General features: G+C 38.3%; 2 protein-coding genes across 2 annotated transcripts; one reads left to right on the top strand and one right to left on the bottom strand.

The window, feature by feature from the left end:
• The first annotated feature begins 25292 nt into the window (after window positions 1-25292).
• Window positions 25293-34792, top strand: LOC149834763 (receptor-like cytoplasmic kinase 185). The gene is made up of 5 exons (XM_090009451.1): window positions 25293-25296; window positions 25477-25658; window positions 33483-33672; window positions 33959-34350; window positions 34478-34792. Exons 1-5 carry the CDS (start codon window positions 25293-25295, stop codon window positions 34790-34792), a joined length of 1083 nt encoding a protein of 360 aa, XP_089865577.1.
• Window positions 34793-36043: 1251 nt separating this feature from the next.
• On the bottom strand, window positions 36044-39175 carry ICL (isocitrate lyase). The gene is made up of 3 exons (XM_090009449.1): window positions 39146-39175; window positions 36243-37845; window positions 36044-36138 (listed from the first exon to the last, which is right to left on the bottom strand). Exons 1-3 carry the CDS (start codon window positions 39173-39175, stop codon window positions 36044-36046), a joined length of 1728 nt encoding a protein of 575 aa, XP_089865575.1.
• Window positions 39176-72089: the final 32914 nt, after the last annotated feature.

Here is a 72089-nt window from a genome sequence, read left to right as displayed (position 1 = left end):
CAGGCAGAGGCCACCAATAAAATTCTGATTAGAATCCTGGAGCGAACTTTGGAAACAGGTCATGACTGGCATGAAAAGATTCATGATGCATTGTGGGCATACAGAACCACCATTCGAACTCCAACTAATGCTACTTCGTCAGAACTTGTCTACGAAACTGAAGTAGTGCCTCTACATGTTCAGAAACCTGCTTTGAAATTTGCATCACTTCTAGAATTACCTCTTGATCAGTATCAGCAACAGTGACTGGTGCAACTTGATTTGCTCGATGAAAGAAGACTCAAAGCAGCAGAGCATGCTCAATCATATCGTCAGAGGATAGCCAGACAATATGCAAAAACTGTCATTGAAAGAAAATTTTGAGTCAATGATCTAGTGCTCAGATCAACGACTTATCTCAAGCACCGCCCGGGTGGCAAGTGGTCACCAAATTGGGAAGGTCCCTATGTTTTCAAAGAGGCATTACCTCGTAATTCATATCGGCTCATCAATGCCGACGGAGTAGAATTATCAGATCCCATCAATGCTCAGCATTTGAAAAAAATCTATACTTAAATCATGTCTTATTCTTTATAATTCATCCAAAATTTGTTCAATAATGGTTAAATTCTCCTTTCCCAGTTATACTGAGGCATTTTTAATTTTTTTTTATCTACAAATACCCTATATGCAGGCAGGATAAACAAATCTCTCATTTTGCATGCATCTGCACTCATTTATATCATTTTCATATTTGCATACATCTACATTCATTGGTATTGGTATTCATTGGCATGCATCTGCATCAAGTTCAATACCCATTCAGGATAAGGGATAATTCTGAGACCACAACAATCATTCTCATTATAATTCCCAAATACTTTAAGAGCATAGGTCTCTTTCAAAAATTCAAGTCTCAATTTAAAAACAAGGTATGTTTTCAAAATCCAGTGCTCGAGCTGATATAATTTCAAAACCCAGTGCTTGAACTGGTACATTTTCAAAATCCAGTGCTCGAACTGGTGTGTTTTCAAAATCCAATGCTCGAACTGGCATATTTTTAAAATCCAGTGCTCAAACTGGAACATTTTCAAAATCTAGAACTCAAACTGGTACACATTCAAAACCCAGTGCTCGAACTGGTATATTTTCAAAATCCAATGTCTATGTTGACATATTTTCAAAACCCAGTATTCATACTGGTATTCTTTCAAAACTGAGCACTAGTGTTAGTGTCTCATGGTTGGTCGTGTCAGTCAACCTCTTGGGTTCAGTCTTCACATTGATCATTCATCAAAATTCAAGATCTAATTACCAAATTTCGGCCCTTGGGCCATCCAATTACCAATTTCTAAATTTCTAATTTCGACCTTCGGGTCACCCAATTTCCAATTTCCAATTTCCAATTTCCAATTTCCAATTTCCAATTTCCAATTTCCAATTTCCAATTTCCAATTTCCAATTCTGAATTCCGAATTTCCAATTTCCAATTTCCAATTTCCAATTTCCAATTTCCAATTTCCAATTTCCAATTTCCAATTTCCAATTTCCAATTTCCAATTTCCAATTTCCAATTTCCAATTTCCAAATTTCTAGATTTCTAGATTTCCAATTTCCAATTTCCAATTTCCAATTTCCAATTTCCAATTTCCAATTTCCAATTTCCAATTTCCAATTTCCAATTTCCAATTTCCAATTTCCAATTTCTAATTTCTAATTTCCAATTTCCAATTTCCAAATTCCAAATTCCAAATTCAAAATTCCAATTTCCAAATTTCAATTTTGACCTTTTGGTCACTCAATACCAATTTCAATCATTTTCTCTTGCAAGAGACCCTTTTTACAGGGAGAGTTCAAGGGAGCTCGTTCTTTTCGCATGCTATCCTTTGTTCACTTAGCCTCTTTTCAGGGAGAGTTTGAAGGGACTTGTGTCTTTGTGAACCGTTTGCAAAACAAATTTCCAATTTCATACAGGGAACCCTTAGTTCAGGGAGAGCTTCGACGGAAGTTTGCTTTTCTTGTGACCACAATTCCATACTAGGGCATTTCATCATGAAGGACCCTCTTTTCGGGGAGAGTGTGATGGACTCGTTCCTTCATGACCAATGCACCGACCTCACCATTACCGGCATCCTTTCCATAAGAGAATCCTAATGTTAGGAAGTTTTGACGAAAACTTAATTTCTCTTCGAAAGTTCGTTTTACAAACACCTCCTCTTCAGGGAAGAGAGGAGTAATTTCTATTTCCCATTTCTGAATCTTCTTCTTTGGGGAAAGGGGAAGAAAATTTTTGTCATGGATGCGTTGAGTTGTGCTTCAAATGCTCGCTTTCACAAAGGATTTCAAGAACATTTTGCCAATTTGTCATTTTTGTTGATTTCAAAATCTTTATTGCATAAAAAACATTACCTCAGAATACCTTCAGTATTACTTCCGAAAGGACAAAGCTTTCGCAAAAAAGGATTCAAAATTCAAAATCTTTTTATTTTCCAACCAAAAGGCTGAAGAATAAATCCTTGATATGGCCAGCAAAGGAAATTCAATGTTGTCGCAAATCCATGAGTGATCGATATTGATCGCAGTCAATGACACATTTTTAAAGATCATTCTTGGAAAATAAAGCAATCGAAATATCCTGGGTGATATAGAAAAATTCATTCAATCTCTATATCTTCTCAATCACCTAAGCTGCGATTAAATATCTGCAAAAGGGATCTCTCAATTGTCATCAAGATGAAGACGAACTATGCGAGTTAGACCCCTAGGGCCAAAGAAGATTCAGATCATCTCTGAGATGAAGGAGTTTGTGATGGATCCTTCCAGAGAAAGTTCAGATCACCGTCAAGATGAAGGCGACTGCGATGAGCCTCCCGACAAACCCTAAAGGATATTTAATTTCTGCTATCATCAAGCGATTTCCAACCAAAGAGCCAATAATCGTCAATATAATTCCTGAGAGAAAGAAGGATCGGAGCATCTCTGAGATGAAGGAGTTTGTGGCGTACCCTTCCAAAAGAGAGAGAGAGAGAAAAGTCAGGACATCTCCAAAATGAAGGATGATGTAATCCCCAAAACCCCAAGAGAGCTCTAATTCTGCCAATAAAAAAAACGGGCAGAAAGATCATCATGAGAAAAGAATCCCAGGATATCAGACTGCCAAATCTGTCAAGAATCCTCTTTAAATTTTGTGAAATTCTACTATCAATATTTTTTCACTAATTGCTTTCACAATATCAAGAAGACTCTATTTTCTGCTCATATCAAGGAAATTGATAGCTTCCTTGAAAGAAAGTCAATCGCAAGCAATTTGAATTCGAATATTGATTCTACATAGTTAAGCCCAGTCGGAGGTAATACTTCAGATAGAATAGAGAGAATATTTTCGCACCAATGTGCATCACTTTCAATTATTTCGAATCAACAATAATTTTCAACATTTTGACAATATTTTCTAGCTATCCTGGCGTGAAGTGAGAGTTTGAGGTTCATCTTTGGTGCATCCTGACATCATTTGTTATCCCTTCTAGGACTTGATAACGGGAGTTTTCAAGATTCTTTCCCTTCTGTTGGTATAATCTGAGCGCCTGCGCTCTCAGATTCGCACACTTCCCTGTGTCCCCACTGTCTCACCATAGACAGTCCAATTTCGGCTTGAGGTTAATCCATCATTCATTTTCTCGCAAAAGGTCATCAATTTTAAAAGTTATTTAGTCTCAGCAATGAGGCACCCAAAATCAAACCACTTTTTAAGCTTTAGGGACCCCAATTTCATCCTTTTGCAAAACCCCTATCGGATTCATTGTGTGGAAGTCCGAAGGTTCCATCATGGGTTCTTTTTTCGAGAATCTCATCATTTTCATTCTCAGTCAGGTTAAAGGTTAAACCTGAGCCTCATTTTGATGAGGTATTTCATTTCTCGGTCAGGTTAAGGGTTAAACTTGAGCCTCATTTTGATGAGGTATTTCATTTCCAAGTCAGGTTAATGGTGAAACATGAGCCTCATTTTTACACGAGGTATTTCTCGTCCCATCCAGGTTAAGGGCAAAACCTGAATCTCACTTCTTTTGAAGCGAATTTTTCTTCTTCATTCTCCATTTCATATCTAAAATTTTCTTTAGGGCTAATTTCTTCATACCCAATCAGATCCTTCTAACTGGAGCATTTTTATAGCCCAAATTTGGTGTGTTTTTCTTTGCCACTAAATTCGTCTTCAAGTCGGTTGAGTAGCAAAGAGGGGCATATGTAAACACTCTAAATTTTCCACACTCATTTCAAACAACCCTCTTCGTGCAATGTCAACCCTGTCAGGTCGGTGTAGGAGTCAAACCCCGAGTCAATTTAAGAAAATAACCACTTTAGCAACTTTCATTAGGAAAATTACCATTTTACCCCTAGATCATCCTGGACCCCAATCAGTTGAAGTCAACCAAGTTCATTGGTCAGTTCAGAACTATTAAAATATCAGTTATTTCAAGCTCATCTCAGCTCACAATAAACAAATTGTTTTCATTTCTGACCATTCCTGTCAAAATGGGAACATTTCTTCAAAAATGAGCTCATTTCTCAATTAAATCCAAGCCAATTGTCTCCAAGTCAGTCATTCACAGTCAGTCATATTCCTCAGAGTCTAACTTGAGCTCACCAGGAGTTCGAGTGTTCCAGTTTCAGTTCAAAACCATTTCCAAGTGTCTAGGAGCCCATTTTAGCCTGTTTCAGCTCTTTCAGCTGAATTCAGTCAGTTGACCTAGTGTTTGAGCTTTGATTTTAGTTCATCTCAGTATCACTAACCTTTGTTCTAGCTCAAAGACAACTTAGTTCCATAATTCACTTCACTCTAGTGACCATTCTGTACCATTTCTCTAAAAATGACAGTCTTTCTGGAAAATTTAGTCGGAAAGGTTAATTGAGTCAGTGTCTTGTCAGTCTAGTGGAGTTTTTAAACTCTAAAATCCAGCTCAATCCAGTTCATTTCAGTTCAATTCCGCTCAAACCCAAATTTCCAGTGTCACTCTCGCTCGGTAGGGCCTCAAAACCATTTCACGAACCATTTTGCAAATTTTGTCAATTTTAATACTTTTTGAACTGGTACAACTGCCAATTGGGGTTTAAAATCCAAAATTCTTCATTCAGGGTCTGTATTTCGCATAGCACTTCATGTCATTTTTCATCATTTCATATCATTTCTCAACATTTCATTTCATTTTTGAAGTCCAGAACTCCAGTTTTATAAATTTCAATCCAGATTGAGTTTTAAAAGTTTTTAGAAATCAATTTCAAACCCCAGGTTTTTAAAATTGACATTTTTACCCCCGAGAGTCTAAATTTAGAAATATTTGCTCAAGAAAAACAATTATGGTTTCTTTCAAACTCAAAGTTTCAAATTCTACACTGGATTTGCTTCGCAATGGGGTATTGAACTTCAAATTCCGAGCTCGTTTCAAAAACTGCCAAAATAGCTTGTTTCGTTCAGAAACTTTCTGAAAAGACTATTTTACCCCTCTAATTGTCAAAATGAATTTCAAAATTAGAAATTGGACCCGCTCTGAGATGGCCCATCCATTTGCATTTATCTTTTAATTTATAAAAAAAAGAAAAGAAAAGTTTGTTTTACTTTAAAAAATTTTATTTAGTTTTTTTTAGGTGGGACCCACAAGGGGTCAACCCCCCTAGCTCCTTATTCTTTCCTTTCCTCTTCTCTTCCTTCTTTTCCTTTCCTTTTTCTTCTTCCTTTTCTTTCCTTTCTTTTTCTTCTTCTCCTTCTTTCTTCCTTTCTTTTTCTTCCTTTCTTCTTCCCTTTTCTTTTCTTTCTTTCTTTTCTTTTTATTTTTTTTCTTCCTCCTTTCCTTCTTCTCCCCCTTAGTCGACACCCCCTCCTTCTCTTCTTTCCTTTTCCCTTTACCTTCCTCTTTCATTTCTTCCCTTCTCTTCTTTCCTTCTTCTTTTCCCTCCTTTCTTTCTTTCCTCTTTCCTTGGTCCAACCACCTTAAAGCCCTTCATTTTCTTACCTATTCCCATAAGGAATTCACGCCAGCCACCTTTGGAGCTCTCTCATCTCTCTCCCATTCAGCCCCTAAGCCCTCTCTCTCTTGTTCTCTTGGCCCCCATTGCTGCAGCTCCCTCCATCCTTGGCAGCACCAAGGAGCATCTCCAAATCTTTTGCACAACAACTTCTTGGTTGCAGCCACTCCAACATCTTCAAGGTGACCTCATCATCTCCATTGCTCCAGCCGGCTGCACCTTCTCCACTCATTGCAAACAAGGACCCTTGCTACCAGCCACAACAACTTCAAGTGTAGCCGAACCATCTCCTTCAACCTCCAGCTCGCCCTTTGGCACCATCAAGACCACACCTCCAGCCACCTTTTCGTTGGCAGCGCCTCCTTCAGCTGGCACCCCTTGAAGCTTCCTTCCTTCAACCAACCTTGGCAGCACCTCGATTCCAACTTGCAGCCATCTCCAGTTGATTCCAGCAGCACCCTTCCACGTTGGCAGCATCATAGGAACACCTCACAGATGCCCAGCCTTTTGCTTCCTCCCCTTGCATCCGGTTATCATCAACAACAACTCCATCAAGTGCAATCGGTCCACATCCATACCATTATCTCCAGCCACTCTTTTGAGCCTCGAAACTTCATCCTCAACTGGTTCACTACCATCGTTATCACCGATACAAGGGTGAATCCAAGGTGAGTTAATCATCCCCTTACTTCATGCTTTTCACCTTTAATCAAGCTCCTATGAAATTCATCTCTACCGCCCATTGGCTTGAGATCTTTAGATTTTATTTTATTTTATTTTATTTTATTTTATTTTTTATGGATTCTATGGAATCAAATCAAGGATTAAATTGACGATTGTATGAATGCCTTACTCATAGTTTTTTTTTATTGATAAATGTGATAGGATTTTCATTTTACATATCAAGGCTATATGAACGATAGGATTCTTCCACCTATTTGATTGAATCTCTTGTTTTGAGAGCCAATATCAAAATAGGTCATGCACTCCTCGTGATGGTTTTGATTTTATTTTCATGTTTTATATAATTTCATATTTAAAAATTGTATTTAGTTAAATTTTATTATGCACTTTGTTCATTTTATATAGTTTTATTAGTAGTTGATTTAGAATCCATAGAATTTCAATTTTGTGCAAAGTCTATACGTTATTTTATGTGAGTTATTGCACCAATAAATTCTGTAAAGTTTAGGGTAATTGGGTCTACATGTCTTTGTTTTTCTGCCAAAATTTTGATTCCATTTGAGTTTTGTAACTTTATCAAACAAACCAAATCCCAAACCGGGATTTCACATCTTCAGAATTTCCAGTTTCTGTTTAGGCAGACAAAAACCACCTAAATCACCCATGTGGGAGATCTGGATCTTCCCCTTAAAATCACAGTAGATTTACGATGGAATCTAATAATTTTCTTAAAATTTTGGAATTTTTTCAAATAGATTTCACTTCTGTTAAAAATCTATTTTTTTGAACCTCTGGAAAAACCTTGATTTTTCCTTATTAGGGTACAGAGAGACCCTAATGCGCTGTGTCTGCTCAACCCGTAGCCTAAATGACAAAACTTTTAACACAAAAGTTGTTCCTAACCTATTCCTATGTAATCTCCCAAAATTTGGGAATTTTTGTGATTATGTAAGTATTTTTCCCGAAATTATCTTTTGTCTGACGGATTCCAATATCCAGAATTTCCAGAGATCTAGGTCTCTGATAACTGTGTACCCATTTCCAAACCGTAACCTGAATCCCAATACTGTAAAAAGATAAAAAATTTCTCTATTTCTCAAGGACATTTTTCCACAATTTCAAACATTTTATCATAAATCTTCTATTGTCTCCATATTTTCTCCTGAAACCTGTCTGTTTTCCCTAAAGCCTAGAGTCACCGGATTCTGATTCAACTTGCCAGAGTTGTACAGCTCCGAACATAGGTCAAAACCAGAATGTATAAAAGAAAAAAATCCTTGTCTTACTGTCCTATGTCATCGCATGAAATTTGGGATTTTTTATGTAAGTTTGATATCTGAAATACCATTTAGATTCAACATTTTAGGCAAAATTTTGATTTTTTAAGATTTTTAGTTATTTTCCTTATTAAGAAAATACAAAAAAATATATTTTCGAGCCCCATTCTGTTTTTAGGGTTAGTATAGGTGTCCATGCCAAATTTGTCTCAATTCTAAGTTTGTTTGCTTTGTATGTTAGTTCATTTTTAAATTCGGAAGCGAAAATCAAGTTAAATTTGATATTTTATGATATTTTTAGAATTTTAGGGTTTTTATTAATGCAAATAAGTATGTCATGTCATATTAGGGTTAATTTTAATATCAATTGTATTTCAATTTCCCATTTTTACAAAATTTATTTCAGAAAACCCTGGTTTCAAGGCCATAGTCTTATTATCAGGGGCATTTTGATCATTTTGACCCCAATTTCAAAATTTCCAACTTTAATTTTCCAAATTTTCATGTATATCATCATATTTTATCATATTATGTTTGATTTATTTCATTTGATTTTCAAAATTCCAAATTTTACAAAAATTCTTTTAGAAAACCCTGATTCCAAGGTCATCAGGGGCATTTTGGTCATTTTTACCTCACTTTTGAATTCCCAAGTTTATTTTCGAAATGTATTCCTTATTTCCTATGTTTATATCAAAAGGGGTATGATTTTGGGTTTATATATGAATAATATCGGATAATTTCCAATATTTTTGGATAAATTTAGATAAACCTATATTTGTGTGCTAACATTGTTTTCTAAGTTTTGCAGGAACATTCAAGAGGAAGATTTATCCATTTTATTTATTTGTTTTATTCAATTAAATGTAAAAAGCAATGTAATATTTGGAATAAGAGTTACTTTTTCACCATAGAATAGGATTGCATTGCATATAGTTTGATTTCTGCAAAATTCCAATATCTGATGTATGATTCATGTGCATTTATTTCAAATCCACTATGGTTGACACGAATGGCATGTGCACAAGCTCTTATGGAGTTTATAAACTTGGTGGAATTTGTATTTTTGGTCATAGTCAGAATACGAATGAAACCTAGATTTATGATCTTCATATTAGCCACATTCAACTTATACTCTTAGGCTAACTTAAAAAATACACTGCATTTCTCAAAAACTCAAAAAGGTTTTCCCAACTTCTCAATGAAATCCCCTTTCAAATTCATTCATTCATTCAATTTGCATCATTTTCAAAATCGTTTCCCAATTCCATTTCAGAAAAAATGGTTTTCTAAAAAATTTCCAAGTTTTTCTCAGGATTTGATTTTCTCAGAATCCGAAGTTTTCACATGAGACTTCAAAGTATTTCCCAAGTTCAAATCAAGATTTTCCAATGTTTTAAAATTTTCAAATTTCAAAATCCCAAGTTTTCAGAAATCGATTTTCTCAAAGATTTAATTTTCCTGAGAATCCATTTTCCATTTCAAAAATCATTTTTCAATGAACTTCCTAACTTTCTCAAGATTCTCAAATCCATTTTCTCAGAAAAGCAATTCTAAATCTCAAAAAAAATAATTTTCCTAAGATTCAAGTTTTCCTGAGAATTCATTTTCCAATCCAATTTCTGATTTCCAATGAAATTCAATGATTTTCCCAAGTATTTCTCAAGCATTTTCCATGCACATTTCAATTTTCCAAAGCAAACATCATATTTCTCAAACTTGCATCTTTTCAAAATTCCATAGCACAAACCTGATTCTCTGTGCATTCTAGAAAAATAGAGCATAATTTAGATAATTTAACTTAGTCAAAACACATATTTGATCCTTTGTTCGATTACTTCTGGTAAAGGCGCCAGGAACGGTTGAACCTCATATCGACAGGAGGATCCCATTTCATAAAATTTTCCCGCAAATTTTCAAAATGGAGGCGAGTAATTTTCAAAACCATTTTCAAAACTTTGGTCAAGTTTGACTCGCGAAATCGTTTTTCTCACTCTCGCAGAGGGAGGGGGGGGGGGGGGATTTGCGATGATAACAATGCTCTAATAATAAATATGTAATAAGCTTAGTTTTGAGAATTAATAGAAGATTAGTGCTTTTGAAGCCTTCTCTGCCTTGAAGGAGACAACCCTTTGCACTTGCACTGCAGTTGAGGTGCCCAAGTACTCACGTAGCAACCCCCTGCCACGCTTGAGTCCCTCCCGTTGATCACTTCCGTGTGTGTGAACTTTGTGCATCGCAGGCTTCACAGGCGCAACAGAAGGCAAGGCGTCTCACTTTCAATTGTGTTCTCGTGGAATCCTTGTGCATCACAGGTTGAGGCCCTCCCATCACGCCATGTCACAACCACAAGGGGTGTGTCGTAAGGCAACACCCTTCCTGCGCGACACATAATACCCAATCCTCACTTACAGCTGTAGACGCCCCTGCTACGCAGACACCAGAAGCGTTGGCATTGCACACCCTTGTGTGCATTCCCCCAACGACAACCTCACCCATGCAAGCACCCACATAGCCTCCTTCCATACTCTATGACCTCCATCGCGTGTGCCAACCCCCCACCAGTAAGGCACCAGTGCGCCTATATGGATCAAGTGAGTCATAAAAAAGTGAGGGGCCATCATGGTTTTTGTGCATATTTATGGTTTGTAAACGAGTCAAACATCATTCTTGTGGTGAGCCAAGTCGGGCTTGAGCTCATAGCAAGCCCAAGTTAACCAAGTCAAGCTCAAGTTTGGCTTGTTTACAAAAAAATAATTTTTTTAATATTATAAATAATAGAATTTGAGCTCTTAACTTACCAACCCAAGTTTAAACTTCCTCACTTATAAAATGAATTTGTAAATACACTCTTTCTATCCCGGGCTGATCCTTCGGAATGAGATATGCATAGTACGGATCTCTACTGAGTGAAAAATGCACTGAGTGTAGGAACGCGTGGTATGCGTTGGCTTAATCGGTTGTAGTATGGCACGTGATAGCCATCGTTGTATGGCGACATAGACGTGAAGCATTGTTTGGTTAAACAGTGCCAGCGGATGAGAGGATGTTACCTTTGAAGATTTGGTTAAGGACCTCTCGGCTTGCAAGTATCCCACGCATAGCGGTTGGACGCACGAGGGTGCGTGTGGGTTAGGGCTAATTCTCTCAAGGATCACATTAGGTGATTCCAACCGAGTATGGTGACTCGGGGCTAGGCGAGTAAATGTCTAGGTGTTGACGAATGAGTTTGGGTGGTGCTCTTCGCTATGGTGTTCAATCATCAACTGGTCTTCAGACTGAGGTTGAAAAAACCTTGTCCCTTTGACGGTGAGGTTTTGTTGTGCCATGCGCATGGAGTCACAATACGTTCTATGGCACGTATGATACGGACCTCACTAGCGATTTGTAGCCTTTGTCTCATAGGGCAGCTAGCCAACTGTATAGTGCACACAACCGAAGAAAAATGGCTTGGAATAGGCAATAGCCAAGTTGTAAACAACCTAAAAGACTTGTGTTGATGGGCTAGATCAAGTCCTAGAAGCAGCAGCTTGGCCAGACAAGTGTAGTACGCCAGCGAATTGGTCAAGTGAGAATGAAAGTTTATAACAGCTAAGTGAATATGAGAGCTTAAGCCTTGATCAGTTATAAGCCAAGTATGTTCAGCAGCACAAGGCATACGAGCTAAGGAAGGCAGATGCACAATGTGCAGCAACGTGAAGATCATAGATGCATGAGCACGAGGCGCAAGGCCAGCAAAGCCTTTTGATGTATAAGATTGATCATGTGGTTAGCTAAGAACAACAGCTAAGGGCATGGATGCAGCCGCAAGGGTAAGTTGGCCATCACTTAGGCTAAGAGTGTGAGGTAGTTAGTCGTGTGAGCCAATTAGCGAGGACAACCTAGCAGGGCAGCAAGGCAGCTGGATAGAGGATGGGTGCTTATGTGAGTGCGCCAAAGTCAATAGAGTAGGGATGAGCCAGTTAGCTCAAGAGACGGTTAAGCAACCAGGTCAGCCGAGTCCAAGCATGGCAGAAACCGGTGCAGCCAAAGCTAGAGTGAGTTGCAGCTCAGCAAGGTCGAGTGGTTTCAGCTGAAGTTTAAAGAATGACAACAGCATGACTGGAAGTGTAGGCCACCTAATATGCTGGCATCCACTTTAGTGAGCGCTATAAATAAGCTTGCTTATTTGTAATAAAGGGATTTTTTATGTCTGAAGTAACCTTGAGTCTTGTAAGTGAGAGTGAGAGTCTATCCTCTTTAGTAATAAGATCAATCGATCTTTGGGCTCCAGCAAGGAGATAGGTCTCTAAGGAGGATTATGCTTCAATTGTTCTCTTAGGAGACAATTAAAGATTCATGTCATTTCTTCCAGCCTCTGCAGCTCACCTTCTCAACCTGCAGAATGTTCAACATGTATATTTATGCTAGGTCTAATAAGATCAAGCTACAACTGTGATCTAACAGGATCCATCCATTTAATCAAGCGATCAGTCATCCTCTCATGGAAATCAACTGCGCATAGAGTGTGCTGAATGATTTGAAGAATTGATCTTCCCTCAATTAGAGGATCAACATCTTTGAAGTTCAGCTTGACCTGCACATGAGGTGCGTGAGTCCGTTGAAAGTCAATCCTAGTCAATTGAAAGCTTTTGTAACCCTAAAATTTGAAGAATTGTTGATAATCAAGAAGACATCCATTGGCAATAGATCCTAAAGAAGTACGATCCAACGAGGACCGTATCACGTGAGGCTAAGGCATCCGTTCGTTGTTGGCTTGGGTGACTGGAATTAAAGAAAAGTGGCTCGCAATGATACTTGGGGACTTGGCATGCAACAATAAAGGCTTTGGGGATGTGGCATGCTCCTTAAGACCCGCGTTGGATGTTGGTTAAGTCGGTAGTGACGCATAGGCATGTTTTGGCCTATGACAACGTACACTTACCTGTGTGAGCAGCAAGATACGTTTGGCCATTTGGTTGGAGGTGCTAGCCGGTATGGGACGGTTATGCACGTAAGTGGCTATCAGATGCGTGATAACCATGTCAAAAGGATTTCTTAAAAGAAAGAAAAGTTCGCTAAGTTAAAGTTTCACTATGTAAGAAGATTACGTGCGGAAAACACGTGTTGTGAGGCTGACTAGGCCGGGAGGCCTAGTGCTGCACGGGTGTTCCTTGGCTTGAAAGACGATAAATTTGGCCTTGGAATTTAACCTGTGACACTTTCAAAACTATAAGTAATAGGGTTTAAACTCTTAACTTATTGCTTTCATGTCAAACACTTCAACCATGTGCACTTTATAATATAAAATATATTTAAAAATGTGTTTACTACTAGTTAAAGACCTTGTACGAGCTAAACCCAACTACACACCCATTGTTCATGTTTAGTTTGCCAAGCCAATTTCACAAGTTTTGAACAAACTATTTATGAACTGAACACATGCTGGGCCACGCGCAGTTCATCTCATTTCCCAGCCCTATTTGCATTATGACATAATTGATGAGGTTTGAGGTCAGTGGATGACTTCATACGGGCTCGGCTCAAGTTTGAACCAATCCAAGTTGATATGGTAGATTTAGAGTTACTCTTTTTTAATTTGGGACGCAGCATGGAGCTAGGTGTCCATGATCTGATACGAGGCAAGAGTGAGCCAACCTAATATGGACCTGATATTGAGTCAAAATGAACGGTCCACCAAGAGCATCACATGGCAAGATTGATGAGAAGTGATTGGGCAACGGGAATATAATTGCAATTTGGACACATGAATAAAGGTACTTTAGTCTTTTGTACTTTTGAGTGGCTGTCAGTGGCTCAGATTTAATTGTGACGGGCTCTTGATTCAACCCGAGCCTGAATACTAGGGTACGGGCTTAAAAAATACCAATCCAAATATTCTTCACATTGTCCTGAACTCGAGCCCAGTAATATGCTGGTGATATTTGAATTATGATTTTCGTATCAAACCTGAAAGTATTTGATATGTATTGTTTTTAGTGAAAGTAACACTACAAGAAAATTGTTAATTAGCGACGGACATTTGCGACGGATTTTTTTCGTCGCTAATTAGCGACAGATTAGCTAGAGATAGAATCTGTCGCTAATTCGCGACGGATTAGCGAGGAAACAACTTTTATCGCTAATCTGTCGCTACTTAGCGACGGATTAGCGACTATAATTTTTTGTCGCTACTTTTTATTACAAGAACACCATTTTAGCGATGGATTTAGAGAGGGAACTCTGTCGTCGCTAATTAGCGACGGCGTAGCGACAGAATATATTCCGTCGCTTTTTTTGTATTTTGATTTAGCGACGGTTTAGCAACGGAAACATTCCGTCGCTAAGCCGTCGCTAAATGTCGCGTAAATCCCTAATCCCATCCCTCTTTCTCTTTTTCCTGTTTCGCTGTATTGCTCTCGCCCGCCGCCCTCTCTCTCCCGCCGCCTGTCGGCTCTCGCCACCGTCTGGCCGCCGCCGCTCGCCAGCCGCTGCCGCTCGCCAGCCGGCGCTCGCCAGCTGCCACTCCCCGTCAACCTCCCGCCACCGCCCGACGACGCGCAGGTAATCACTTGCATCTTCTTCTTCTTCTTCTTCTTCTTCTTCTTCTTCTTCTTCTTCTTCTTCTTCACGCTGTACGCCCCGGCGATGGCCGATGAGGTTGAGCCCGGGCTATCGGCGGCGAACCTCGCCTGAGCTTGCCTTGCCTCAAGCTCATGGCCTGAGGTGAGGCTTCGCCTGAGCCGAGCTTGCCTCAGGCTCATAGCCTGAGGTGAGTCCTCGCTTGAGCCAGCCTCATGCTCGAGCCATAAGGTTTGCTCATTGAGGCCAGGGTCGAGCCCTCGCCTGGGCCAGGTTCACGTCTGAGCCTCCCCTGAGGTGAGCTCACCTCAGCCTAGCCTCCATTCCTCACTTCAGTCAGGCTTGAGGTCTTGCTCATCCACGCAACCTCGCCAGCCTGTTCGCTGTCCCTTGTGTGCACGTTTTCAAGATCCACAATCCTTCCATCGCCCTCACGTTGGTCCCTCAAACCTTCAAGTTGTGGGTCTTTTGCTTGGTTTGTTATTGGAATCATGAAAATCACATTTCTTCCTTAAGATTCCATATGCTTGTGTTAATTTTTTTTTTCTTTTTTCCACTTTGGTGATGATCATGAATGTGTGCATCAAGCATGAAAGAATCAGATTTCTTTTTTTTCCTACTTTGGGTGAAAAGTTTTGTAACATTAGTGCAATTTTGAATTATACTGAAAACATGGGAGCAATTTGAAAAATTAGCCTTTAGTTTTTTCATTGAGTTCTCACTACAATTTGATGTTCAAGCTTCAAAAACAAGGTTCGGAGTGCACTTATAATTTTTCTCCCTTTTTTTTTAGGGGAAGACGCTAGTTTAAAAAAATATATCATCAATGCTTCTTTTTCACTTTATTTCATCGCATTTCATAATTAGATATATCATCAACAGTTTAGTTGTTTTTTGCATTGCATAAGTGTTTGTGTTTCCCTAATTAGCTTTAATATTCATTTTAACACAATGTTTTTTGCAGATTTCTCAACGGAACTCGCTTGTGCCCCGCCACCCGTGGTAAGTAAGTGACAAAAACAATGCAAATCGGGTAAATACCCGTGGTGAGTAAGTGATGCAAGCGCATCACATGTTATTTAATTTATTAAATGTAACACTTTATTGTTCACACACTCACTTAGTTGTTGATATCTAGGACTGCTTTATTGGAGTTCGGAGATCATGCTGAGCATGATTTTAATGTATGAGAATAGAAGTGTTCTTATTTTTGGAGTACGGAGTCCATGCTATGCATGGTAGTAGTTAGTGGGATATTGAAGTGTGTTTGCTGCAGGTACATGTTTGACATTTGTTTGATATGAATTATTTCGATGTATTGCAATGTTTGATGTGATTGTATACATGCTTACATGTAGTTACTTTCAATTTGATTATGTCTTCCATGTGAAATTGTATACTGAAAGCATGCTTCAAATGAATGTATCGTGTCATGAATAGTTTGCACATGAAAATATTAAGTTATCAATGCATGCATCAAAATTCTTGTGATTGTATGACATCATATATTGCATGATAAATTTGATATTTTCTTCATCATAGCATTCTGATGGTTCTCTTTTAACTGGTTAGGATACTATTCGTAACATCATATGACAGAATGACTGCAAACCGTGAATAGATGTACCGTAGGATAGTGGACAATGAGTTATCGCATGAATATATGGATGGTGTCGATAGTTTTATTGAATTTGCAATGGCAAGTGTCAGTACGGTAGATCCCACAGGTCGGATTAGGTGTCCCTGCAAGATTTGTAAGAATAATCGATTTGTAGAACCTCATGGCGTTAGACATCACCTATACAGGAAGGGTTTTGTGAGTGATTATCAGAACTGGACGTTTCATGGAGAAGAATTTAGAAACGATTTTGATGCACGGGTGAATGTGGTGCACGATAATCCATATACGAATTTGATATTTGATGCTGCAGGAACAGAACTGGGTTCTGCTATGAGTTCTAGTGATGTAAGAACTGCCGTAGATGAAGAATCACCAAACGATGCAGCTAGTAGATTTTATGATTTACTTAAAGATGCTGATGAGCCACTTTGGAACGGTTGTGAGAGTCACACTATCTTGTCTGTAGTTCTTCAACTAATGAATTTGAAGTCCGAGTATAATTTGAGTCAATCATGTTTTGACCGTTTGTGCATGATTGTGAAGAGTATGTTGCCTAAAGATGAGAAATTGCCACAAAATTTCTATCGTGCGAAAGTTATGGTCAACGCTCTAGGTATGGGTTACAAAAAGATTGATGCTTGTCCAAATCACTGCATGTTGTATTTCAAGGAGCAGGAAAACGACATATCATGCCCGTCATATGGGCATCCTCGGTTCAAGCCAAAGACAAGAGGCAATGGTAGCACGAGATCAAAGGAAGTTTCATACAAGTCGCTCCGCTACTTTCCTATCACTCCTAGATTGCAGCGATTGTATATGTCTTCAAGGACAGCTAAACACATGAGATGGCATGCAAATAAAGTTAGACACGATGAAAACAAGATCACGCATCCTGTTGATGCTGAAGCTTGGAAGCACTTTGATCGTACTTATCAGAACTTCGCAATGGAAGTGCGAAATGTTAGACTCGGTCTATGTACAGATGGATTTAATCCATTTGGGGGTAGATCAACTTCATACTCATGCTGGCCAGTATTTGTAACTCCATACAACCTTCCACCAAGCTTGTGTATGAAACGTCCAAATCTTTTCTTGTCTCTGTTGATCCCTGGTTCGACCTCACCTGGCCAAAATCTTGATGTATATCTAAGGCCATTGATTGATGAATTAAAAGTACTGTGGGATGACGGTGTTACCACGTATGATGCCCATAAAAAACAAAATTTCAATATGAAGGTCGCTGTTCTATGGACAATCAGTGACTTCCCTGCATATGGTATGTTATCTGGTTGGAGCACACATGGGAGGTTGGCTTGTCCGTACTGCATGGAGGATTCCAAAGCTTTTAGATTGAGACATGGAAGGAAGCCTTGCTGGTTTGATTGTCATCGTCGATTTCTACCTAGCGATCATCCGTTCAGACGTCAAAAGAATGCATTTAAAGCAGGCACAACTGAAACGGAAGGTCCATCCTCAAGATTGTCTAGCATAGAGATTCTAAGAAGATTGCGATACTTTCCAGATGTATTAACAGATGCCCGCAGTCCTACACCCTTCCGTGGATTTGGGAAGATCACAATTGGACAAAAAAATCTATTTTTGGGGAACTACCGTATTGGCCGACCCTATTGATACGACATAATTTGGATGTGATGCATGTAGAGAAAAATGTGTTTGATAATGTGTTCAATACAGTAATGAATATTAAAGGAAAAACGAAGGATAATCTGAAGGCCCGTATGGATTTAAAATTAATATGTAAAAGACCAGAATTGGAACTCAAAGAGTACAATGGCAAAGTACTGAAACCAAAGGCGAAGTACGTGCTCGGACCTGATCAAATAAAACATGTATGTCAATGGTTGAGACAACTGAGATTTCCAGATGGATATGTCTCTAACATTGCTCGGGCTGTGAAGATTGACGATGGACAGTTATATGGGTTGAAGAGCCATGATTGTCATATCTTTATGCAACGATTGATACCCTTAGCATTCCATGATATGTTAGACAAACCTATATGGGGGGTATTGTCTGAGTTGAGCAGATTTTTCAGAACATTGTGCGCACGGGAGGTCGTTGCATCAGATGTAAAGAATCTCGAGGACTCTGTCATCACCACTATTTGTCTGTTAGAAAAGATATTTCCGCCAGCATTTTTCGATGTTATGGAACATTTGATCATACATCTGCCATATGAACTAAGGGTTGGTGGCCCTGTGCAATATCGATGGATGTACCCATTTGAAAGGTATATGTTTTTTTATATTTGTCTCTTTAGTGACAGATATTTAAAATTTGAAATGTATATTCTTGTCAGATGCATGTTCGACCTAAAAAAAAGGTTCGTAATAAAGCAAGAGTAGAAGGCTCTATTTGTGAGGCGTACACTTTAGAAGAGATTTGAAATTTCTCATCTATGTACTTCGAACCTCATATTCCAACATGTTACACATGCCCGCCCCGTAACGATGATGGAGAACAAGTAACTGTAGCTGACAAGCTGTAGATATTTCAACCACTTGGGCATGCATTTGGTAGTTGCCGATCAAGGCTATTGACAGATCGAGAGCAAGATGCAGCACACATCTATATTCTTTTTAATTGCTCAGCGATCGACCCATACATCGAGTAAGTATATGTATATGCAACTCAATTATAAATCCTTTTATGTTCTATATGTGGATACATGGCTCGGTAATATAAGTATTTGTGGTTTGCAGACGATTTGATCTAGAGTTGCAAAACGAAGTTTCACATCTCACTGATGCAGAAGTACAAAAAGAACGTGAAACTAAGTTTGTGGAGTGGTTGAAACAGTTGGTAAAGAAGCTAACATAAATTTTGTACTTATAAACAACACTAAGTTACTTAATTGATCGTGATCACAATCATTGTTTATGTTTGTGCGTAGGTTCGCAATGGTGATGTTAAAGATCAAGGAATATGTGATTTAGAAAATGGTCCGACCAAAGTTGTGCAATGCTACAACGAGTATATCGTAAATGGTTATCGATTCCATACAAAAAACTATGGTATAAACAAATCAACGATAAATAGTGGCGTGTGTGTCAAGGGTAGCAGCTACGGTGAAAATGAACATGATTACTACGGTGTTATAGAGGAAATAATGGAGTTGACTTAGGCATGAATAACAGGGTTACGATATTCAAGTGTCATTGGTTTAATCCAACTGCAACAAGACTCGACAAAGCTTCAGGCATTGTGGAGGTGAATCATAAATCCAGGTTTGGAACATATGAACCATTCATATTAGCCTCGCAAGCTCAACAAGTTTATTATACTTCATATCCGAGTATAAAAAAGTCAGATAGAAATGAATGGTGGGCAGTTTGCAAGGTGAAATCCAAACTATACCCCGAGTATGATCAGTTACAGGAAGATGAGTTAGCTGAAGACAGTGATTACTATCAATCAGATGATGTCTATGACTTCGCTTATGGTCACGATGTTGCGCATGATATGCATGTCATATCTCCATTGGCCGATGAAACATTCATAGAGGAATGTGATCCAAATGATGTACCAAGTGGATGGGCAAACAATGAAGAAGAAGAAGAAGAAAGTCAAACTAGTGACGAGGAAGAATTCTCAAGCTAGTGAGCAAAATCTTATACTACAAACCTCTATTTAAATGCATTGTAATACTTGATGTGAGTTGTATTGCAATACTTGGTGTGAATGATCATAAATTTTATTTGAATGTATTGTAATACTTGATACGAATGATTCGAATGCATTGTAATACTTGATGTGAATGATTTCAATTATCTGAATGTATTATAATTTATGCAATTAACGAATGATTTGAATTAGTGCAATACTTGATGCCAATGATTTGAATTATTTGAATGCATTGCAATGCTTGATGTGAATGACTTGATTGCATTGTAATACTTGATGTGAATTATTTGAATGTATTGTATGACATATGTTATTTGTTAGAATATGGTTCGTGGAGGTTATAGTGGTCGCTCATCCAGTAGTAGCCAGGCTCAGCCTTCATCTTCACGGGCTCCTGTGATAGGTATATCATATAACTAATTAGATGCTTGATTAGTTCAAATGCACATTCTGAGAATTTCTAATGTATTTTTTTACAGATGATGTTGCGCCTGTACATGACCCACCTACACCAGTTGATCACACAAGTCAACAGCCAATACAGGAAACAGGGTTTTCTCAGGCTGGCACAAGAAGACTCATTCGAATAGTGTATATCGATAATCGACCGTAAGTATTTTGTTTTCAATTATTGCATATCTTTTAAATATTTTATATTGATATTTACTGTGTAACAATTCATGTGCAGCACGAGGTTTGAGCCACAAGAAGTAGTACGGGAGATTAGGAATTCACTTCTTCAACATCTACCAGGACCAGTTGCTCAATGGAAAGAGTACCCAAAGGAGGTGTTAGACAGATTGTGGTCCTCATTCATGGTATACAGTTGTTCCCCATAGTTAATGTGTTTCATATTTAATTTATTTAAGCAATGTCTACTAACTTTCTGAAAATATTTGTAGGCTTCGAATCGCTTCGCAACTACGGTGGAAGAAAATGATGCAAGGAAGGTGTGGCAGAAGGTGGCTGTCAATCGATTTGCAGACATGCTGCACACTATGAAGACTGCAGTAAAAAAAGCATCTGGCGTAGTAGATGATCCATTACTGTGGAAGGGCCATGGTCCTATTACTATCAGGAGAGATTACTAGGATGAAATGTGCGATAAGTGGGCGGGAGATGCATTTAAAAATCGCTCTGCGAAGGCTTCACAAAATCGATCGAAGATGCCCGAAGCCCATCTACACACAGGTGGATCTAAGACATTTGGGAGCCACCTAAAGAAAATGGTAACTCATCAATATATAATATTAATTTTATAAGTATTGTTGCAAACTTGTGTACTAAATCTTTTGTCATTTAACTTCGCAGGAAGCAGAAAAAGGAGGCAGTGTACCATATAAGGATGTGTTTGTAGAAACACATAAACGGAAGACCATGGGAGTCTTCGTATCAGAGAAGGCGAGAACGACAACGGTATGTATTAATTCTATTAATAATCATTGCAATATATATGCAAGTTATCATAATGTTATCATTAATTATTAATGAATACTTTAAACATTATTTTGTAGGAGGCATATGAGCAACAGATGGTAGAGCGATATGGCGAAGACGCTACTCAGCATCCATCATTTGATCTTACAGCATGGGTGACTGCAGCAGGTGAACCCAAAAAAGGTCGCGTGTTCGGGTTTGGGAGTAATATGAACACTTCACCAGTTATTGGTTCTTCCAGTAACGGCTCACCGACTTCTTGCACCGACATAAGCTCCAAGCAGCCGACTATTCTTTCTGGTGATGATGTACGCGAGATCATTAATGAATCACTGAATAACTACTTTCAATACACCGTCACCCCCTTTCTCCGAAATGAGATCAAGGCCGCTGTTCAGGATAGGGGATCTTCGATTCCAGGTCCCTCTCAGGTATAATCACATATTCAGTTTTTTGACTGCCTTAGAGCACATATGAGCATGCTATATTCACATATTCAATTTTTTGACTGCCTTAGCACACATACGAGCATGATCGAATCACATATATAGTTTTTTGCCTGCCTTAAAGCACATCTGAGCATGGTAGAATCACATATAGAGTTTTTTTAGATGCCTTAGAACACATATGAACATGCTATAATCACATATTCAATTTTTTGACTGCCTTAGAACACATATGAACATGTTATATATCATTTATGATAGAATCACATATAAAATTTTTGGCTTTGCCTGCCTTAGGGCACATATGAGCATGCTATATTCACATATTCAATTTTTTTACTGCCTTAGCACACATATGAGCATGATAGAATCACATATATATATATATATATATATAACTTTTTGTCTGCCTTAGAGCACATATGAGCATGATAGAATCACATATAAAGTTTTTTTTACTGCATTATAACACATATGAGCATGCTATAATCACATATTCAGTTTTTTGACTGCCTAAGAACACATATGAGCATATTATAATCACATATTCAGTTTTTTTACTGCCTTAGCACACATATGAGCATGCTATAATAACATATAGAGTTTTTTTACTGCCTTAGAACATATATGAATATGTTATATATCATTTATGATAGAATCACATATAAAATTTTTGGCTTTGTATGCCTTAGAGCACATATGAGCATGCTATATTCACATATTCAATTTTTTTACTGCCTTAGCACACATACGAGCATGATCGAATCACATATATAGTTTTTTGCCTGCCTTAAAGCACATCTGAGCATGGTAGAATCACATATAGAGTTTTTTTAGATGCCTTAGAACGCATATGAACATGCTATAATCACATATTCAATTTTTTTACTGCCTTAGAGCACATATGAGCATGATAGAATCACATATAGAGTTTTTTTATTGCCTTAGATCACACATGAGCACATGATAGAATCACATATAGTGTGTAATTTATTTCATTATATTTTGTTTAGCAATACTGATTGTTTTTTTCTTGTGTAGGCTGCTAGCGATAATCAGGGTAGTGGAGCTGAAGGGACAAATAAAGACAATGAACAAGAAGACACACAAAATCTTGGCGATGATTAGAGGACTGTGTTGAAGAAGTTCTATTTTTTTTATTTTTCCTAATTGTAATTGTTGAATTGTAAATAATTAAACTTCTTAATTTTAAGGTGGAACGATTAATTGTTGTAGATTCTTGTTATATGATTTTTTTTGTGTGGTTTGTTTTTTATTTACAGGAAATATAAATTGTACAGGAAATAGAAATTGTACAGTTCTCGGTAATTAATTTTCAAATAAATTTCTTTTAATTTTTTTTCGTGTTTGCGACGGATTAGCGACGGAACCATCCGTCGCTATTCATATTAATATAGCGACAGCATAGCGACGGAAGTAAATCCGTCGCCAAGCGGTGGTCGACGTTGAGTACCGGCGGATTGGCGACGGAATATAGCGCTCGTTATTCTGTCGCAATTAGCGACGGACCTGGCGACGGAATAATTCCGTCGCCAGTTAGCGTCGAAATATTCGCGACGTAAGCATACTGTCGCCTCGTTGTCGCTAATCCGTCGCTAACCATGTTAGCGACGGATTAGCGATGGAATGTGGTCGTCGCTAATCTACTGCTTTGTTGTAGTGTAACCTCGTTAAATTATATGGATTTGGGTTTCAAATTTCATTTTCTTGACCCGGAAAAACCGGAACCCTAACTCGAATCAGGCAACTGGTTATTTGAGTAAACCCTGATGGGTCGAATACTTGACCCCTTGACAGCATAGTCCGAAGAACCAATTAGTGTGACAAATAATGTCATATTTATGTTTTTAACGGTTATTTTACTTGAAAGATAGTGTGTGTTTTATTTTTAAATTTCTTTTATTCGCATCTCTCCAAAAAATTATTGTTTTTAAATTTGTTTATTACTGCCTATATTTTGCCATAAAAATGAGAGTTTTTTTTTATTTTTTTTGTGGAAAACTTGCTTTTTCTAGCGAGTTTTTGGCTGCCGATATTTTTTGCCGTTTTAAACTTTTGTCGCTGTGGCGACCAAAAGAACTGCGTGACCCCTTGGAGCTACACTTCAAATTCTGGCCGTTACTGACATCCAAGAATTCCGCCCTCACCACCACCCCGTTGTCTCTGTCCCAGGCTTAGCAAAAAACACTCTGAATTTTGACCACTATTGTCACGTCAATTACTGGTCTAAAATTTTCATTGTTGGGCTCCAAAAATCGAGCGAAACCAACGCCATGTAACTCTCTGCCTCTCTCGCCCAACGCCTACCTACCCCCTCTGAGTTGGGCTTCCCAATTCATCCTCCTCTTCTCACAACCGTCTCTTCTGAATCGGGTCAAACATTTCTTTTTTCTTTTACCTTATTCACTAATTGCTCTCTCTCTCTCTCTCTCTCTCTCTCTCTCTCTCTCTCTCTCTCTCTCTCCATGGTTTCATTGCGCTGTAATTGATTTCTTTTTCTGTCTTTCACGTATTTTACTTTTTCGGTTCGATGCCCAGAGAAAGCACACCCTGCCGGGCAAAGAAAATGAAGGATTTATAGATTCTAGTTGATGGAAGTTTGAAGTTTCTAAAGGTTGATCTTAGTTTATTTGGCAAGAATTGAATTTGGGCAGTTCGAATTTCTTCTTCAATTGGGACTAAGTTGCAGAAAACTAGGTTTATTCAGCTGCAGAACTTCCTCTGGATATTTGTTCTTCGATTTAAGGTGAAATGGATATCGAGCAGCTGGATAGAGATTGGTCTTTTGATAAAGTAAGTAGTAATTGAGGTTTCAAATCGGTGAGAAAATGAAGTGCTTCCCTTGTATGAGTCTGAATTCGGGTGGTAGAAAGTCATTGAAAAGAGGACGGGGAAAGCAAGTAATTTCAGTTGCCACGTTAGTAAGGAATGCGCATATGAAATCTGGTGAGCCTTTCGTTTCCAATGCTAGCTCGCTTTCCGTATGCATTACATCTGCTGTATTTGTTATCAGCGATCTGTTAACATGCATGATCGGATTCAGCATAGCTGCATATCCTTGTGTGTGTGTGTGTGTTTTTAAATGACGGAAAACCTTTACCGAGAAAACCCCGGGTGCGGCCCCATGACCACCCTGACTTAACCCGTGTACCAGTGAGGTTTGATCGGGTGGCTTCATCTCAGCACTCTCACAAGTCACAACCACCCTGCTGGCCAAACCTGCAGTGGTGGTCATATCCTTGCTTATTGAATGGTTGATATAAAATACATAATTGTCAGTTAGATCATTAAGTATCATGATCAATGTTGTCAGTATTGGTATCCTATCGGCACAAAATCGATACTGACCTGAATCGGTTATTTTTTTAATAAACGTAAAAAATTACGTACATTTTTTTAATATATTTTTAGTGGCTTTAAATTATTTTTTGGCTGGTTCATAACGATTCACTTGCCGATACTGAGAAAATTGCATGGATATTTGCATTTATCTGTGCTCCACGGAACTGATTGTCTTGAGATCAAGCTCATCCTTTGTAACGCTGGATGTTGAGCCCTTGGGGCGATGATTTGGTGCAGCCAGCTATCTAAGATTCTAAACAGATGGGTAAAGTGGGATGTTATAGTACTAAACATAGAGCATGAAATCTCTTTCTTTTCGCGTGCACCGAGACAACCGAAATGTTAATACATGATTGCTGTCTTAAAATTAATTTCCACCTTAGTTAGAGAAAACAAATAACTGTAGCGCCTGATGCATGGTTTTACAATGCTTTAAATGGATCAGGAGGTAGCCAAGAGAAGTCTTTAACTGATGAGGTGCTCAGAGTTGGCAATGAGAAAATTGCTGGGACTACATTTACATTCCGTGAGTTAGCAGCTGCAACTAGAAACTTCAGATCCGATTGCCTACTGGGTGAAGGTGGCTTTGGGAGAGTTTACAAGGGCTATCTCGAAAGCACTGGCCAAGTAATTTCTCTGAACTTTTTCCTTGCAAATGTCTCTCTCATAATTAGGGGTGGCAAAATCTGACCCGACCCGCCAACCCACTTCTTAGCCGGGTTAGGGTTTGGCTTAAACGGGTTCGTGTCGTAAACGTGTCGACCCTCCTAACCCATTTATTAAACGGGTCGTGTTCGTGTTCGTGTTAGGGGTATGCCAACCCGCCAACCCGTTTAATAAACGAGTTAGGCGGGCGGGGTCAACCCGTTTACACGAACCCGTCAACCTGCAACCCGTTTATCGTGTCTATGTTATCGGGTCGACCCGTTTAATAAACAGGTCACCGTATCATGTAATTGTGTCATGTCGACTCGACCCGACCCGTTTATTAAACGGGTTAACTGTGTCGTGTCAGGTTACCCATTTAATAAATGGGTCGGGTTCGTGTTTGCCACATCCGACTCGTTTAATAAACGAGTCGGTGTTCGTGTTGAGGTATTCTGACCCGCCGACCCGATCCGATTGCCACCCCTACTCATAATTGATGAAAATGAGGATTTGGTGATTTGACAAAACACAAAATTTTGTCTTTTAAAATTACCATCGTCCATCGCTTCAATCACCACCGGTTGTGAAATGATGGCATCTGCACTTTTGGTAGTCCTCACCAATGTTATTAGCATCAGTGCTTATCGGCTTGTATCGATATCCTTCACCATGAATCGGCTATTTTTTAAATAAATACAAAAAATTACCAAAAAATATTATTTTAATGAGTTTAACATGTGTTATTGATATATAATATTTTTTTATTATTTTATGACCGATATATAACGATTCACTTGAGTATCAGTATCGGCTGATGCAGCTCAATTAGACAACATTGGTCTCCAACGCGCTTGCACAACGAATGATGGTGATTGAAGTGATGGTGGTGATTTCAAAATAAAAAAAATTGTATTTTGTCAAATCACTTAGATCTGTCATTAATGAAAACTCTCTCGTCATTTATCACTCGTCACTATTGCTAGGTCAATCGCTTGCTTGCAAAGGATTGATTAAAGACTTCTTAAGCTTCAGACAGAGATTACTCATTTGAAAAAGTTCTTTATTGTAAATATCGAGGATAGAGTGGAAGGTCGCATGGCCATAAGTGACTATTGGAGACCATTCCAATAGTTACAATACAAGAGATGAACAAAGAGATTTCGTTCAGGATTGTGTCCCAAAATTTAAATCATTTTCACGTCTATAAATACAATATAAAAATATACGAACATACAAATAAAAAAAAGTAACAGTGGTTACTAAAGCATTGAGATAAAAGAAGGTTGAGAGTTTGGACTCCCTAGCGATTTCGAGCATAACTGCAAAGCCTTCATCCAGCTGCGAATTCGGCCCCATGCAAGGTCACTTCCCAACATTGGTATCAGAGCGCGGGTTTGACAGATCTTTTTCGGTAAAAGTGTGCATGCCGATATTTTTGCATCACCATAGTCGAGAAAAAAAAAACAATTCAAACAGAAAAAATAAATGATTAAGGTTAGTCAAATTTTTCTGTTTTGCATTATCAAACAATGATCAGAAATCACTCTTTGGGAAAACCCGATTTATTAGGGTAAAGTGTTTCAGATAAAATATATTTTTCTAGTGAACAACGATCATTAAGATCTGTCACCAGAAATCGATGGAACGTGTCCGATGACACAAGCCCATAGTATCTGATTTGTGACATAAAAAAAATAGAGGGCTTTTAGTCCTCTATTGCTCACAAAACAAATCAGAAATCAAAATCAATAGAAGAAGTCTCTTCATTTACTGCCAAACAGAAGACTTTTTCACATTTTTTTTCGACTAGACCAGAGAGGTATTCTCCAATAACAATCCCATCGGAGATCGCTTCCAGCGGTGAAAGGGCGAGGGGATGGGTCGCTGAGAAAAAAATCAACACATTACCTCAGAAAGGGGTTTTTTGACAGACCAACCGGATAGTGCTCATTTTGCCAGAAAAATTAAATGTCAAACCGACTGACCAACGTTGAAACTGAGCACGCCCAAATCCGTTTAGTGTCTTCCTCCACTCCATCGGGTCATTGCTGAAAAACCCAAAACATCGTAGGCAGTTAAAGAACGTCGAGTTGATGCTGGTACGAGTTGCTCTGACGAGTCATCCCCATGACTCATCCATTCTGATGAGTCATTGTCGAAAAATTGCAGGCGGTAGCAGAAGCTATCACTCAAACAAAATAGGAACCGACGACTCAACGAAAATAGCACCCGGTTGCAACCCGTTGCTGGAAAAAGCATCGGGTTGTCGCCCGTTACCAAAAAAATAAAAAAAGAGGAAGGATAAGGGGGAAAGGTAGAGCCTTACCTACGCATCGCCGGATGGGCCGAAGGAAACCCTGCCCAAAATTCGAGTGCCGCTCCAGCGAGTAGCCGCGGGCTCCCTCTTTTTCCTTATTTTTTTTTAACAAAAGGGAACCCTAATCGGGTTCCCCTTCATTTAACATATAAGGTTTAATAAAAAATTCATATTAAACTTGAAATTTATTATAATTTTAGAAAACTATAACCTATTTTTTTGAAATTACAGAAAAGTGGTTCCATTCTTTTTTGTTAAACTCAGAAAATTTTATAATTACTAAAAGGCACTAATCTTTTTTAAAATTACAGAAAGAGGGTTGAATCTTTTTGTTTAACTCAAAAAAATTTATTTTGAGGTTTCTGTTTTTGTTTTTGTTTTTGCTTAAAAAAGCATCTACCTTTCTGGAAATTATAGAAAAGAGGTTTATCTTTTTTGATAAACTCAAAAAGTTGAAGAAATAGGTTTTTGTGATTTTGTTTACACATAACCTCTCTTAAATACTTTCTGAAATTACAGAAAAGTGATTTTGAGTTTCAGAAAACCACCTATTACTTATCTTTGTTAAAAAATGCTTAAATTTAGCATTTTTTGTGAGTTTCTTGTATACTTAAAGATAATATTGCATGATAAACTAGTTATATTTACAAATATTAGTTAGAATATACTTTATTAATTTTAATATTTATTTATAATTAGAAAATTAATAAATCGAATAGTCATGGTTGAGTTGTTCAAAATAAAAAAACTCAATAAGATGAATTTTGGAATATTGAAAATAAAAATGGAATATGTATTGGCACATGATAAGACCCTATACATATTGAATAATATGAAATCTTCATTAACTGATAAATTGACTAAAGAAAAAAAGAAAGCTCATAACAAGTTTATTGAAGACGATCAACTTCTTGAGCAACTCTTCTAATATTTATGTAAGATGACCTCATCCGAGTATTTAAAGATTTTGACACTACAAAGAGAATGATAGAAGAAGTCAAGAAAAAATATGATATGATTTCAGAAACCTACATTTAACTTCTAGAATAGTACAACTCTTGTAGGATAAAAGAGTCAAACAACGTGGTCAATCATGTGAATCGAATGCTGATAATGACTAAGGACTTAGCCATAGCAGGAAATGATATTCTCGGGTGCATGCAAATCTCTACCATATTAAATAGTCTTCCTTCAACATGGAAGATAGTGTTGACTACTATGAGGTTAAACCAGAAAAGTCTTACTCTAATAGAGCTCCCTCTGCAATTAGCTCTTGAGCAAAAGCATATGTCAAAAGACAAAAAATGAGAAGTTATGAATACTTAAGAATCCTTCCCAGCAAATTCTAATAAGTTCAAGCCTAAATGCGCATTCTTTAAGAAATTTAAGAAGAATAAATTCAACAAGAAGCTTTTAGTGCAAACCAATAACTCTAATACTGCAATCAGAGAAGCATTTTTCTCTTATGAAAAAGTTGGGCATTTCAAGAATAATTGTCCAAATAGAACCAAGAAAGAGACTCCATGAAAGTAAGTAAATAAAGAACGAGAATTAGTATGCACTATATCTGAATCATTGATCATAGATAGTTATATCCTAGGGTGGTGGATAGATTCAGGGGTGATGCGACATGTGTCTAAGACAAAGGGAGGACTTGTGAAAATAAAGGAGTTGAAGCCTGGAGATCATAAGGTGTATATGAAAAATAACACCAATAGTGATGTGATCGGGATAGAGACCTATAGGCTTCAGGTAGAAGGGATCAGTCTCCTACTAACAAATGTACTTTATATACCTTTCATGAAAAGAAATCTTTTAGTAGTGAGAGATTTTGTTAAAAAGGGCTTCGAAATTCGCTTTCGGGGTGACAAGGTCACTATTGAGAAACATGAAAAAGTGAAGCTCAGGGGTCGCTATGATGCTCACCATAGTTAATGTAACTCTCTCTACAAATAATACAATGAATATTTCTTGTTATATTGATTGTATATTTAATGTTGATGCATATTTATGACATTTAAGGTTAGGGCATGTAAATGTCAATAAAATGAAAAAAATAATTTGCATGAGATTATTATATTCCCTTAAAAATATAGAATTCAAAAAATATGAACCATGCATATCAGGAAAAATGATAAAAACATATTTTTCTAAGGAAAGTAGGTCATGTGATTTGTTAGTTCTGCTACACACAGATATTTGTGGATCTTTAACTATAGAAACACATGAAAGAAAATTATATTTTTATCATATTTATAAATGATTACTCTAGGTATGGATACATATATCTAATTTCTAAAAAAATCAGAAGCTCTAGAAAAGTTTAAGGCATATAAACATGAAGTTGAAGAATTACTAGGAAGAAAAATCCAAGTTATCAGATCTGATAGAGGAGGTGAATATAACTCTGATGAGTTTAAGACCTTCTGCATTAATAATAATATAACTTCTCATACAATAATTTCTTATACGCCACAACAGAATAATGTAGCAAAACAAATGAATAAAACTTTAATGGATATGACAAGATCCATGTTGACACATGCAAATCTTTTCAAGAAATTCTGGGGAAAAGCAATTTGCACTGCCATGTATATCCTGAATAAGGTACCTTATAAAGTTGTAGAGCTTACTCCCTATGAATTATGGACTAGTAGGAAGCCAGACTTGAGTCATTTATGAAAGTGGGGGTCTTCTGCTCATGTGTTGATTTCTAGTCAAAGGAGAGACAAGTTAGATAGTAAAACTATCAAATGCATCTTCATGGGATACTCAAAGAGATCAAAGGAATATCGACTATATAATCCTAAAAAGAGATTTATAGAGATTAGAGAGGTAGAATTCTTGAAAAGTTAAGAAAGCATTTTTTATCCTGAAGATGATGATGTTTTTCTGAATATCATAAATGATCTTGAGATACCCATTCAAGAGTTAGAGGATAACAATTTAGTTATAAATAATGAACAAACTTTACAACCATTAACTAGATAGAAAAGAACAAGAACTCTTTCATCCTATTTGAATAATTATTATACATTCTTGAGTGAGAAATTATGTTATTCTATGGATTTGGATGAAACTCTTGATAACTTGAGTTTTGAAGATGCAATTACTTCTAATGAGTCTAAACTCTAGAAGAAAGCAATAAAAGATGAGTTGGACTCCACAGAAAAGAATGGAGTTTGGGAACTAGCTACCTTGCCTAATGAATATAGGACAATTTATAGCAAGTGGGTTCTTAAGAAAAAACTCAAAGCAGATGGATCCATTGATAGATTCAATGCAAGATTAGTAGCAAAAGGTTATACTCAACAAGAAGGGATTGATTATGAAGAAACTTACTCTCTTGTAGCCAAACTAACTTCTATTCACATTATTTTGGCATTGGTAGCTTATTTTGATCTTGACTTATATCAAATGGATGTGAAAACAATATTCTTAAATGGTGAATTAAATGAAATTATTTTCATGTAGCAACCAAAAGGTTTTAAAATTAAAGGTCAAGAAGATAAAGTATACAAGTTAAATAAATTCTTTTATAGACTTAAGTAATCACCAAGACAGTGGTATTTGACTTTTTATAATACTATAACCAAATTGGGTTATGAGGCAAATAGTCTAGATCATTGTGTATATGCCAAGAAAAGTGAGAGTAAGTTTACTATATTATCCTTCTATGTTGATAATATATTAATTGCAGAAAATGACATAGACATGATAAATATGACTAAATTATGGTTAAATTCTCAATTTAAAATAAAGGATATGGGTGAAGTTTCATATATCTTTGGAATTAAAATTTATAGAAATAGAAAATCAAGATTGCTATGATTGAGTCAAGAAAAATATCTTGACCACATTCTAAAGAAATTTAAAATAAAAAGTACCAATGCGAAAGGTACTTCTGCAGTAAAAGGCCAAAAGCTAAGTAAGAATGACTATCCAAAGGATGGACAATAAAAATTGAATGTTCCCTATGCTCAGGCAATTGGAAGTTTGATGTATGCAATGCTTTGTACTAGACCTGAGTTAAGCTTTGTTGTAAGTCTAGTAAGTAGATATCAAAGTAATCATGAGCTCTCTCACTGGGAAGCAGTTAAGAGAATTTTTTGATATCTAAAGGGAACTAAGGGACTTAAGCTATACTATTAGTCATATAGTTTAAAGCTTATAGAATACTCAGATGCTAGCCTTGTTGGTAATAAAGATGAAGCAAAGTCCACTTTTGGTTATGTATTTATGTTAGGAAGTAGAGCAATTACATGGTCATGCAAAAAATAAGGTTGTGTGGCACAACATACCCAGAAAGTTGAGTATATTATCTATGATATGACAACCACATTTGGTGTGTGGATAAATCATTTCTTAAATGAGTTGAAATTAGACATTCCAAAAGATTTAGTTCAACTATATTGTGACAATAAAGCTGCTATAAGACTAATACAAACATGAGTTGATAGCTCTAAAAGTAAGCATATTAAAGTTAAATATCAATACATTCATGATATGCTTATAAAAAGTGAAGTAACAATAAACTATGTTTCTTTAAGTTACATGATAGCAGACCCGCTAATCAAGACAGTCACTAAGGATGTTTTCACTGGACATGTAAATCAGATGGAACTCAGATATGTTTAAGTGGTAAATGAGTAAAGATTACTCAAGAAGTGTGTATGCAAGGTTCCAATTGAGAACAAACATATAAACACAATAAGAGTAAATATTACTCAAAAAGTGTGTATGTAAGGTTCCGGTTGAGAACAAGCATATAAACACAATGAAAGTAAATATTACTCAGAAAATGTGTATGCAATGTTTCAGTTGAGAACAAGATATAAACATAGGGTGAGTAAAGATTACTCAGAAAGTGTATATACAAGGTTTCGGTTGAGAACAAGCATATAAACACAAGAAGTATCTTATGGCAAAGTGGGAGATATATAAGGTAGTATGGCCATAAGTGACTCTTGGATGCCATTCCAACATTCATAATACAAGAAACATGTCTCTTGGAGGATGGAGGGATTTCTTCCAGGGTTGTGTCTCAAAACTTGAACCATTTTTAAGTCTATAAATGCAGTATGAAAACATACAAATAGACAAAAAGTAACAGTGGTTACTAAAGCATTGAGATAAAAGAGGGTTGAGAGTTTGGACTCCCTGGCGATTTTGAGCGTAACTGTGAAGCCTTCATCCCTCTATAAATTCGGCCTTGTGCAAGGTCACTTAATTCCCAACATAGAGGACCTCACTTTATATCCAAAATCCATAAACACCCATTTCATCTACCATTGGAAACCACCAAGGTATTTTGACAAAGTCTTTACCAATTGCATTAACTCCCATCCTAGCTCCTAGTTTCCAAACAAAGCCACCCCAAAAGCTGATAGACTTATATTACATCTAGTTTCCATGTGAAGCTAATCATTTGGTTGCCTTGGATTGGTTGGTCAAACTAATAGCCTTTTTTATTTTTTCCCTCTCAGGAAGTGGCTGTAAAGCAACTTGACAGGAATGGATTGCAAGGAAATAGGGAGTTTCTCATTGAAGTTTTGATGCTTAGTCGGCTTCACCACCCCAATCTCGTAAAACTTATAGGATATTGTGCAGATGGAAATCAAAGGCTTCTAGTATATGAGTACATGCCATTGAGGTCTTTGGAGGATCATCTTTTCAGTAAGCATAAATTTCCTGTGTTACTTTTAGACTCAGCAAATGCAATTTACTTGGCACTAGGATGCATGATAAATGGGTTTAACCTTTTGCTTTGATGATCACAATTATTACATGAGAACACATGGTACAAACTTCAATCAACCAAATCATGTGGTAACTCAAGTCCCAAGATGATTCTTTATGCATTGATATATATTGTCCTCCTCTCATCTATTTTTATGGCTTCAGCCAAAAATGAATGTCATTTTATAACTATATGATTAAGAAACACCAATTGCAAATGCAGATATCCCACCAGATAAGGTTACTCTGGACTGGAACACCCGAATGAAAATAGCTGAAGGTGCTGCAAAAGGTTTAGAGTATCTGCACGAACAGGCTCATCCACCTGTCATTTACCGTGACTTTAAAGCATCAAATATTTTACTGAATGAAGATTACCATCCAAAGCTCTCGGATTTTGGACTCGCTAAACTTGGTCCAACGGGTGATAATGATCATGTCTCAACAAGGGTGATGGGAACTTATGGATATTGTGCACCAGAGTATGCAATGACTGGCCAATTGACAAGAAAGTCAGACGTGTACAGCTTCGGCGTTGTGTTTCTTGAGATAATCACGGGACGAAGAGCCATTGACAACTCAAGACCACCACGTGAACAGAATCTTGTTACTTGGGTATGTCTTTCTTCGATGTACTAGTCCATGCTCATGATGCAGTTCCTTTTTATTAATAGTAAGGATTTGGCTTTATCTCTTTCCATTAATCCTCCAATTTATGACTGTTCAATTAATGAATATGAAGGCACAACCATACTTTAGAGAAAGGAAAAAGTACACTCTAATAGTTGACCCACTACTAGAAGGAAGATATCCAATCAAGGGCCTCTACCATGCAGTTGCTGTCGCAGCCATGTGCCTCCAAGATGAAGCCAATACTCGCCCTATGATCAGTGATGTGGTTACTGCTCTCTATTATATAGCATCACAAGAGTTTGTTCCTGAGACGAAGGCATCCGGTGAGCAGAATCCTGATGTTTTAAAGAGCCCCAGGATTGCCAATAACAAAGAACAAACACAATCAAGTTCTAATAGCAACCAAGAATCAAACAGTGGATGAGCTATGTTCCTTCACAAAGACTTGCTACAACTTCTATCTTAACCATGGCCAAAGCATCTGGGAATATGCTGGCAAACAAAACTTTGAATATGAGATGCACCTTCTACCGACTTTCTGAACTTGTATAGTTTTCTCCAGAAAATTTGGTTGGTTGGAGGTCTATGTAAAGCTCTTTCGGGTTTCTGTTTATGATTTTACAAAATTACAATATCAAGTCTGCATTTTCTTTTATTGTATAATTCGGTTACTTTGTTGAGCCTATAAAGACATGATTCCATGTAACAAATGACCGAAAAAAAAAAACGATAAGATAACCACAAGTTCTTGGGATTACATCGTCTTTCTGTTTAACATTATCTTGTAATTTCAATTGCATAGTGTTGCAAAAAGTTTCATGATTCAATAGATTAAATCTAAAATTCTTTCAATTCATCCACTAGAAGAGCTACCATGCATATGATAATAAAACTTTTGCAAGTCCGAAATTGATCGTCCACGTAAAAGATAGGGATATGGTCAAAGACAATTCTTTGTTTTTCTTTCTCTTTGTTTTTTTTTATGACCGAAGAAGTAGCCTGGAACATGGACCATTAATGGGTTGCCCAACCCTTTAGATAGTAAACCCCCAAGTGAGTGCCCTAGACCACAAAGAACACTTACCGGGCAAGCCATCAATACGAACCCCGTGGGAATTGATCCTAGGGAACATGGAGTTTCACCATCTTCCCAAGAATCACCCTATCCACTTGGGGAACCCGGGATGGGCTGTGAAGCACAAGCTATTATGACTTGATAGGTTATGCTATTTTTACTATATTCTATTAGTCATTTTCTTGAAATGTTTGGAATTTTGTCCTTACCAAAGTTAAATCTAGACCTTGGTGGGTTGCAACAACTTTGCTCTCTCTCTCATGGAATGGACAAGTTCACAGGGGCTAGGTGGGTCAGCTTAAAAAGCCTTGTGGTTTATACCATTGGAAAGATGACCATGGTTCGGCAGCAAAAATTAAAGGGATGGACAATTATGCACCATACAGCAGTAAGATTCTAGTTGTCATATAGAATACTTAGATTGTCCTAAAATTTTAAGCATAATAAAAGCAATGGGAATTAAACATGATTATCCAAATGAAAAATAATGAGAAACATGAATTATTAAAAGTACTCTATTTATTTTCCCTAAAACAACTTTGGGGAGGGAAGATTGTGGGCGACAACATGCTGAAATATCTGCAAGAATTTTTGACGTGCCTACATTCTTGAGTTAGCAACAAGAGCTCCTTCACCTTCAGTCAGCTCCAATTTTATCTTAGTTGGTACTTCCTTGAACTGTTCTTCGGTCACCCCTACACAAAAGTATGTTCCAAATTGTAGTAGAAAATAAACAAGATTGAAATCTCAAACAAATTTTAGTTGGAAGGTGGAAAAACAAAAATGAAGAGATTTTTACCTTTGCTCATAGCGGCAGTTGAAGAAATGCCACCCTGCACTGTCTTTAGCACGGTATCATAATAATTTGCACCTGACCATTTTTGGTGCTGGAGTATTTCAACTCCATTTTCTCTCTCCTGCCTTTGTATCTTCTCTACATAGGCCAACATTCCTCTCTTTGCAAAGTCATTTGCAAAGGTGTGACTCAGCAGCGCATCTAAATGCACTCCAGCTAGTGTGATGAATTGCCAGCAGAAGCCCAACCTAGCAATCTTTGGGATGAAAATTTTCATTTCTTCATCACTCATTCCTGATGCATCCCAATTGAAAGATGGAGACAGGTTATAGGCCAGCATGGTTTCAGGGTAGACAGATTTCACACCTTCTGCAAATTCAGTACACTCTTGGACATTAGGGCTTGAAGTCTCCATCCATATAAGATCTGCATGGGGAGCAAAAGCCCATGCCCGAGTTATGGCTGCATGTACAGAACCCTTGAATCTGTAGAACCCCTCTCTAGTTCTAGGCAAATCCCAATCCCAAAATATATTTGTGACACCCAAACTCTTGGCTATTTCTCTAGCTTGATCATTAGACAAACACCTAGAGTAATGTATTAGCTTTACCCACTCATTTCTTCTCCTTATCTTTTCTGACTCAGTCAAATTTAACTCATTGATTGCATCCTTGACACAATCAGAGAAAGTTTTCAACTTAGCCAGTGTTAACCATTCATCCTCAATGGCTTGTAGTTCTTCCCCAGATTTACCTTGATCTGAAGATCTTGCTAATAAATCACTCAAGCTTTTTCTCCTAAGATTAGGATTTGTGACTCCTAATATGAACTGATGGTCTCTAGAGTCTATGTTGCTCTGGATTAAATTGGCAGCAACTGCATCAGTTCTAGCTATTAGAACCGTCTCTACACCCATGATGTCAAACTGTAGCCTCGCGGCAACGAGCCTGTTAATGTGCTCGCTGGCTGCAACCAGAACTTTTCCTGCCATATGGCCACATTTTTTGGTCACAGAAGATTGATCTTCAATGTGAACTCCAGCTGCTCCACGTTCAACGAACAACTTACAAAGCTTCACTGTTGCCGTTGCACCTCCAAAACCTGTATCACCATCTGCAATTATGGGCCTCAAGTAATCTATATATGGTGTTTTCTCTCTCTCTTCTTTGTTCATGCTCATTCTAGCTTCCCTCTGTTTCCTGTCATGGAATAGCTGAGCAAAGAAGAGATGTTCAACTTTGTTAGGGACTGTATCATATGGGTAATCAGCCAAATCTGGTCCTGGTTCATTAGTTGTGGTATGGGTAGAAGAGCATTGCCACCCTGAAACATAAATTGTGTCCAAATACTTTGCCATCATGGCTACTTGGACTGGGTCTAGTGCACCAAAAGTTCTTGAGGCAGTCCCATTTGCATGATGGGTCCTAAGGATCCTCCATAACTTTTTTGATAGATCATTTGATGGATAACTCTGTCTCAAACTACCCCTGAGTGACACCACCTGTCTTGCAGTATATGGACGGCGAGTTAGCCGAAACCTTTCCGAGTTCCAACACTTCTCGACCTCAGCAACTTCTGCCTCGAACTTTCGTTCTTCCTCTGCCATCTGCAAGTATATATGTAATTTGTGAGCAAATACTGTGATGACATTCCACGTTTAGAGCAAAAAGCTTCTAATATTATCAGTTTCGCTGATGGCACCACTTTCAACAATCCACACCGTGCATCTCTAATGACGGTTTGGTGGTAAACATTCAAACCACTCGGTGACATCTTTTGAAATCTTAATGTAATAGAATATAGTAGGGGATAGATGCCTAGTCCGATCCGTGCCTGATGCTATCAGGCTTTTGAATGTTTTTTCATGTTTTTATCAAATCTGATCATGCAGATGTGTTCTACATGCTTGAATTTATAAGAATTTACTCTTGAATCATTCCTTTACTTGGGTAGGTTTTTACAAGGTTTGAAAATCGATGGTTTACAATTTTTATAAATATTTAAGCTGAAAAAATAATATTTTCTGATCAAAAAAACAGATTTCAAATATCGCTTTCTATCAAATTGACCATGCCAAATACATCTGAAGGTCAGATTTGCAAAAAACACTCTGAAAACTATGTGATATATATATATATATATATATATATATATATATATATATATATATATATATATATATATATATATATATATATATATATATATATATATATATATATATATATATTGCATTCCTTAGGCTCCCTTTTTCGCTAAGTCTGGTTAGCCCCCCTTAAAAAATCATAGTTTTAAGTATTTTTTCTTACATCTAACACCGTAGATGTGATCTATAGGATTTGTTTAGTGGAAATCGACATTTGGATCTCCGAAATCTAACCAGTATACAAGTTTTTTCGGTGATCTAAAATCAATGGCTATGAAGGTACCAGTTTTTCTCGCTAAAAAAAATATGTTTTTTCATCAAAAAACATGATCAAAGAGTGGATTCTCACTAAATTGAGCATGCTAAACACATTTAACTGTTCAGATATATCATAAAACACTTAAAACCTATGAGGCAGAATGAGAAATTGAGCCTAATATGTTCAGTTATATATTTAAGGGCAAAAGGAATTTGTAAACCAATTGTAATAAAAACAATTCTTATGCTTTTTTTTCTCCACAAGAGTTGGGGAATTAGGGCCTCCTTCCTTTTACAAACAGCCTTTAGCCAACCCAATGAGGTCAGAGGCCTGTTCATACAACCAGGCAGTTATTAAACCACACATATATCAGTAGTGCTTGAACTTGCAACATCCCATCACATGGTGACTTGCACAAACTGCTCCTACCAGATGGTCCAAGCCTCCTTTGTTTTTTTTTTTATGAAGAATTGAATATTGGAAACAGTAAGAGAAGATTACCATTGAAAGAGTTGAGAATGCTGGCGCCATGAATGAAACAGAGGAAAGTGCACGAAAAGGACAATCAAATTGCACCAGACCACACACAACAATCAAATTGCACCAGACCACACTCGTATTGTTTCTGCTCAAGCACTCTCTATTTATACAGCCAAGAGCTGCGGCTTTTGGATAATCTATACCCGTTTCTTAGAAGAAAAGGACAGAGTCAAAGAAACTTTTTCTGTAACAGAATACGAGTGGTTGTAGTTTAAAAGTTGGTGATAACAAGTATCGGAACTTTCCATATCTCATATATTTTGGCTCTTTCTATTTGGAAGACCTTGTCGCAAGGCTCCTATGAAAATGGTAATGGTATCCCCACTAAAGTAGGGACAATTTTTCTGTCAATAAATGGACTGAAATTTCATCAAATAAAGTAATTAGGCTACCTTTAATTATTATGGTATTTACTTTCCAAAATTCAAATATTTAAGACATCATAATAGCACTTATATTTTTTTTTAACGAAATCACTTCTAAGATAGCCGAGTTGATTAAAATGATCCTATGATAAGCCCAACCCATTCTTTTATACCTAAACCCACAATTGTCAGTAGTCATACCTACACCTGGACTCTGGCCTGAATCAATTTGGGATGTGTTTGGGTTTAGTTTTTAGACCCGATTAAAAATGGTTTTATTTTACCCATTTGAAGCTGATCTGATTTATACTCGAACTTGTTAACCCATGTGGGTTTGCAACTTTTAGTTATATCTGGAACCGGACTTAGACCCGAATTAATTTGGGTTGTGTTTGGATCTAATTTTTAGACTCGATTAAAAAATGGGTCTAGCAAGAATTGACCTGAAACCATAGTTGGCAAACTCATGACTTGGATTCGGATAGCTCGACTCTTGACTCGTGAGTAAGCTAGTCAACTTGGTAACACGGATGAGTTAGGACTATGCATTTTCTAGTATTAAGATATGAAGAAAATCAAAATCAGTATTGTATAATCACTAACTTTAGCACATGGCATCAATGACTATGTTACATTCAACTATACATAGTTGCTAATATTTATGATTTAAAAACATATGATTCATTATAACAAGTATTCTTTTATGAACATTGTACATTAAAACCACAAAATGCATGACAAAAAACACATAAGAAGCACGTGGATCAGTAACTCAATCAAGGTCTGTTCCGAGTTGACTCAGGTGATTCTCGAGTTGACTCGCTGGGTTTGCCAACTCTGACTCTAAACCGATCCTAAGCCCTACAAGTTACACATAGACATTAATTTTCATGTGAATACATAAGTACTAATGATAAGGTGCTCTCGGAGCACCAACTCACACATAATAGAAGGTTTAATTTTTTTAATTTCTTGAGTTTTTTTTGTTAATCCGATCCTATATATATGATCTCCATGCATTCTTCAGTAGAAAACAAGTTTTGGATTACGTGATTGTGACATACATGTAGATTTTTCAATACCTTAAAAATTCACTGGTCACAATGTACTAAAACTGATAACTTAAAAATTCTCATTTTTGTATCAGAAAACATAATCCAAAGCATGATAAACCATGTTGAATGCATCTATGAAGTTTGATTGAGAATATGTAATGTACATCTACGGTTTCTACTAGGTGGGTGAAAGTGATCTCAGGGAGCACACTCATACATAAAATGGGTTGGCTTAGATTCACTCCTGCATACCAATATATTTGACTTGCCCGTTAGACCTGGCTAGTCATTCCGAACCCTACTCCAATCACGACGTATATTATCTAGACCTAGTAAAATAGGTCAGATGTAGTTTGGAACCTGGTCGGAACCACTTGCAACCCGAACTGCAACCATTATCACACCATTGTTGAGTAATGAGGGTAACAAAAATTTACGCGGAAGCGATATAAGATGTAACAAAGGCACAATCAAATCACAACACAAGGGTTTACGTGGTTCGGTCAACACGACCTACATCCACGGGGCACGGAGAGAATAATTCACTATAATAAAAGTAGAGAGTACAACGTCCAATAGCTTGCCCCAAAGCTAAAGAGAATAACAATAAAAGAATCACAGAAAGAGATGATTACAAGATTACCTCCCGAGTGCACAACCCGAGTCAAAACCCACACCACAATCAACACCTCTCTCTTATGATCAATGCGTGGTGATGAACCTTCTTCCTTCCTCTTCTTCTCTCCGCTCTCTTTCTCTTACTTCTTCTCTCTCTGCACACTGCACACAACCACTCTGCTCTTCTCCCACCAGCATACAACCTCTGCACCTCTATTTATAGATGACATAGAGTCTTCTAGATGTGAGTCTTCTAGAATCATTACAGAAACCGAAGGGGTTTTGACCCTTCATCAACTTCCTGTATTAATGGGAAGTGGGTGGCTATTTCACTTCCCCGCATCATTAATGGAGGGATAAGGCTAACCCTTCAACTTCTTTTGCATTAATGGGAAGTAGTGGGTGGCTATTCCACTTCCCCACACCATTAATGAGGGATAGAGCTAGACCCAACAATCTCTCCCTCCAGCCCAAGGGGTACTCCAATACATCTAATCAACTAGAGTCCATGTCGGTCAACTGCTGACATGTATTTTATTTCTTCATCGATAAGGCCTTTGTCAGCATATCTGCACCATTATCATTTATGGAGATCTTTGCAAGATGAAGCAAATTTTTCTCAAACACATCTTGGATCCAATGGTACCTGATATCTATATGCTTTGACTTTGAGTGAAAACTCAAATTCTTGGCGAGATGAATGACACTCTGACGGTCGCAGTACACCAAGTAATTGTCTTGTCCTAAACCCAACTCCTTCAAGAATGTTTTCATCAACAACATCTCTTTGCAAACTTCTGTAAGAGCAATGTTCTCTGCATCAGTAGTAGACAAAGCAATACACCTTTGCAATTTTGATTGCCATGATACAGCTCTCCCTACAAAAGTGAGTACAAAACCTGATGTGGACTTCTTTGTATCAATATCTCCAGCCATATATGCATCTGTGTAACCTATCAAGACAGGTGGTCCACCCCCAAAGCTTAAACAAACTTTGGAGCTCCCTCTAAGATATCTAAAGATCCACTTTACTGTTGTCCAATGCTCTTTTCCTGGATTTGCAAGAAATCTGCTAGTAATACCTACTGCATATGTGATGTCTGGTCTCGTACATACCATCGCGTATATCAAACTTTCGACTGCTGAAGCATAAGAAACTTTCTTCATTTTCTCATTCTCCTCATCACTTGATGGACTCTGCTCTAAGTTTTGCTTAAAGTGACTTGCAAAAGGAGAACCAACTGGCTTTGCATTGTTTATACTGAACCTGTCCAACACCTTCTTGATGTACTTCTCCTGTGATAACCATATCTTCTTGGTTTTTCTATCATGAGAGATCTGCATGCCCAATATTTTCTTTGTTGGCCCCATGTCCTTCATTGCAAAGGTCTTACTCAGTTCCTTCTTGAGCTTGTCAATTATAGACATATCTTTTTCAAGGATAAGCATATCATCAACATATAACAAGAGAATAACAAAATTCTCACTGAACCATTTTATGTAGACACAATGATCTGAAGTCGATCTTTTGTATCATTTTTCAGTCATAAATGAATCAAATTTCTTGTACCACTGTCTTGAAGCTTGCTTCAGCCCATACAAGCTCGTTTTCAACCTGCATACAAGATTTTCTTTACCTTTGACTTTGAAGCCTTCTAGTTGCTCCATATATATCTCCTCCTCCAAATCACCATGGAGGAAAGCAGTCTTCACATCTAGCTGTTCAATCTCCAAATCTAGGCTAACAGAAATACCTAGAGCAACACGAATATAATACATTTTAATAACAAGAGAGAAAATCTCTTCAAAGTCAATACCTTGCTTTTGCCCAAAGCCTTTCACAACCAATCTAGCTTTGTACTTTGGTTGAAAACATTGTTCTTGAGTCTTCAACCTGAAAACCCACTTGTTCTTCAAGGCCTTTCTGCCTTCTGGTAGTTCCACCAAGTCATAAGTGTGGTTCTTCTGCAATGCATTCATCTCATCATGCATAGCTATTAGCCACTGCTCTTTCTGCTCATACTTTTGTGCTTTCTGGTAACTCTCTGGTTCACCTGCATTAGTAAGCATTACATACTCATGTGGAGAATACATTCTGGAAGGTTATGACTCTCTGAAAGATCTTCTCAGCTGAGGTTTTGGAGAGGGTTGCTCTCCAACTTCTTTCTGCTCAATATGGCCTGCAAGTAAATCAACATCAGCCTCTGCATCATCTTCTTGCACTGCTCTTCCTTCAACATATGCCACTAGAGGAGTAACTAGATCCAGGTGGATAGATCCACTTGCAGAAGTTTGAATTGACACATTTTTCTTGATATCTTTAAGTGTCTGGTCTTCAATGAATACCACGTCTTTGGATCTGAATACCTTCTGCTTCTCTGGATCCCATATCCTATAGTTAAATTCAGCATCACCATATCCCAGAAAAATGCATTGCCTCATCTTATCATCAAGCTTGGACCTCTCCTACTTGGAGATATGTGCAAATGTTCTGCATCTAAATATCCTCAGGTGCTTGTAGGACACATCATTTTCTGACCACACCCTATCTGCAACATCATTTGCTAAGGCATAAGCAGGAGACAAGTTGACCACATCAAATGTTGTCCTTAAAGCCTCACCCCAGAATTTCTTTGGCAGCTTGAACTGCACAAGCATATACTTGATTCTTTCTACAATTATACGGTTTATCCTTTCTGCAATTGCATTGTGTTGTGGGGTACCTAGAATGTCAACTCATGGAGAATTCTATGAATTTTACAATATTCATGGAATGGACATGTGTACTCACCACCATTATTTGACCTGATGCATTTCAGTTGTTTTCCTGTTTTCCTCTCAACCATAGCATGGAATTGCTTGAATACATCAAGAACTTGATCCTTGGTTTTTAGAGGGTATGCTCAAACCTTCTTGGAGAAGTAATCTATAAAAGTAACAAAATAAAGTGCACCACTAAAAGTTTTCACATCAGTAAAACCATTAACAATTTTTGTTCTCAGAGGACCACAAACATCAGTATAAACTCGCTCTAGAATGTGAGTTTTTTTATGGAAGGCATTTCTAACAAAAGATACTCTATGTTGCTTACCAGCTAAGTAATGAACACATGGGTTTAGATGTGTACCTTTTAACTCTAGAAGTTGTTCCCCCTTAGCAAGAATCTGCAAGCCCTTCTCACTCATGTGGCCTAATCGACTTTGCCACAAATCAATAGAAGAGTCCTCAACTGTATTTAATTGTTCTTTGCATATATTTCCTTGCATCTTGTAAAGAGTGCATCTCTTTCCGCTAGCCTGAACCAATGACTCGTTGCTGAGTTTCCACTGTCTTTGGCTAAAAACACTGCTTCTGCCCTCTTCATCAAGCTTTCCTACTTAAACAAATTCAACCTCAAGTTTGGAACATGTCTGACATCCTTGAGCACCAACATGTACCCAAGACTGGTCTGGAGATGAATATCATTAATCCCTACAATTTTTTATGTTCCTGTATTCTCATTCGGACAACACCAAAATTATCGGTCTTGTATGTACTGAAATAGTCTCTTTGTGGTGTGGTATGGTACGAGGCTCCTGTGTCTATGACCCAATCTATATCCTGACACACACAGATACATGGATCATTAGTAGTAGATAAAATCACAAGCTCATCTTCAACTATGGTTGTGGTATCTTCTTTGGTTTCTGATAATTTTGTCTCTTTCTCTTTTTTCTGATTTTTCTTTGGCTCTTTGCACTGATTCTGAAAGTGCCCTTTCTTTCCACAATTGTAGCAAGTGATGTCCTTTCTTGACCTGGACTTGCTCCTATATCTGCGATCATTTTTTCTGTCCTTTGACCGACTTCTGCCTATGGATGAACTCACCATCAATCCTTCACCAGAATCTTCATTCAGTGATGGTCTTTTCTTATTTCATTTGAAATGAGCATACTTGTGACATCTTTCATATCCAATGTTTCTTTTCCATAAATTATGGTTATCACAAGATGCTCATAAGATGGTAACAATGAGGTTAGTAACAACAAAACTTTATCCTCATCTTCAAGTTTAATATCCAGACTAAACAGACCAGCAATAATCTTATTAAACACACTAAGATGGTCAAGAATGGGAGTACCTTCCTTCATACAAAGATTATAAAGTTGTTTCTTGAGGAGTAACTTGTTGGACAAGTTTTGGGTCATATAAAGGCTCTTTAGCCACAACCACAATTCCGCTGTTGTCCTCTCTTTCATCACGTTACACATGACTTCATCTGATAGACACAACTCAATCACACCAGTGGCCCTCAAGTCAAGATCATCACATTCATCATCGGTCATGGTCTCTGGCTTATTCACCTTTCCGACAAGAACCTTGTGCAACCCTTATTGTGCAAGTAGAGCATTCACCCTTCTTTGCCATAAACAGAAGTTTTTTTTGCCATCAAACCTCTCTACCTCAAACTTGGAACTAACTGACTTGGAAGACATGACTTTCCACGAACAAACTCTGATACCACATGTTGAGTAATGAAGGTAACAAAAATTCACGCGGAAGTACTATAAGATGTAATAAAGGCGCAATCAAGTCATAACACAAGGGTTTACGTGGTTCGATCAACACAACCTACATCCATGAGGCACGAAGAGAATAATCCACTATAATAAAAGTAGAGAGTACAACATAGAGAGTACAATGTCCAATAGCTTGCCCAAAGCTAAAGAGAATAACAATAAGGGAATCACAGGAAGAGATGAATACAAGATTACCTCCTGGGTGCACAACCCGAGTCAAAACCAACACCTCACTCTGAGGATCAATGTGTGGTGATGAATCTTCTTTCTTCCTATTTTTCTCTCCACTCTCTCTCTTACTTCTCTCTTTGCACGCTGCACACAGTCACTCTGCTCTTCTTCCACCAACACACAGTCTCTGCACCCCTATTTATAGATGGCATAGAGTCTTCTAGATGTAAACTTTTTAGATGTGAGCCTTCTAGACTCATTCCTGAAATTGAAGAGGTTTTGACCCTTCAACTTCCTGCATTAATGGGAAGTAGGTGACTATTCCATTTCCCCACATCATTAATGGAGGGATAGGGCTGACCCTTCAACTTCTTTCCCATTAATGGGAAGTAGTGGGTGGTTATTCCACTTCTACTACAAGAAAATAGGTGCTTAGCGACGACATTTAGCGACAAAATAATTTTGTCACTAGTTAGCGACGGATTAACGATAGAAACACATATGTCGCTATAAACAATGAAATTTACGAAAATAGCAACGGCATATATCTCGTCGCCACTTTCGCCGCTAATTAGCGACGAATTTTGCGACGGAACATTTTGTCGTAATGGGCGCATTATTTTGCGACGGATTTTGCGACAGACAATTTTCACTCGCTATTTAGCGATGAAATATATTTCGTCGCTATGTTCATAAATTCGATTTACGGTGGCTTAGCGACAGAATTAATCTGTCGCTAACCGTTGATATACCTAATCCCAACCTTCTTTTCCTTTTCTTCTTTTGTTGCTTCCGCTCCCATCGTTCGCCCGCTCGCTGCTCCCATCGTTCAGATATTATGGGGATCGCGAGCATCGGCAGGGGGATAACCCCCTTGCCGGAACAGGCAAGGGGTTAACCCTCTGTTTCCGACACGAGGGTTAACCCCCTGCCGGAACAAGCAAGGGGTCGACCCCCGTTCACCCCCTGCCTTTCCGGCATGGGGGTCGACCCCCTGCCTTTTCGGCACGGGGGTCGACCCCCATTCCGGCAGGGGGTTGACCCCCGTTCTGGCAGGGGGTTAACCCCCTGCCTTTCCGGCAAGGGGTTTAACCTCCTGTCTTTCTGGCATGGGGTTAATCCCCTGCCAAAAAGGCAGGGTGTTAACCCCTTGCTGGAAAGGCAGGGGGTTAACCCACTGCCGGAACAAGGAGGGGGTCGACCCCCTGCCTTTCCGTCAGGGGGTTAACCACTTGCTGGAAAGCCAGGGGGTTAACCCCCTTGCCGGAATAGGCAGGGGATCAACCCCGACCCCCTATGTTCCGGAAGGGGGTCGACCCTCTGTCGGAACAGCAGGGGGTCGACCCCCTACCGGAATAGTAGGGGGTCAACCCCCTGCGGATTTCTTCAGGGGGTTGACCCTCTGTGTTCCTGTAGGGGGTCGATCCCCTGCAGTTTCGGTAGGTCATTGGGTACTGGGCTTCTCAAGGCCTATGCAAAATGTTTTATTTTGCCTCAGTTTTTTTTTGTGACTTCATTTTAAAACATTGTTTTTTGCAGATTTCTCAAGGGAACCTGCTTATGCTCAGCCACCCGTGGTAAGTAAGTGAAAAAAACAATGCAAATCGGGTAAATACCCGTGGTGAGTAAGTGATGCAAGCGTATCACATGTTATTTAATTTATTAGATGTAACACTTTATTTTTCACACACTCACTTAGTTGTTGATATTTAGGGTTGCTTTATTGGAGTTTGGAGATCATGCTGAGCATGATTTTAATGTATGAATATGGAAGTGTTCTTATTTTTGGAGTACAGAGTTCATGCTAGGCATGGTAGTAGTTAGTGGAATATTGAAGTGTGTTTGTTGCAGGTACATGTTTGCCATTTGTTTGATATGAATGATTACAATGTATTATAATGTTTGATGTAATTGTATTCACGCTTGTATGTAGTTACTTTCAATTTGATTATGGCTTCCATGTGAAATTGTATAATAAAAGCATGCTTCAAATGATTGTAGCGTGTAATTAATAGTTTGCACATAAAATTATTAAGTTATCAATGCATGCATCATAATTCTTGTTATTGTATAACATCATATATTGAATGATAAATTTGATATTTTCTTCATCATAGCATTCTGATGGTTCTCTTTTAATTGGTTAAGTTATTATTCGTAACATCATAAGAAAATAACTGCAAACCATGAATGGATGTACCGTAGGATAGTGGACAATGAGTTATCGCATGAATATATGGATGGTGTTGAAAGTTTTATTAAATTTGCAACGGCAAGTGTCAGTACAGTGGATCCCACAGGTCGGATTAGGTATCCCTGCAAGATTTGTAAGAATAATCGATTTGTAGAACCTCATGGCGTTAGACATCACCTATATAGGAAGGGTTTTGTGAGTGATTATCAGAACTGGACGTTTTATGGAGAAGAATTTAGAAACAATTTTGATGCACGGGTGAATGTGGTGCACGATAATCCATATATGGATTTGATATTTGATGCCACAGAAATAGAACTGGGTTCTACTATGAGTTCTAGTGATGTAAGAACTGTCGTAGATGAAGAATCACCAAACGATGCAGCTAGTAGATTTTATTATTTACTTAGAGATGTTGATGAGCCACTTTGAAATGGTTGCGAGAGTCACACTATCTTGTCTGCAGTTCTTCAACTAATGAATTTGAAGTTCGAGTATAATTTGAGTCAATCATGTTTTGACCGTTTGTGCATGATTATGAAGAGTATGTTGCCCAAAGATAAGAAATTGCCACAAAATTTCTATCGTGCAAAAGTTATGGTCAACGCTCTAGGTGTGGGTTACAAAAAGATTGATGCTTGTCTAAATCACTGCATGTTGTATTTCAAGGAGCAGGAAAACAACATACCATGCTCGTCATGTGGGCATCCTCGGTTCAAGCCAAAGACAAGAGGCAATGGTAGCACGAGATCAAAAGAAGTTTCATATAAGTTGCTCTGCTACTTTCCTATCACTCCTAGATTATAGCGATTGTATATGTCTTCAAGGACAGCTAAACACATGAAATGGCATGCAAATAAAGTTCGACATGCTGAAAACAAGAATGCGCATCCTGTTGACGCTGAAGCTTGGAAGCACTTTGATCGTACTCTTCAGAAGTTCGCAATGGAAGTGCGAAATGTTAGACTCGATCTATGTACAAATGGATTTAATCCATTTGGGTGTAGATCAACTCCATACTCATGTTGGCTAGTATTTGTAACTCCATACAACCTTCCACTAAGCTTGTGTATGAAACGTCCAAATCTTTTCTTGTCTTTGTTGATCCCTGGTCCGACCTCACCTGGCCAAAATCTTGATGTATATTTAAGGTCATTGATTGATGAACTAAAAGTATTGTAGGATGACGGTGTTACCACATATGATGCTCACAAAAAACAAAATTTCAACATGAAGGTTGTTGTTCAATGGACAATTAGTGACTTCCTTGCATATGGTATGCTATCTGGTTGGAGCACACATGGGAGGTTGGCATGTTCGTACTGCATGGAGGATTCCAAAGCTTTTAGATTGACGCATGAAAAAAAGTCTTGTTGGTTTGAGTGCCATCGTCGATTTCTACCCAGCGACCATCCGTTCCGACGACAAAAGAATGTGTTTAAAGCAGACACAACTGAAATAGAAGGTTCATCCTCATGATTGTCTGGCATAGAGATTCTAAGATGATTGTGATACTTTCCAGATGTATTAACAGATGCCCGCAGTCTTACACCCTTTCGTGGATTTGGGAAGGATCACAATTGGACGAAGAAATCTATTTTTTGTGAACTATTATATTGGCCGACCCTATTGATACGACATAATTTGGATGTGATGCATGTGGAGAAAAAGGTGTTTTATAATGTGTTTAATACAGTAATGAATGTTAAAGGGAAACGAAGGATAATCCGAAGGCTCGTATGGATTTAAAAGTAATATGTAAAATACCAGAATTGAAACTCAAAGAGTATAATGGCAAAGTACTAAAATCAAAGGCAAAGTATGTGCTTGGACCTGATCAAATAAAACATATATGTCAATGGTTGAGACAATTGAGATTTCCAGATGGATATGTCTCTAACATTGCTCGGGCTGTGAAGATTGACGATGGACAGTTATATGGGTTGAAGAGCCATGATTGTCATATCTTTATGCAACGATTGATACCCTTAGCATTCCATGATATGTTAGACAAACCTATATGGGGGGTATTGTCTGAGTTGAGCGGATTTTTCAGAACATTGTGCGCACGGGAGGTCGTTGTATCAGATGTAAAGAATCTCGAGGACTCTGTCATCACCACTGTTTGTCTGTTAGAAAAGATATTTCTGCCAGCATTTTTCGATGTTATGGAACATTTGATCATACATCTGCCATATGAACTAAGGGTTGGTGGCCCTGTGCAATATCGATGGATGTACCCATTTGAAAGGTATATGTTTTTTTATATTTGTCTCTTTAATGACAGATATTTAAAATTTGAAATGTATATTTTTGCCAGATGCATGTTTGACCTCAAAAAAAAGGTTCGTAATAAAGCAAGAGTAGAAGGCTCTATTTGTGAGGCATACACTTTAGAAGAAATTTCAAATTTCTCATCTATGTACTTCGAACCTCATATTCCAACATGTTACACATGCCCGCCCTGTAACGATGAAGGAGAACAAGTAATTGTAGCTGACAAGCTGTCGATATTTCAACCACTTGGGCATGCATTTGGCAGTTGCCGATCAAGGCTCTTGACAGATCGAGAGCAAGATGCAACACACATCTATATTCTTTTTAATTGCTCAGCGATCGACCCATACATCGAGTAAGTATATCTAGACGCAACACAATTGTAAATCCTTTTATGTTCTATACGTGGATACATGGCTTGGTAATATAAGTATTTGTGGTTTGCAGACGATTTGATCTGAAGTTGCAAAGAGAAGTTTCACATCTCACTGATGCATAAGTACAAAAAGAACATGAAACTAAGTTTGTGGAGTGGTTGAAATAGTTGGTAAAGAAGCTAACATAAATTTTGTACTTGTAAACAATACTAAGTTACTTAATTGGTCGTGATCACAATCATTGTTTATGTCTGTGCGTAGGTCCGCCATGGTAATGTTAAAGATCAAGGAATGTGTGATTTACAAAATGATCTGACCAAAGTTGTGCAATGCTACAACGGGTACATCATAAATGGCTATCGATTTCATACAAAAGATTATGGTATAAACAAATCAATAATGAATAGTGGCGTGTGTGTCAAGGGTAGCCGCTATGGTGAAAATGAACATGATTACTACGGTGTTATAGAGGAAATAATGGAGTTGACTTATTCATAAATAACAGGGTAACTTTATTCAAGTGTCATCGGTTTGATCCAACTGCAACAAGACTCGACAAAGCTTCAGGCATTGTGGAGGTGAATCATAAATCCAGGTTTGAAACATATGAACCATTCATATTAGCCTCGCAAGCTCAACAAGTTTATTATACTTCATATCCGAGTATAAAAAAGTCAAATAGAAATAAATGGTGGGCAGTTTGCAAGGTGAAGTCCAAACTATACCCTGAGTATGATCAGTTACAGAAAGACAAGTTAGCTGAAGACTGTGATTACTATCAATTAGATGATATCTACGACTTCGCTTATGGTCACGATGTTGCGCATGATATGCATGTCATATCTCCATTGGCCGATGAAACATTCATAGAAGAATGTGATACAAATGATATACCAAGTGGATGGGTAAACAATGAAGAAGAAGAAGAAGAAAGTCAAACAAGTGACGGTGAAGAATTCTCAAGCTAGTGAGCAAAATCTTGTAATACAAACCTCTATTTAAATGCATTGCAATACTTGATGTGAATGATTTGAATTATTTGAATGTATTGTAATACTTGATGTGAATGAATGAGTTGTATTACAATACTTGATGTGAATGATTTGAATTATTTGAATGTATTGTAATACTTGATATGAATGATTTGAATGTATTGCAATGAATGATGTGAATAATTTGAATTATTTGAATGTATTGTAATACTTGATGCGAATGAATGAGTTCTATTACAATACTTGATGTGAATGATTTGAATTATTTGAATGTATTGTAATACTTGATACGAATGATTTAAATGCATTATAATACTTGATGTGAATGATTTGAATTATTTGAATGTATTGTAATACTTGATGCGAATGAATGAGTTGTATTGCAATACTTGATGTGAATGATTTGAATTATTTGAATGTATTGTAAAACTTGATACGAATGATTTGAATGCATTGCAATGAATGATGTGAATGATGTGAATGATTTGAATTATTTGAATGTATTGTAATACTTGATGCAAATGAATGAGTTCTATTATAATACTTGATGTGAATGATTTGAATTATTTGAATGTATTGTAATACTTGATAAGAATGATTTGAATGCATTGCAATACTTGATGTGAATGATTTGAATTATTTGAATGTATTGTAATACTTGATACGAATGATTTGAATGTATTGCAATACTTGATGTGAATGATTTGAATTATTTGAATGCATTGTAATACTTGATGCGAATGAATGAGTTGTATTGCAATACTTGATGTGAATGATTTGAATTATTTGAATGTATTGTAATACTTGATACGAATGATTTGAATGCATTGCAATACTTAATGTGAATGATTTGAATTATTTTAATGCATTGCAATACTTGATGTGAATGATTTGAATTATTTGAATGTATTGTAATACTTAATGCGAATGATTTGAATGCATTACAATGCTTGATGTGAATGATTTGAATGCATTGCAGTACCTGATATGAATGATTTGAATGTATTGTAATACTTGTTGCAAATCATTTGAATGTATTGCAATACTTGATGCGAATGATTTAAATTATTGTAATACTTGATGTGAATGACTTGAATGTATTGTAATACTTGATGTGAATTATTTGAATATATTGTATGACATATGTTATTTGTTAGAATATGGTTCGTGGAGGTTACAGTGGTCGTTCATCCAGTAGTATTCAGGCCCAGCCTTCTTCACGGGCTTCTGTGATAGGTATATCATTTAACTAATTGGATGCTTGATTAGTTCAAATGCGCATTCTGAAAATTTCTAACATATTTTTTTACAGATGATGTTTTGTTTGTACACGACCCACCTACACCAGTTGATCACACAAGTCAGGAGCCAACACAGGAACTAAGGTCTTCTCAGTCTGGCACAAGAAGACTCATTCGAATAGTGTATATCGATAATCAACCATAAGTATTTCGTTTTCAATTATTGCATATCTTATAAATATTTTATATTGATATTTACTGTGTACCAATTCATGTGCAGCATGAGGTTTGCCCGCCTAATATACAACTCTGCGTGTGATGGTTCACTCCGACAAACTGCGCAAATGGCCATTGTTCAATATTAATCTTTACTGTTGTATCAAATACAAGCACATCATTAAAGCATTCATAATCTACTCTTGACTTTGAATCTGCCCAAAACACATTCACAGAATATCCATCTTCATTCACTTGCATTGCACTAAAGAAACCATGTTCATTGCTTGATTTCTTATGTAAGTAATCAACCAAAGAATATATTTCTTCATTCTTTATGTTATTTGTCCTCTTCTTTCTCAAGTGGTTTCTTAGATCCAAAGGTGTGAATCGCACATTATCGCAACCACTATCTATGTGGGTAAACAAATTATATGTCTTCCTTGATGCAATGCCAGCGCTATCGGCTATTTCAATCATTGCAGCATGCGCTACAATTACTTTACGATGTGACCTTAGCATAGGAGTCATAAATGATGCAGATAAATCATGATTATGATCACTGATTAAAGTATGAACTACAAATTTCTTATTCGGATGTCTTCTCAAAACCAATCTCGCTTGACATCCGCATCTTGATTCTAGCATGCTCCTTGTTCGATTTCCCATTGATTTCTTTCAACCTTGCTTGGAACAAACATATGTCTTTCTAACCAAGACACTTTGTGCATTTTTTGACCAAGAAAACCTTCTCACACTGAAGTCAACTTTTAAGGCATAATCATTATAAAATTTATATGCAACTTCCTCATTATTAAACTGCATTTCTTCTACAGGAACAGAGTCAAGTGTAATTTCATGTACATTCCCAGTTCCTACACTTTTATTATGTGTACTGAAATCAAAATCTACCTCATTATTGAATTGCATTTCTTCTACTGGAACATTCAAGTCAAGTGTACTTCCATGTACATTCCCGGTGCCTACACTTTTATTATGTGTATTGTCATGGTAATCTACCTTATTATTGAATTGCATTTCTTCTACTGGAACATTCAAGTCAAGAGTGGGTCTAATGCCTGCACCCTTCTTTTCATGTGCATCATTAGTGCAGATGTTCAATTCTTCAGTTGCGTCATTAGTATAGATGTTCAATTCTCCAGATCTTTCAAGTGATTAAGATACATCATCTTTATTACAACCTAATGATAAGCTCAACAATGTTTTAAGCAATATATCAATTTGTTTTGGCAGCATAATAGCAAACAAATTGATGATATTGACTAACAAAAATATATCTCACAAAAACAGGAGTATGTTACTAATACAGCGGTTTGACATACAATGCATATAATGAGTGAATGTAGGATACCTGATGGGGTAGAGGCATTTCCTAGCATTTGTAAACAAGCATTCTTGTCAACAGGTCCCAGCGTCTTATAAGTATTGATAAGTTTTCAACCATCGTAAGAACAAGATCTACCTGCAATAACCAAACAATGCCTTAATGGCACACAAGACGACATGCCTTCTTCATCGATAGCATGATGAGATGGAAAGCTACTCACGCCGCCTTAATGGCACTGGTTGGAATGTTTGTGCATCATTGCTTTCTTCCATAATGCCTAACAACAACGAAAAAGAAGAGAAGACAGTGGAATGTTTTGTAAGTAATATATCAATTTGCGTTAGCAAGCGCATACGTTTACTATGATTTAATGAGGATGCATATAACAACGGATAATGATAAGGTTAAGCAAGTCAAAGCAACGATTTAATGAATGACATTATCAAAGCAAGTGCGGTTTGATATTTACTTATACTGAGCATCGAGTTGTCACTTACCATGCCAATAAAAGACACATGTCGTACATGTGTGTTGACGATAACGCTCTTATTATATCCACGAGGTTGTAAAGCGTGTTCAATAGAAATCGCTGACAGAGCAGCGATATGAATACGAAAATTGCCCTCGCATGCGTGTAATGATGTGTTTCTGCACGCACATGTTTTCAAAGTCTGTGTACAAATATCTTAGAAATACATATTACAAAACATATAATATCTTACAAAGCGATATACATATCGAATAATATATTGAAAATCGATACGACAGTTCAACATAATAACTTACAACTCGACAATACAAAACCATAATATCTAAAAGGCCGATAAATATATCGCACAATAAATTACAAATCGATACGGAAAAAATTGAGCATAATAGCAAACAAAACGATGATATTAACTAACAAAATATATCTTAAAAAAATGAGAGTATGTTACTAATACAGCGGTTTGAGATACAATGCATATAATGAGAGAATGTAGGATACCTGATGGGGTAGAGGCCCTTCCTAGCATTTGTAAACAAGCATTCTTGTCGACAGGTCCCAGCGTCTTACAAATATCGATAAGTTTCCAACCATCGTAAGAACAAGATCTACCTGCAATAACCAAACAATGCCTTAATGGCACACAAGACGACATGCCTTCTTCATCGATAGCATGATGAGATGGAAAGCTACTCACGCCGCCTTAATGGCACTAGTTGGAATGTTTGTGCATCATTGTTTTCTTCTATAATGCCTAACGACAGCAAAAATGAAGAGAAGACACGGGAATGTTTTGTAACACAAGGCAGACACGAGAAGGCGACAATGTGTTGTAAAACAGGATAAAAAACAAGGCAGAAACATTGAGTGGAGACGAAGGCAAAGTTTGGGTTGATAATGGGAGCTACTGTTACAGCAGATGGCGCAGGAGTTTAATGAATAGGGAATGTCTCCACTTTAAATAGTTAACACCAAACTTTCTGGATGGAGGACTTTTTTGTCCTTTTCTCGAACCGTATTTCCCAACTTTTGAATGAAGGATATTTTTGTCATTTCCTCGAACCGTCATTTCAGGGTAAGAATAGCAAGAAAGGGTACTTAAGTCTTTGCAACAGCACCAGACTACGATGCAAAGTTATGTCAACTTACATGGGAATATGAGCCCCATGTGCGTAAATACGTGGCGCTCGTTCGACCCCCCGAACACAGACGTGGGATTCAGTGAATCATCGGGGGCGAACATACACCACCTTCTTGGCTCGGGTCATCTAAGATGACTTGCCATCTTTGACAGTTTCAAGGTACGACTCATCATCTTTTATGTCTAATGTGGACCCGCGTGGGGCCCCGCTGATCATTTCATTTACTTTTCCATATTGAGGGAGACCATTTGCACTTTGATTCTAACTTTGAAAGGGTACCTGGTACGACTTCACCCCCTCCACCACTGTGCCTCTTAACAGTCCTTTTATATTGGGTGTTTTACGCACTTCACCTCTTTTTCTGCCCTTCTGCCCTTGGCTCCCCCGTGTCTGCGCTGCTTTGCGGACAATCGTGACCCCTGACCCTGAACCATGTCCCTCCATTGGGTCTTTATGTTGGATCTTCCCTACCTTCTGCTTCATCTCTTCTGGTCCCCCCGTGGCTAAGTTGTACTTACCTCGTTCGCACCTTCGGATCCTCTACACCACGTTTCTCTTGGTCATCTCTGCATTTTTCTCGGGTCCAACTATGGTCCTCTAACTACTTTTTCCCATACCATTCCTTCCCCATTTTGCCACCTGGTTCGTTGGTTAAACTCGTGGCCTTCGCCTGTTGCTTTTGTTGTGCTTGCAGAGTCTCTTGTGGTTGCTGAGCCGTTGGATCCCGTGTTGCGGGCACCTAGATCCTCTCTTTTGATGGTGGTTTTCTCCCTCTAATGTCAGCTCCTTCTAGTTTATATGGAGACTCTTGATTCAGAGCTCGGACAGTGGATTAATACAGTGCCCACGTCCCTCCTAAAGATTAAAGCCACCTAGGGGGGGTCCTGTTGAGGTTGTTGAGGCCTCTCTTGTTGTCCTGCGGCGCTCATCCAGGTGGGTTAGGTCCCTTTTCAGAAGACCATGAAGGCGCTTGTAAGGAATAATAGGGGCTTGAACAACTCGAAAAAGTGGTTGTTCTTGGGCAACATTCTTCGCAAAACTAACCCCAACCTAGTTGGGATCATTGAAACAAAAATAGAAATTATCGATGAGATGTTTGTCAAAGGCATATGGCGAAATGATGGCTTCTATTTTCTTCCATCACGTGGTCGCTCGGGAGGGATCCTCCTCATGTGGTGAAAGCTCGATCATCCATCTATTCTTCACTTGGATCATTTTCGGGGGTCTGAATGAGCACCATGTATACAAGCACATGGGGCTCGTATTCTCGTGTATGTTGACATCACTTAGCATTGGAGTCTGGTGTGGTTGCAAAGACTTAACTACCCTTTTTTGCTATTCTTCTCATAAAGCGATGGTTTAAGAAAATGACAAAAATGCCCTTCATTAAAAAAAAATAGTTCAAAAAAAGGACAAACATGTCCTCCATCCAGAAAGTCGAGGATGATGTTGACTCTTCAAAGTCTACGCAACGAAACGAACCTTAATCGTTTCGTCGATGATGATCCGGCGAAACGATGGTGAGTCAACGATTCGATGGTGAGTCGGCGATCCGATGGTCATCCGACGAAACAAACCTGAGCCATCAAAAATGTATGTTTGAACTTTTCATTGTCATCTTTTTCTTCTTCCATCTCCGTAAAACACTGTAAAACCTTATCTTTCTCTAGAGAAGAAATCAAGGGAGGCAAAGAGTTCTCTCTGGAGAAGGCCATGAGCATCAACCCTCTCACTCTCTCTCCCTTCTCTTTCTACTTCTGTGCACATCCAACAGACAATCCTACATTGCTCCATCTAACACCGACTGACCTACACACTGACTGTAGCATCGTTTAACTTGATGAGTTGTGGAGCCTGATTCATAGTTTTTGCTTTTACAGGAGGGGGTTTGAAGGCTCCTCTCAGCGTGGGTAACATCATTCAACTTGATGAGTTGTGGAGCCTGATTTAGAGTTTTTGCCCTTACAGGAAGGGAGTCTGGGTGCTCCCCCCGGCGCGGATCCCGGTCTCCATAACAATTTATAGTATTTTCAGGACTCCAACGAGCCCCATAACGATTTATAGTGTTATCCAGTTTTTCAACAGCGATTTGTAGTGTCTTCCGCAAATCACTATAGCGATTTATAGTGTTATCCGGCTTTTCAACAGCGATTTGTAGTGTCTTCCGCAAATCACTATAGCGATTTATAGTGTTTTTGGGTCTCCAACGAGCCCCACAACGATTTATAGTGTTGTTGGATCTCACTATAGCGATTTGTAGTGTCTTCCGCAAATCACTATAGTGATTTGTAGTGTTATTCAGTAAGCAAATCGCTATAAATCGCTACCCGAATTAGGACTAACTTGTCAGGGCCATATCTCTCTAACCGGAGGTCATATTCCAAATCCATAAAAAATGGTGTCTTTGTTATTGAGTCTAGTTTATTCCTGTAAATTTTCAGCGATTTATATTGTCATTTGAATACTCATTTTAACTAAAAACCAGACCCCTATTATTTTGTGTTATTTGAGTTGCACAACACCATTCTCGCTTGACATCCACGTCTTGATTATGGCATGATCCTTGTTGGATTTTTTATTGATTTCTTCCAACCTTGCTTGGAACAAACATATGTCTTTCTCACCATGACACCCTATGCATTTTTTGACCATGACACCCGGGACCCGTGCCTGGGGGGAGCCCCCGGACCCCGCTCTTATAAGGGCAAAAACTCTAAATTAGGCTCCAAAATGAATCAAGTTGAACGATGCTACCCACGCTGGGAGGAGCCCCCAAACCCCCTCCTGTAAGGGTAAAAACTATGAACAGGCTCCACAACTCATCAAGTTGATCGATGCTGCCCACACTGGGAGGAGCCACCAAACCCCCTTCTTGTAAGGGCAAAAACTTTGAATCAGGGTCCACAACTCATCAAGTTGAATGATGCTATCCACACTGAGAGGAGCCCCCAAACCCTCCTCCTGTAAGGGAAAAAACTCTGAATCAAGCTCCATAACTCATCAAGTTGAATGATGCTACCCACGTTGGGAGGAGCCCTCAGACCCCTCTTCTGTAAGGGTAAAAACTCTGAATCAGGCTCCACAACTCTTCAAGTTGAATGATGCTACCCACGCTGAAAGGAGCCCCCAAACCCCTCTTCTGTAAGCGTAAAAACTCTGAATCAGGATCCACAACTCATTTAGTTGAATGATGCTACCTACGCTGGGAGGAGCCCCCAAACCCTCTTCCTATAAGGGTAAAAACTCTGAATCACGCTCCACAATAGTCAATGTGCAGGTCAGTCGATGCTTGATGGAGCAATGTAAGATCTTCTGCTAGATGTGCACAGAAGCAGAAAGAAAAGGGAGAGAGAGAGTGAGAGGGTTGATGTTCATGGCCTCCTCCATGGAAGATTTCTTTCTCGGATAATCCTACAGTGCAGAGACTAGGTCTTAAATAATCATCTTCGGGGCACTTAAGTCTTTACAACCACTCCTTTTCTAGAATCATCATTTTTTTTTGCACCAATGGAGGAGAGGGTACTTAAGTCTTTGCAATCGCATTAAACTCCAATGCTAATTAATGCTGACAAACATGGGGATACGAGACACACATGCTTAAATACGTGGTGCTTTTTGGGACCCCCCGAACACAAGATGTAGCTAACTGGCCTGTTCGGAGGGAGAACATATAACCTGATTCGATTATTTTCATATTATAGCAAACTTTCCTTTTATCCTTGATGGTGGGTCTGGTAATTTTGGGATTGACTATGGATCGGTCACGAGGACCCGAAAGGCTTCCTTTTGATTTGAACTAGAATCGTTGGTGGGGGGTTCATAGCTCCTGTGTATTTTAGCAAGAGATCTTAACGCAGTATTATACCAATCAAATTCTAACAAAACGATTTGTATGAGGGATATGGTCGTGTTCAAGAGCTTCTTGGATCGTTCTGGACTCATTTACCTGGCCTTGGGTGGCGACCCATTCTCTTGGTCCAACAAAAGGTCTGACCCTTGCCTTCACAAGTTGGAATTGTTGGGATCATGCAGCTGCACATAATACAATCTGACTGGAGAGGTACCTGAAGAAGCCATTGAGGAAACTGATGATGGTTGGTGGTCGGTGCTAGTGGCTAGAACGGGATGGGCTTCGCTCCTCAGTCGAACTGCAGCCCCCAAATAAGTGCAGGCTTCTTCAGCAGTCGGTGAGCAGGATCCCTCTTTCCCTCTTTAGTTGAAAAACTCATAAATAGGTAAATTTCTTTTCTCTCTGTTTTTCTCTTGATGCTTGCTTATGCAAGGTTGCTCATGGATACCCTCTTTATAACTGCAGCAGGAGATCGGTTAGTGTAATCGTTCCCTTCCTGTATGTTTATCGAAAGGAACATCAAAAGGAAAAGTTACCAAAAAAGTGGGTAACTGACACACATCGTAGCTTATCTCAACATTCTCTCACTTGTTCTGACGATAAACCAGTAAACTTTATGGGAATTGCTTGATGAATAGATTAGTCTTTAAAATCTATTCTACAGATCCTTAGTTAAATCTTTAATCCTTATAAAATTAACAACAACTATAATGAGAATCAATAAACTGTATGTGATCACTTTATTCATATGCATATGTTAAAAAGAGTTTAACAAGCTCATCATTAATACATGTTCAGAATATAATCTCGGTGCTAGCTCTTTAGTAAGAGGATTAACAATCATCTCTTTGGTACCAATATTAACAATATGCACTAGATGATTCTATGTCCTTTACAAAGTACTTTAATTTCACATGCTTACATGATGTAGTACTTTTATTGTTATTCGAAAAGGACACTGCATCTTCATTATCACAGTAGACTTTGAGTGGCTTCTCGATAGAATCGATCACCTTTAACTATGATATGACATTTGTCAACCATATGGCTTGTGAAATAGTCTCGTATAATACTATGAATTTTGCTTCCATGGTGTAAGCAGCAGTAGTTGTCTGCTTCCCACTCCTCCAAGAGATCGCGCCCCCAGCAAGTAAGAAGACATACCCAGTAGTAGAGTTTTTACTATCAAGGCACCCTCCTAAATCCGCATCTGAGTAGTCAATGACCTTGAGGTGATCAACTTTATAATACATCAACATATAGTCTTTTGTTTCTTGTAAATACTGCAAGACTTTCTTAGCAGCCTTTCAATGAGATATGTCTGGGTTAGACTGGAATCTACCAAGCATCCCTACTACGAAGGAATTATCTGGACGTGAACAAGCCTGCGCATATTGCAAGCTGCCAACAACTGATGCATATAGATAAGCACTCATTTGTGCTTTGTCAATTTCGTTCTTTAGACAATCCTTTAGGCTCAATTTATCACCTTTTGATATGGGTGTTGTACCAAGAGAATAATTCTCCATCCCATATCGCTTTAATACATTATTTATGTAGGATCTTTGAGAGAGGCCTAGAAAGCCTTTGGCTCTGTCTCGACAGATCTATATGCCAAGTACATAAGCAACCTCACCCATATCTTTCATATCAAAATATGATGCAATAAATTGTTTTGTCTCTGTAAGTAACTTTATATCGTTGATTGCCAGCAAAATATCATCTGCATACAACATCAATATAACGAACTTACTCTCACTTTTCTTAAGGTATATACATTGATCAATAATATTTTTTGTAAACCCAAAAGTCACAATGACTTGGCGAAATTTAATATACCACTATTGGGAGGCCTATTTAAGTCCATATATTGATTTGTTAAGCTTGCAAACCAAACGATCATCTTGAGAAAAACCAAGAGGTTGTTACATGTATACCTCTTCATTCAAATCCTCGTTGAGGAACGTTGTTTTCACATCCATCTGATGTAGCTCTAAGTCATAATGAGCTACGAGGGCCAAAATTATCCTCATTGACTCTTTAATTGAGATAGGAGAGAATGTCTCATTATAGTCAATGCCTTCTATCTAGGTGGATTCTTTAGCAACCAATTTTGTCTTATGTCTCTTTATGTCACCTTTGGAGTCTCTTTTAGTCTTAAAGACCCATTTACACCCTATGATTTTTACTTATTTAGGTAACTCGACAAGATCTCACACTTAATTCTTAGTCATAGAATTTAACTCTTCTTTCATGGCTTTTATTCAGTGCGAAGATTGTTTGCTTTCAACAGCTTTCATAAAAGTCAATGGGTCATCATCTATATCTATGAAATCATCAGGCTCCTGAAGGTACATCACATAATCAGGATGTATGGTAGATTTTTTAACTCTTATGGATCTCCAAACAGGTCGTTCTACAGGTTCAAATTAAATTTGTTTATCATGTTAGTGCTCTTCTGCATTATCCATAATAGGTTTATTTTGGATTTGTGCATCAACAACCGGGTGATCAACCACATCATCATTAGGGATAACAATATGATATCTCTCGGTATTTTCTTTAACAGGTGGTAAAACTGGATCCTGTATTTTCTCAAAACCAAGGTTTTGAAGTGCACTTAATCTTATTGAACCATCTTCAAGAAATTTTGCTTTATCCGTTTCAACAATCTGTGGTGAATGAGATGGGCAGTAAAACATGTATCCTTTTGATCTCTCTGGATAACCAATGAAATATCCACTAGTTGTTCTTGGATCAAAGGCTTTAATGTGGGGGCTATACAACTTAGCCTCTATAGGACATCCTCATATGTGCATATAAGATAGTGATGGTTTCCTACCTGTCCACAACTTATAAGGAGTTTTAGGCACAAATTTTGTAGGAACCTTATTTAAAACATGCACAACAGTCCTTAAGGCTTCACCCCACAACTTCATAGGAAGTATTGAATAATTAAGCATGACCCTGACCATTTCTTTAAGTGTATGATTTCTTTTTTTAGCTACACCATTTTGGTAGGCACTACCAAAAATGGTATATTGAGGCACAATGCCTTCCTCTTTGAGAAATCATGCTAATGGTCCTTCCATTTGCCCCATCTCAATAAACCTACCATAATATTCACCACCTCTATCAGACCTGACTATCTTAATAACTTTATCAATTTGTTTCTCTACTTCTTTCTTAAATTTCTTAAACACCTGAAAAATATTAGATTTTTTGTAAATCAAATAGAGATACATATATCATGAATAGTCATCAATAAAGGTGACAAAATATATTTTGCCTGTGTAATAGGGGTTAAAATATCCACATATATCTGTATGGACTATCTCTAATATCTCACTAATATGTTTGACACACTCTTTATATGTGTTTGTATGCTTAGCTTTTATGCAATCAACACACGGGTCATTATCAATAAAATCTAAAGATTTTAAGATCCCTTCATTTATAAGTCTCTTTATTCTCTTTTCAAAGATATGACTCAACCTTTGATGCCAAAGCATGTAGGATTTATCATTAATCATGTTACGTTTATTCTCAACCAATGCGTATTCAGAAGTCAAAGACTCCTGAGTTTAGATCTTCACGTTTAATTTGTATAAACTATCATAAACTAATCCAGAACTAATTTCAATAGAATTTCTGTAAATGAATAACTTGGAATTTTTAAATTTAAAGCAATATCTAAATTTGTCCAATCTTGAAATTGAAATTAAGTTTCTACTATATGATGGAATATAAAAGACATGATAAAGATCCAAATTTATGCATGTATTTAAAGTGATCCTGCAGGTCCCAACACCCTTTACATGCGAACACATCTTGTTCCCCAAATTGATGTGCTTCTCATGCATTATTGGTTCCCTTCTGTTCAGGAATGGTTGTAGACAGTTAGAAATACGAACAGTAGCACCAGAGTCAATCCACCAACTATTTTTAGGAATTTGTAATAAATTATATTCATGAGAAACAAATGACAAATTACTTTTCTTTTCTAACCATTTTTTATACTTTATACAATATGCCTTTTTGTGTCCTTTCTTCTTGCAAAAGAAGCACTTTATGAGAGCAGAATCAGATTGCTTGCACTGAGATGGTTTATCTTCTGCTGACTTCTTCCTAGCACTTTTCTTGAATGTATTCTTCTTTGGTCCTACCTTAGAGCCATGAGAAACCATATATGCATTTTGCACCTTCTCTCCTTTCAATCTATTTTCCTCTTCAACACACTTGGGCATAAGTTCATTGAATATCCATTAATCATTATGTGTGTTGTAAGAGATTTTGAAAAGTCCATACTCCAAAGGTAAGAATACCAGAATCAAATGCACTAGGAATGAGTAAAAAATGATCAGCTTCATGTCATTTAGCTGAGACGCTATATTTCTTATTTCCAAAATGTGTTGGTGAATATTACCCCTCTAGAATATTTTATAGTTATAAGCTTTGACATTAGGGTACTGGCCCTAGCCTTATTTAAACTCACAAATTGTGTCTCAATGGCACTCAAAAAAATTTTCACTGTCCTGCATTGTGGGATAGCACTGCGAATATTCTTAACCACTTTAGATTGCAAAAGCAATAGGCTAAGCATATTCAAGCGCTCCCACTTCTCAAAAGCACTTTTTTGTTCAGCAGTGCTTTAATCAGTCAGGGCAGCGAGTTCATCTATCTTTAGGGCCAGATCTAAATACATATATCCTAATGTAAAAAGAACAATTTCTTTCCAATCACTAAAATTAGATCCATCAAGAAAATGTATAGAACTTGAGCCATCTAAAATCACATAATTAGAAACTACATGACAAAAGACATGTATCAAAAGAAAGCATATACAAGATGAATTTGATGGAAAAAGCAATAAATAAAAGGCTCTGAATATGCTTATTTTCGGGCGAGTGTAGGGAGTCATCGGAGTCCTACTTTGGTAGGAGCTCTAACACCCGTAATCATTATGTTTACCGACTATAATTGGTAAAACTGAGGCTCAGTGAAGCTAGACCATTAACACATGATATCTTTGGATACACATGCATAATATATCTCAACACATTTGCCTCATCTTACCCTACCTAAATTTCAAACACGATAAAACTACCTTTAGGTCGTTTATTATTTCATGAATCTAAGTACAACAGTAATATTGGCTAAAGTTATATGATAGAACAAAAATTTGACAATATACGTGTATTCAGCCACTTTGGTGACATAAATTCACTAAGTCATCTAGCTATCCTTGATGCCCATACTATACATACATTTATGTATGCATAATTACAAATAAAATGCATGCAAAATAATAAAAACCAAGCCTAAGTGGATAAAACTCTGGGTCCTCAAGCAGGAACCGGTCTGAAACAGCCCTGAACCGATTATCCAAGGGTCTGAACCAGTTTTGAACCTTATGAATCAGTGTCAAGTATAAACAAAAGTGCATAAAACCTTATAACTGTATGCCAAAATACATGTATTTTCTTATATTTATGAAAATAGGATCTTAACATCTTAGAATCGGCAATAAACTGGAAGGAACCGGTCAAAAATGGCTCTGAACCAGTCTTAGAAAAGGCTAAATCAGTTCTTGATCCGGTTCAAGCTATATAGTGCCTGGACCCTTATTGGATTCGGGTCTGACCTGATACTAATTGGATTTGGGTCTAACCCGATACTAACTGGATCTGAGTCTGACTCGGTACTAACTGGATCTGGGTCTAACCCAGTATGAACCGATATGAACCAGATCTGGGTCTAACCCAATATGAACTGGATCCGGGTCTGACCTAGAATGAACCAGATTTGGGTCTGACCTGGTATGAACCGGATCCGGGTCTGACCCAATATGAACATAACACGGGTGGGACCCAGTCTTTTCGGATCAGACCCATACCTAGAACCATTATGGGTCCAAGTTTGATCCAAGGAAAAATGGCAAACCTTATCCACCTTAAATGAGTTTGGATTGGGCCTATCATCGGGTCAAAAAAATACCAGACCTGATCCGGTTTCAGCATAAAACAGAAAAAAAACCCAATTTTTGTTTTTTAGAAGAGTGTTTTTTCATCTAGCCTGTCGGCTACCGACGTCGCCTGTCGGCGACCCTCACGGAGCCCGACCGATGACTCTACTCTGGCAAGACCCTAACAACGACATCTCCCACCTTGCTTGATGGTAGAGGGGAAGCTGAAAAAAGAAAAAAAAATGGTTTGTCACCCTGGATGTCACGTGACGTCGGACGGACCACGATGCCGGTGAAGCGGTCGGTGAAGGCCGCCTCTTTTCGATGATGCACCCATGACATCCTGCAGACGTCGGTGAGAAAGCCCCATCTGCCCGACGGTAGATGGAACAGAGAATGGGACAAAAGGAGGGGGGGTAAAACCCGTATTGTTGCATGTCATCAAATGGATGTCGGTGATCTGTCGAAAGCAACTCCCCCCTCGGTGGCAGTCCAAGGCAACCCTGGCGTCGATCGGCCTCCCTGCAACCCAACGGTCTAGGTAAAACCCCATCTCTATTTTTTTGTGTCCGGCTATCGTCGCCTGTGGCCAACGTCGCCCCACGGCAACTCCGCTCCACCGATGGTCGATAACAGATTAACCATATCAACTTGCGGTGATGGGCTGCCGAAAAACACTGTCGCTCAATGGCGACAATCGCCAAAAAAAAAGAGCCAACAGGGCCACGCAGCAGAAGCGTGGTGTGGGCCCATAACCCATTGTTGGGATCCTGTAATTGTGCATAATACAATCTGAGTGGAGGGGTACCTGAAGAAGCCATTGAGGAAACTGATGATGGCTGGTGGTCGGTGCTAGTGGCTAGAACGGGATGGGCTTCGCTCCTCGGTCGAATTGTAGACCCCAAATAAGTGCAGGCTTCTTCAGCAGTAGGTGAGGAGGATCCCTCTTTCCCTCTTTAGTTGAAAAACTCATAAATAGGTAAATTTCTTTTCTCTCTGTTTTTCTCTTGATGCTCGCTTATGCAAGGTTGCTCATGGATACCCTCTTTATAATTACAGCAGGGGATCGGTTAGCGTAATTGTTCCCACCCTATATGTTTATCGGAAGGAACACCAAAAGGAAAAGTTACCAAAAAAGTAGGTAACTGCCACACATTGTGGCTTATCCCAATAGGAATCGGGTCCTTCTATCTCATGGGATCTTGGATGTGATCCATGACATCTAGGGTTCCATTCATCCTCAAACAATCTTGGATCACAATAATTTTTTTCTTGGGGATCAAGCTTTTAGAGAGAACCCTGGTTTCATTTTGAGCTTTGGTGGTTGCGGGAGCCCAGTTTTATTGAGCCGGTGCAGCACTCTTGGGCCACCTTGATCGATGGGACTTGGGTTGCGTATTGTTTTCACAAAAAGTTTTCTCGCCTCCGTGTTGAGGCTAGATTGTGGTTGAGAGAAAATGGTGCATCAAATTTTCACTTGATTGCATAGTGGAAGGCCGAGTTGCTCGCCTTGTCTAATCCCTCAAAGCGTGGAGGCATGTGGTTGGATTTTGGTTAGCCTTTGGCTGACCAAAGCAGGTTATATGTCCCCCCCCCCCAAACAGGGCAGTTAGCTACATCTCATGTTCGGGGGTCCCAAAGAGCACCACGTATGTAAGCATGTATGTCTCGTATCCCCATGTTTGTCAGCATTAATTAGCATTGGAGTTTGATGCGATTGCAAAGACTTAAGTACCCTCTCCTCCATTGGTGCAAAAAAAAATGACGATTCTTGAAAAGGAGTGATTGTAAAGACTTAAGTGCCCCGAAGATGATTATTTAAGACCTAGTCTCTGCACTGCAGGATTATCTGAGAAAGAAATCTCTTCTGGAGGAGGCCATGAACATCAACCCTCTCACTCTCACTCTCCTTTCTATTTCTGCTTCTATGCACATCCATTAGAAGATCATACATTGCTCTATCAAGCACTGACTGACCTGCACATTGACTGTTGTGGAGCCTGATTCAGAGTTTTTACCTTTACATGAGGAGGGTTTGGGGGCTCATCCCAGCGTGGGTAGCATCATTCAACTAAATGAGTTGTAGATCCTGATTCAGAGTTTTTACCCTTACAGGAGAGGGGTATGGGGGCTCCTCCCAGCGTGGGTAGCATCATTCAACTTGAAGAGTTGTGGAGTCTGATTTAGAGTTTTTACCCTTACAGAAAGGGGGGTCTGAGAGCTCCTCCCAGTGTGGGTAGCATCATTCAACTTGAAGAGTTATGGAGTTTGATTCAGAGTTTTTACCCTTACAGAAGGGGGGTCTGAGGGCTCCTCCCAGCATGTTTATAGCCTTTTGCCCTTACAGAAGGGGGGTCTGAGGGCTCATCAACCCTCTCACTCTCTCTCTCCCTTCTATTTATGCTTCTGTGCACATCCATCAGAAGATCCTACATTGCTCTATCAAGCACCGACTGACCTGCACATTGACTGTTGTGGGTCCTTACTGATGAGCTGCCTCTAAATTTATTCGACTCTGGGTCCTTACTGCACTTGAAGTTGAGTCGTTGTATTTTTTGTTGTTCGGTGGGTGGTGAGGCCCTCCTCTACTCTCTCAAGACTCTTAGCTTGGGCAATCTTTCTTTTGATGATTGTGGTTGTAATGTATCGTTGAAGTTAAAATGGGGAATGAAATGACAATAGAAATCGCTGAAAATTTACAGAAATAAACTAGACTCAAAAACAAAGACACCACTTTTTACGGGTTTGGAATATGACCTCCGGTTAGGGAGATATGGCCCTAACAAGTTGGTCCTAATTCGGGTAGCGATTTACAGCGTTTTGCTTACTAAATAACACTACAAATCGCATAACACTACAAATCGCTATAGCGATTTGCGGAAGACACTACAAATCGCTATAGCGATTTGCGAAACAATCTACAAATCGCTATAGCGATTTGCGGAAGACACTACAAATCGCTATAGCGATTTACAGAAGACACTACAAATCGCTATAGCGATTTGCGATTTGTAGTGTCTTCCGCAAATCACTATAGTGTTTTTTTGGAGACCCAAAAATACTACAAATTACTGTAGAAAAGCCCGATAATACTACAAATCATTGTTGGAAGGCCCAAAAAAAATTGGTTCGGAGGGCGCTGCCCCCCGAGCCCCCCGCCAGGGGCGGCCCCCCTGGACCCCCGCCCACTGACCGCGCAGCGGGATCCGCGCCGGGGGGGAGCCCCCGAACCCCCCTCCTGTAAGGGCAAAAACTCTAAATCAGGCACATAAGTAGAGAGAGAAGAGAGAGAGAGTGAGAGGGTTGGTTTTCATGGCCTTCTCCAGGAGGAACTCTTTACCTCCCTTGATTTATTCTCTAGAGAGAGAGAGGGTTTTACAGTGTTTTACGAAGAAGGAAGAAGAAGAAGATGGCGATGGAGCAATGTAGGATCGTCTGTTGGATGTGCACAGAAATAGAGAGAGAAGGGAGAGAGAGTGAGAGAGTTGGTTTTCATGGCCTTCTCCAGGAGGAACTCTTTACCTCCCTTGATTTCTTCTCTAGAGAGAGAGAGGGTTTTACAGTGTTTTATGATGGAGGACATGTTTGTCCTTTTTTTGAACAGAGAAAGAAGAAGAAGGCTTTGAAGAGTCAACATCATCCTCGACTTTCTGGATGGAGGACATGTTTGTCCTTTTTTTGAACTGTTTGTTTTTTCTTTTTTGAATGAAGGGCATTTTTGTCATTTTCTCAAACCGTCACTTTATGAAAAGAATAGCAAGAAAGGGTACTTAAGTCTTTGCAACAACACCAGAGTTCGATGCAAAGTTATGTCAACATACACGGGAATACGAGCCCCATGTGCTTGTATACGTGGTGCTCATTCAAAGCCCCGAACACAGACGTGGGATTCAGTGAATCATCGGGGGCGAACATACACCACCTTCTCTTGGCAGACAACTGAGTTGACGATCTTGTTTCATGTATCACGGGGTGACGTATAAGGGAAGAGCATAAATGACACCAGCATTCTCAGGTCCTCTGGCTAAAGGACGATGATGGTAACACCAGATTCTTTCAGAACTATGCTTCCAACAACAGAAAGCGGGGTGAACAAACATGATTTTATGAGGATTGATGGGGTTTTGTTGTGGGGCCCTGAGTTTCTCTTCTGCATACTTTCATCAACTTTTTGATGTATCCGGCATCCAAGGTGGCACCATCTCATCCACTCTATACCACCACTTGTTGGTGAAGCAGGGAGCCTTTTTGGAAGCTCCTTTTCGGTTAGACGAGATCCTTGCTATAGTCAAGAGCTTGTCTAGTCTCGAGTCCCCTGGCATTGAACGGTTTCCAGTGGATTTTTTTCTTTGGTTCTCGAAGGCTGTCAAATCCAACTTATATTTCATGTTCATGAAATTCTTTCATTAATTATTCCAATGTGCTGAGGTTGTTTGGTTGGTCTGAAATTATCCTCTTGCCTAAGGTGGTCAACGCAATGGATATTTCATCGTTCAGGCCTATTTTCATCTTGGGCAACCCATATTGTATTATCTCAAAGGTATTGGCATGTAGGATGTAGACAGTCATCTCGAGCATCATCAGTGAGTCGCAGTAGGCTTTCATTAAGAGTTATTTTGTGCAGGACTACGTGGTGGGTCATCCATAACATTTCTACATCACGTAATCCTATTTCATGCTTAGATTGGACATTTCTAAGGCATTCGACTTTGTCACATGGTCGTTCCTCATGCAATCTTTGGCAAATATGTGTGTTGGTAATCAGTGGTGTGGCTCGGTGAAAGAGTTGGTCCAATCTGCATTGGTGCATGTTAGCTTGAATGGTGACTTAGGTCAGGCCTTTGACTTGCATCGGGGTCTCTGGCAAGGTTGTCCCTTATCCCTCTTTATTTTTGATGTGGTGGCTGAGGGTCTGGAATCCCTACTCAGGCATGAAGGCATGAGGCAAACATTGTCTTCATCAACCTGTCTTTCCTTTTTGGGGAGGCTTCCATCGAGAAATTGTTAAGGATTCTCTGCATCCTTAAGCTATTTGGACTCTTATCGGGGTTACATATGAATGAGGTCAAGAGCGAGGTTTTTATGTTTAATGTTAGTCATGTCTCCACTACTGTTGCGTCTGATCTTTTTTGTTGCAGGATAGGTCAGCTGCCGACCTCTTACCTCAGTTTGCCTCAGCATAAATGATTGGTCTGTGCAGACTTGTGGTCTTTGGTGATTAACCATGTAGAAAAAAATGTCTGCAATCCTAGTGTGGTCGGTACCTTTCCCGTGCTAGCAATATTACTCTTATTAAATCAGTTTTAGCTGCCATTCCTTCCCATTTCATGTCAGTGTTTAGGATGCCAGCTAAAATTTAGAAGTGAATTGTTAACATTATGTGAATTTTTTTGTGGGGTGGGGTGTGATCATCGCAAAATTTTTCCTCTCTTGGTATTTCTCTCTCTTCCTCCTTTTTTCCTTTCTAGCCTCTATTTCCCTTTTTGAAGGGGAAAATAAAAGACACAAAAGAAGAGAGAAGAGAAAAGAAAAGAAGAGAGAGAGGAACTCTTTTGCGAAGGTCTCACTTGACCTTAATTTTAAAAATATTTAGAAAAATTTACTCGCCTCCATTTTAAAATATTTGCAGGAAAATTGGGAGACGGGATTCGCTCGTCGGTACGAGGTTCGACCGTTTCTGGCGGCTTTACCAGGGGTAATCGAACCAAGGATTGAATTTATACATTTTTGCTTTGCCTAAATATTATCTAAGAATTTATTCTAAGTTAAAAAAATGCACAGAGAATCATGCTTGTGCAATGTAGATGCATAAATGTATGCTTTTGAGAAAACACTTTTGGAAATCTGAGATTTTCCAAGTGATTCTGAAATAAATGTGATAAGGGAATGAAGAAATGATTTTTGAATAGTTGAATTTAACTTAGAACTTGAGATAGATTTGAAAAGATGTTTGAAATTCTAAGTCTTTGAAATAATCAGAGTTGGGAAAATAAATCTTGAATTGAAAAGAATGATTTGAAACTGAGAGAAAAAGAAATGAAGTTTCAG

Source organism: Nuphar pumila, chromosome 6 (genome assembly GCF_984573655.1).
Source record: "Nuphar pumila chromosome 6, dmNupPumi1.hap1.1, whole genome shotgun sequence".
Taxonomy (NCBI): Eukaryota; Viridiplantae; Streptophyta; class Magnoliopsida; order Nymphaeales; family Nymphaeaceae; genus Nuphar; species Nuphar pumila.
This window is presented reverse-complemented; position numbering and strand designations above follow the sequence as displayed.

Bases quoted from the DNA above. Each gene is read 5' to 3' on its own strand.
- LOC149834763 (XM_090009451.1), top strand. The intron at 25,659-33,482 runs GTAATTTCTCTG...TTTCCCTCTCAG, and splicing joins ATCTCGAAAGCACTGGCCAA to GAAGTGGCTGTAAAGCAACT. The intron at 34,351-34,477 runs GTATGTCTTTCT...ATGAATATGAAG, and splicing joins AACAGAATCTTGTTACTTGG to GCACAACCATACTTTAGAGA.
- ICL (XM_090009449.1), bottom strand. From the start codon at position 39,175: ATGGCGCCAGCATTCTCAACTCTTTCAATG. The intron at 37,846-39,145 runs GTAATCTTCTCT...ATATACTTGCAG, and splicing joins CATTCTCAACTCTTTCAATG to ATGGCAGAGGAAGAACGAAA. The intron at 36,139-36,242 runs GTAAAAATCTCT...ACTTTTGTGTAG, and splicing joins AACTGCCGCTATGAGCAAAG to GGGTGACCGAAGAACAGTTC.